The 60948-nt window shown below is 45.9% G+C and overlaps 2 protein-coding genes across 2 annotated transcripts in view; both read left to right on the top strand.

Moving 5' to 3' along the window:
* LOC135900978 (glutathione S-transferase 1-1-like) overlaps positions 1-5240 on the top strand; it is a 6227-nt gene extending 987 nt beyond the window's left edge. Inside the window, exons 3-5 of the mRNA XM_065430604.2 lie at positions 1732-1873; positions 3264-3434; positions 5103-5240. Coding sequence (XP_065286676.2) covers positions 1732-1873; positions 3264-3434; positions 5103-5240 — 451 coding nt within the window. The remainder of the gene's footprint in view (positions 1-1731; positions 1874-3263; positions 3435-5102) is intronic.
* Positions 5241-41536: 36296 nt separating this feature from the next.
* LOC139055469 (glutathione S-transferase 1-like) lies at positions 41537-59710 on the top strand. The gene is made up of 6 exons (XM_070532966.1): positions 41537-41556; positions 45536-45709; positions 46547-46605; positions 52341-52482; positions 55231-55401; positions 59466-59710. Exons 2-6 carry the CDS (start codon positions 45569-45571, stop codon positions 59601-59603), a joined length of 651 nt encoding a protein of 216 aa, XP_070389067.1. The 5' UTR covers positions 41537-41556; positions 45536-45568; the 3' UTR covers positions 59604-59710.
* Positions 59711-60948: the final 1238 nt, after the last annotated feature.

The raw sequence follows: 60948 nt of genomic DNA on the forward strand, positions 1-60948 counted from the left end.
CTGCGGCGAAGCTGCATAGGGGCACATTGCTGCCTACGCTCAGATCCCAGCGCACATTTTTCGCCACCTCGAAACAGAACGGAATAAAAAAGGTCTGTTTCCCTAAACTTGTAGGAAGGCCTGGCTGACAATGGCTGACAATACAGTTTGAGAAGAAGAGAGACTACCACCTTGCAACAATCGATGGTGCCATGAAGGTGTTAAATTCATCTCTGCATAATAGCTCGATGTCCGCACCGTCTAAGTTGTGAAAGATAGCGTTCTTTCGAACAAAAAATACCCAATTATGCAAAGTCAATAAATAACAGTGAAATCATCTTTTATTGAGGAACAACAAACAAATTAAAAAAAGAAAGCTGCAGAATTTACACGTTTGCCCGAAAGCTCGCTTAGCAAACGGTATCTGATGTTTATTCTGGGTGTGCACCAATCAGTACGTTTACGACTGAATATATTGTCCGCGCTCTAACGCACGCAGAGAAACTATGGTCGCAGAAGTGCCATGCATGATTAACCAGGCTGCTGACGCTGGGCATTACGAGGAGAAAATTTTAGGAAAAAGTTGGTGTTTCACCCGAAAGGCGAAGCAAACAACCGAGACATCTTCCCGTGACTAATTACAATGTACATGCGGGAAAATAAACTTATCGTCCTTAAGATACGTTACGCACTTCTCGGTATCTACCCATTTATTTATACCCACCTTTAACTATTTTCATTGAACACGGCCAAATTCAGTGACTGGGTAGGGATTGGCCTCAACATCTCACACGCACGCTTGTTAAAAATTAAAATTAAATTATGGGGTTTTACGTGCCAAAACCACTTTCTGATTAAGAGGCACGTTGTACTGGAGGACTCCGAAAATTTCGAATACCTGGGGTTCTTTAACGTGCACCTAAATCTAAGTACACGAGTGTTTTCGCATTTCGGCCCCATCGAAATGCGGCCGCCGTGGCCGGTATTCGATCCCGCGACACGGCAGCTTGTGTCGCTACGTATGTATGTATGCGTATACCGCTCTGCCGTCATGAAAGAAATCTTAATCATTTCTCCGGTACAGGGTGGTATCAGAAGCAAGTCATCTATATCCACATATTTTTTTCCTTATTATACATTCATATTAGTGCCTCCACGCATGGACTTCATGACAGTCCCACTAAATGACACGGCGTGCCCGAGTGTATTCACGGCGTGCTCGGCGTTCGCCAGTATGTAGCGAGGCAGCATAGACCTCTCATACATGACGCATCTCGGCGGCGGAAATACAGCTTGTCGCTCCGTTTCTCGAATGCTAATCGCATTACAGTGGAAATTCATCGTGAGGTATTTGCTGACGGAATTATTGCTTTATTTATGATCGAAACCATTTTAAATTTTCGATATTGATGCCTAGGAGTAGTGGTGTCAAGTTTCCTTAACAGTAATAGCAAGGCTAGCACCGTTTCAGAAATATCCGTCTTTGATGTGAGCAAACCGTCTCCTAAATGTGTACGTCAAGGAGATAGGGATGATCTTACTTCTGACAAGAATGCGTTTTTAGCAGATTTCGACGACCGATATCTCTAACGATGCAGGAGTCACTTCACTGTTCGTGTTCAATGTGATCATGGCAACATGTGCCCTAAATAGCATGTTTCAATATATTTATTAGCAAATAGCTACCAGGAGATTAAGATATACAATTGCGAAATACAAAAACACTAGCACGGTGCTTCCTTACCTTTACAGCAACGCCATTGCCTACTACTTGCTCCGCAAGTACGCCCCCGATTCGGAGCTCTACCCGGCTTGCATCAAGACTCGCACCCACATCGACCAGATTCTTTCAGCACTTGTCACTACAATCCACAGTGCATCCGGAGTGTTCATCGTAAGTACCCTATCTTTTCTTTCTGGTTTTGTATTCCGAGACCACGGTTTGATTATGAGGCCCGCCGTAGTAGGCGACTACGCATTAATTTTGACCACCTTGGCATTTTGAACGCGCACCCAATACATGGTAAAGGGCGCCTTTACAATTCGCCCCCATCTAAATGCGGCCATCGCAACCAGGATTTGATTTCTCACTCTCGGGTACAGCAGCCGAAGGCCAAAACAACCATGCCATCACGGCGGGTTACCCATTTGTGACTTGCATTCTCTTGATAATTTTAAGGTGTCCGTATATCTTCGCTACGATCGTCTTAAGATGCTATTAAGAGTGGTCGAATACCTTGTCTGCGAAACACCTCCAACTCATACAACTGGAACACGCCAGGTAATTAGTTTACAGATTCGTGAGCTGCTGTACGACTAGCACCGCTCAAAAGCGGTATGGGCATGTTCTAGTGGTTTCCTTGAGACGTAAATTACGCACGCTGTTCAAATATGAAACGACTGAGGATCCATGCGTTACGAGTGCAGGTTACAAGTTGTTTGCGATGTTCAGTAGAACATGCCTTCTTTGCGTTATTCTCTGAATTAACCGGTTTGCATAGCTTCTATAGACGCTCAGGGGGACGTAGTTTTCTTAGTCCCAGAGCGCCTGCTGAAGCTGTCTAAATAGGTTAATTCAGTAAATAGCAAAAGGAACACATGTTCTACTCAACATCAAACAATTTGTAACCTGGACTCATCACGTTCCCTATGCCATTCCGCTTTTGTGTGGAAGAACGTGCGTTGGTCAAACTGGCAGTACATCAATAAGAGACTAAAATAATATCTATATAGATTCACTAGGGTAATCTCTGGCCACCTGGGCATTCATTGCCGAGATTGCCCCTGCAAACCCTTGTTTCAAAGTACTTGTATTTTGCATAGCGCTCATAGCAGGATGACAAGTGAGACCGTGGAGGCCTATGAAATTACAAAATTAGGGGAAAGCCATGTGAGCAAGCCATCAGTGTCGCTTTCTGAAAAGGGGATACGATTCCTCGGTTTAACGTTGTCAATATTGTAGTGTAAGTTTTGACCATGCCTTGGAGACGTGTACGGTATGCACCACTGACTGTTCTTTTTTGGTGTCTCATTTGTTTCCGCTCGTACGGTATATATTTATGGATGCATGCGAAAATAAATTTTATTGTTGAAAGTAGCGCTGTCTCTGTGTATCTATTTCTTTCTACGTCCTCGTTCAGTCGCGCTTACGCACTCTATCAGGTGAACGCAACTATCCAACCTTGCCCGATCATGGGGTAAGAAGCAGTTGGCATTGTGTTCATTCGCCTACATGATAATTTTTTGTCAATAAAGCGAACTATGTGCACATTTCCTTGGTGCAGGCTCCTCGAGTCTATCAGAAGACCAAGCCGACGACTGAGGAGATTACGACATTTGAACAGAATGTGCTCCGAGGGCTAGAACTCCTCATCGGTGAGGGCAAGTTCGCGGTTGGGGACACCTTCACCCTCGCCGACATGGCCTTAACAGCACGCATAATTGTGCCCCTTGAGGTAATGGTCCTTCCTGCTTGCATCCTCTCAGTCAACATTTCCTGCTGATTCGTAGACATGGTCAGTCACCAGCCTATCTTAGCCGGTCAGACGTTCACAAAGCGAGAATTGCTGGGCGCTCTCTTGACAGCTGCACCAATATTAAAGCGCGTCAAATACGGAAGTTCTTTTATTGCCCACCGATTTATGTACTTTAGAAATGCCTTCCTTGCACTAAAGCTATTGTGTCAAATGTTCTGGGAATGTTTCGCGTTGACAATGTCTGTTATTTACCCGATATGAGCAAGTATAGAAACACTATTAGGAATTTAGGCTTACACTTTGCAACAACGAAAATTAGGAATAATAACAAATTCTAGTGTTTTACGTGCCAATTGAGCCACGATTTGATTATGAGGCACGCTGTAGTGGGGGAATTTGGTTTAATTTCCACGACCTGCAGTCCGTCAACGTGCACTCAATGCACGGCACACCGATTTTATTGCAATTCGCCCAGAGTGAAAGACCGCCGCCACGGCAGCGGTTCCCCTAGAGCCACTGGCGAAACGAAACAACCAAAGCCAACTATTTACTTGAGAACAGCGGAAGCAGCCAAAAAATCAGAACAGGGTCGGGTTGCAGTTCAAGGGGCACTCTCGATAGTAGGGTAAGAGTTCGGCACGTCCTTATTTGTATGACTTTTAGGATTAAAAGGCAGCAAAGTAGGCGTAAAACTTTCTTGGTACAAGTAATTTGAGCATGAACCTATCCAGATGACCCTACGAGGTCAATTGAATCGAAGCCGACTTGAAGCCTAGAACACATAAACAGCAGGATGCCTTGTTGTATTCGATTTTTCTAGAAAGTTCCAGAAAGTATGTTGTTCCAATCTTTATAAATATTTTCTGGCTTCACATGAGAGGTATAAAAACATGACGTAGTAATTTGCAAGCTGAATTGTCAGTTATAACTGACAATTAATTAGTTAAACTTGTTTTACGCACGATATTACCCTGTTAGCTTTCTAGCTAGACAGTGCTTCTGGGGGCGCTTTTTCCGCATGCAAATAAGTATATGCGACTATCGAAAACCTGTTTCACGAACCTGATCTGAGCATATAGTAAATTGATGGCTTCCTCGGCAGGCGCTTTTTAAGCTTACTGTGTACGTTAGTACGTTTATTACGCGGCTAGTTTATTTATATATAGGCAGGCAACGCGCATGATCTTCCACTTCGATGAAGGTAAGGAGTCCAGATTTTTCGTTGTGTCTTCTTGACAGCCGTTCGGTTCTACCCGCCTTGGCTTTCTGAAGATAATTCCCTAAGCCTATTTCTTCATTGTATCATACTGTGCCTCGCTTGTAGTAGGCGTATGCTGTTGTTATTGCAACTGGTGCCTTGTGACCAGCGCAACGACTACATCGCCCTGTTTAGCAAGTCACGTTATTAAGCGAATTGGCGTACAGCTGAATGAAGGGTGATGACCAGCATGCACGAAACAGTGCAGTCATTTCCATATGCATCTGTGCTATGTTGCACTGTATCTACCTTTGCATTGTCTGGCAGTGGCTCTAATGACACCGATATTGCTATCAGTGCCTAGGAGCTGCCTGTATCATATTCAAGCATTTGTCTACTGCGCACTTGACCTGAGAAATTAACCATTGCCCAATTAATGTGCATTTCAGAACAAGTTCGTGGACCATTCCAAGTTTCCCAAGCTGACAAGCTACTACGAGCGTGTCAAGCGCGAGCAGCCTTACTTTGAGGAAATATACAGGCCAGGCATAAACAGCTTCAAGCAGATGTTCGATAACCTAAAGTAGCTTTAGAAGTGGCAATAAAAAACCAGAAGGATGTTGTAGGAATACATTTTCTTGTTTATACAAGGTATTAAGTTTTCAAGTTGTTTGCAGAGGTCGGTGTTTTTTGTGTGAGTGTGTGCCTTTCTCTGTGCTTTTTTTCCTTTCTATCATTGTATTTTTAGTAGGCGTGCAAGAATATTCGAAAATCCTTAATAGTAAATTGAATAACAACCTTTTTGGTTGGGTTTTCAAATCGACTTGGTACTATTTATATAAGCGTATATTTTTCGAACAGTTCAAACCGTGTACTGCACCACACCACATAAAATTTGAGCAATGGTGCCGTAATGCGCATGCATAGCATAGATATAAAACCTCAGGTCTTACGTAGTGGAGCAGGTGACATCACTTAGTTAGCCATACTTTACAGGCTGTACAGTTATCACTCGCCCATTCTGATGACCCCTGCACTTTCGAATCAACTACTCCTGTACTCCTATGACTCTATTTACGTTTTAATGTAAGCAGCGCTTTGTAACGTACCATGTAATCATAGAAGGTTTGAAACAATAATACTGGGATGTGAACTTTATTTTATAATAATGCAGATAACGGCTTTTTATTATTCGAAAGATATTCGATATTAGATTTCATCCATACATTATTCTCCTCGTACTCGGTTCGGCCACAAAAATCACTATTTCGCAGTTTTAGCCGGCTCAGTCACATGTTTATGCCGAAAGCAAAGCATCGCACAGCTGTACTAGGCCACTTTCATGCGAATTGGCTACTGCTGCTTGCCTGAAAGTGAATACCTGCTGGTGAGTAATCATATAATAGAGATCCCTATATTGAGCACGTAAATTTGAAGCTCTGACTTTGCATAATTATGAAGGGTTAAATACATATGGGGCAGACAATGAATTTCAGCGAGAATATAATTTTAGCGAGAAATGAGAAAGGAATGTTGGTAAGTTGTGTGCTACTGAAAAATGGAGTTGAGTTGCGGTAAAAGTAATACAACGAAGAAAACCTTATCAGACACGAACGTTGTGCTCCTCGTAGCATGACTGAATCACTTCAGATCACTTCTTACATTTACATGGAGCGCCTCCTGCACCTCGTTGCCCTGCCTGTCCACTACGCCTAGCCTTTCACCCAAGTGTCATGGCCTTTGCAATAAATGCGAGAAGCCCATCCCAGATACGGTAGGATTTTCAGAAAAGTCCGGCATATGCAAGAAAAAGGGAAAAAAAATGAAGTATGCAAATGCAGCCCAATGAAATCTCGCTTATAGGCATGTCCGTTGTGAAGGAAACAGGCGAAGTGCTCCGAGGTACAGCCACTGCGTGGCCAAAAGCGAGAAATAAGCCTTTGCTGGTGCTGCTGAGACGAATTAAGCGGTACCCGGGGACGTTGCGGCTGATTTAACGGGCATTGGAAATATTTTTCGCCTCACCGCACACTGGGGGAGTCTGTGAACGTGAAGTTTCTTGATGGATTACATCAGAGTAACCATACAGAGACGCTGGGGTTCTCGCGTGGCAAGCGAATTTTGAGTACAAGTGAACGTGCTGAGAAGTACGCAACATAACGCTTTGCATTGAGCTAGTCCAGCTTAGGCTTTATCATGTTTGTGCAAAACTTGCATGGACATGGTCATTTGCAATTCCCAATTGGGGCGTTGCGAAGTTTCCTTCACGGTTTTTATGAACGACACGAAAACCAACTATTGATTTATTGTGTTACTTGCGAGATACAGAAGGCGACGTGTGCTCATGAATAATCAAAATCACTAAACAAGAAGTGTGAAAATATACTAGCATTAAAAAGCACACAATGAAGATGTTTTTCTAAAACTGTGAAATATGTAGTCGGTCCCTTCGAAATAATCAGTACCGCGTAGCAATGACAGTGGGAGATTGAGTGTTCCATTCATCTATATTCCGGGAAAGAAAAAAAAATCAAAACGTGAGTTCTTTATTAATAGAGAGCTAAATATTTCCAGTCATGATTTCTGGCTAGCAGTGATGTGAATGGGTGGACATAGGGATTAGGATGCTGTGACAATTTGATATATTCAGGGAGAAGAGAATGCTTAATCCTCAGCACTTTTCTCCATAGCTGCATAGGTCTGGTTGCCATGTATTTAGGTGAGAATTGTATGGGAGTCGGTTTTATGGTACCTGTAAAAAATACACATAACTGTTATTTGTTAAACCATTTCAAGTGCGCTTTATTGTGTTTAGTGAAAGGGTTCAAGACAGCGAAAGCGTATTCTATTTTCGGGGTATATAGTATAGAGAGTATAGATCTTTCTGTGAATAGAAATATTAAAATGCTGTCACCGTTGATGCCACGAAAAGGAAATATGAGTATGCACGGGCAAATGATTTTTGAAAAATGCCTTTATCTTGCCTTGATTTTCTTTGGCGCCTGAGGGTGCGCAGGTATATAAGTATGAAGTATGCGTTCTGAAATAAAATACTTGCGAGTGCAGCGAGTGTCGTCTTTTCCTGTTTGTCTTCACTGTGTCCGTGTCTGTGCGCTCCTTCACCAGCAAGGTATGATGATGATGCTTTCTGATTGCCAGGCTCTACGTCACGGCGCAGCTGTTTTCACACGATGTTTCAGCGCAGGTTGCACACAGTGAACATGCAGCCCGGATGCCCAAGGCTGCTAAATACAGCCACACTGGGGCCCGAGTTAGATTAGCACCAAGTATATAGTATATAATCTGCAGTCTGTCCATTCTCTTGAATGGTTTTGGTAACCGCGTTCTGGCACAAGTCCGCTCCAACATAATAACCGTTCGCAGATGATTGTGTAATATACCTGGAGATAACTAACCCTGATCATTAATATAAGCTGCAACCCTTTTTAAATTTTCCTTGAACCTTTAACTGCCGGCTTCTTGGCCAATCCCCCGTAGTGGATAAGCGCCACAAGTGAGGAGCACGCAAGCGAGCTGCAGTTGCTTTACAGCGAATCTGTTTATGGCGCAATAAACGTAGGCGCAATAGCACATACCCCTGTACACTCCGGTCATGGGTTCCGGGAGCTGTGACGCTCCCTTCAACGTCCCTTGTTCCACCTGAGACTCAAAGAGATCTCAGGCACCACCAGGGTAAGAAAAGATTTTATTCGAATGTTTTATTAGAAGATTGTATTCGAAAAAGGAACCGGGAGAAAAGCTTAAAACTGAACAAGAACAGCAAAGCAAAATAAACAAAGTATGCACTTACGTCTATCCAACGACTTGAAAGATCCGGCAGGAGGGCACTAATGGTGAGCAACTTAGAGCTGACATATACCCCGTGATGCAGAGATCACATAGCTCTTGGCTTACATATTAAAGAGCTTCGGGTAGGACCACATGCATATCCGCCTCATCACGAGCCCGTTGGTGGGGTCCCAAAAGCCGGGGGCTCCGATGATAACTGCGTGCACCATTACGCGTTGACTCAGTCGTGCCAGAGAGGGACCGGCAGGTTCGTATTTGATGACCTTGGCGTGCTGTGCGTCGGCGAATGCCTGTGGGCTGTTGTCGAAAGTACAGCAGACATCCAAGATGACTGCCTCTTCGCCACGCGCGAGGACGATGTCAAGGCAAAGGTTGGTGTCTCCAATTGGCCGGTTGTAGTATTTGATGAGGAACAGACACCGGTGCGCCGTAGGTAGACGCGACACAATGTTGTTGTGTCGCGCCGTGCACAGCGCACTCTTCGCCATGCACTGACACAGGACGCGTCATCATCATCATCATCATCAGCCTGGTCACGCCCACTGCAGGGCAAAGACCTCCCCCATACTTCTCCAACAACCCCGGTCATGTACTAATTGTGGCCATGTCGTCCCTGCAAACTTCTTAACCTCATCCACCCACCTAACTTTCTGTAGCCCCCTGCTACGCTTCCTTTCCCTTGGAATCCAGTCCGTAACCCTTAATGATCATCGGTTATCTTCCCTCCTCATTACATGTACTGATCATGCCCATTTCCACTAAGATGTCATTAACTCGCGTTTGTTCCCTCACCCAATCTGCTCTTTCCTTATCCCTTAACGTTACGCCTATCATTCTTCTTTCCATAGCTCGTCGCTCGTCCTCAGTTTGAGTAGAACCCTTTTCGTAAGCCTCCAGGTTTCAGCCCCGTAGGTGAGTACTGGTAAGACAGAGCTAATATACACTTTTCTCTTGAGGGATAATGGCAACCTTCTGTTCATGATCTGAGAATGCCTGCCAAACGCACCCCAGCCCATTGTTATTCTTCTGATTATTTCCGTCTCATGATCCGGATCCGCCGTCACTACCTGCCCTAAGTAGATGTATTCCCTTACCATTTCCAGTGCCTCGCTACCTATTGTAAATTGATGTTCTCTTCCAAGACTGTTAAACATTACTTTAGTTTTCTGCAGAATATTTTTTAGACCCGCTCTTCGGCTTTGCCGCTCCAGGTCAGAGAGCATGCATTGCAATAGGTCCCCTGAGTTACTAAGCAAGGCAATATCGTCAGCGAATCGCAAGTTACTGAGGTATTCTCCATTATCCTTTATCCCCAATTCTTCCCAGTCCAGGTCTCTGAATACCTCCTGTAAACACGCTGTGAATAGCATTGGAGGTCGTATCTCCGTGCCTGACGCCTTTGTTTATTGAGATTTTGTTGTATTCTTTATGAAGGACTACGGTGGCTGTGGAGCCGCTATAGATATCTTTCGGAATTTTTACATACGGCTCGTCTACACCCTGGTTCCGTAATGCCTCCATGATTGCTGAGGTTTCGATAAAATCAAACGCTTTCTCGTAATCAATGTAAGCTGTGTATAAGGGTTGGTTATATTCCGCGCATTTCACTATCACCTGATTGATAGTGTGAATATGGTCTATTGTTGAGTAGCCTTTACGGAATCCTGCCTGGTACTTTGCTTGACAGAAGTCTAAGGTGTTCTTGATTCTCTTTGCGATTACCTTAGTAAATACTTTGTAGACAACTGACAGCAAGCTGATCAGTCTATTATTTTTCAAGTCTTTGGCGTCCCCTTTCTTCTCGATTAGGATTATGTTAGCGTTCTGTCTGTCTACCATCTGTCCACCATCCTTCAACAAATCTGCTGTTACCTGATCCTCCCCAGCTGCTTTCCCCCTTTGCATATCTTCCAAGGCTTTCTTTACTTCTTCCGGCGTTACCTGTGGGATTTCGAATTCTTCTAGACTATTTGCTCTTCCATTGTCGTCGTGGGTGTCACTGGTACTGTATAAATCTCTACAGAACTCCTCAGCCACTTGAACTATCTCATCCATATTAGTAACGATATTGCCGACTTTGTCTCCTAACGCACACAGTTAATTCTTGCCTATTCCTAGTTTCTTCTTCACTGTTTCTAGACTTCCTCCGTTCCTGAGAGCCTGTTCAATTCTATCCATATTATAGTTCCTGATGTCCGCAGTCTTACGCTTGTTGATTAGCTTAGAAAGTTCTGCCAGTTCTACTCTAGCTGTAGGGTTAGAGGCTTTCATACAGTGGCGTTTCTTGATCAGATCTTTCGTCTCCTGTGATAGCTTACTGGCTTCCTGTCTAACGGCGTTACCACCGACTTCTATTGCGCACTGAGGCCCACAAGATTGTCGTTTATTGCTTCGACTCTAAGGTCCTTTTCCTGAGTTAAAGCCGAATACCTGTTCTGTAGCTTGATCCTGAATTCCCCCATTTTCCCTCTTACCGCTAACTCATTGATCGGCTTCTTATGTAGTAGTTTCTTCCGTTCCCTGCCCAGGTCTAGGGTAATTTCATTTCTTACCATCCTGTGGTCACTGCAGCGCACCTTGCTGAGCACGTCCACATCTGGTATGATGCCAGGGTTAGCGCAGAGTATGAAGTCTATTTCATTTCTAGTCTCGCCTTTCGGGCTCCTCCACGTCCACTTTCGGCTATCCCGCTTGCGGAAGAAGGTATTTATTATCCGCATTTTATTCTGTTCCGCAAACTCTACTAATAACTCTCGCCTGCTATTCCTAGTTACTGTTCCATGTTCCCGCACTGCCTTGTCTCGAGCCTGCTTCTTGCCTTCCTTGGCGTTAAAGTCGCCCATTAGTATTGTGTATTTTGTTTTCACTCTTCCCATCGCCGATTCCACGACTTCACAGAAGCTTTCGACTTCCTCGTCATCATGACTGGATGTAGGGGCGTAGACCTGTACAACCTTCATTTTGTACCTCTTAAGTTTCACAACAACATCTGCCACCCTCTCGTTAATGCTATAGAATTTCTGTATGTTACCAGCTATATTCTTATTAATCAGGCATCCGACTCCTTGTTCTCGTCTCTCCGCTAAGCCCCGGTAGCACAGGACGTGCCCGCTTTTTTGCACTGTATATGCTTCTTTTGGCCTCCTAACTTCACTGAGCCCTATTATATCCCATATACTGCCCCCTATTTCCTCCAATAACACTGCTAGACTCGCATCACTAGATATCGTTCTAGCGTTAAATGTTGCCAGGTTCATATTCAATGGCGGCCTGCTGCCAGGTTCATACCCATGGTGGCCTGTACAGAGCCAGGGATTCTTAGCACCCTCTGCTGCGTCGCAGATCTGACCGCCACCGTGGTCAGTTGCTTCGCAGCTGCTGGGGACTGAGGGCCCGGATGTGATTGTTGTGTTCATATAGGAGGTTGTGGCCAAGTACTGCACCAGGGTGGGCAATCCTGCTCTGGTGAGGGAGTGCGTTACCGGTTCTCGTCACCGGGATCAGGCCACACTCCAGGCCTGTTTATGCAATTTTATCAACAGGCGGATTTCTTCTTTTTTTTAAATCTGGTGGAAAATTGCAGGCATCGGGATTCGAACCACGGACCTCTTGTACGCGAGGCGGGTGTTCTTCCTCTACGCCACCGCTGCACAGGACCCGTGGTAGCGTCTAACGGGCATAGCCGCACCCCTTGTATCGCTGACCGCGTTCGGCCACAATAGACATGCAGTTTCTGTTGAGTTGAAGCAGGTCCAACGTAATTCTAAGAATGAAACTGGGTGTAAGATGGACGGACGGACGGACGGACGGACGGACGGACGGACGGATGGACGGATGGACGGATGGACGGACGGACGGACGGACGGACGGATGGACGGACGGACGGACGGACGGACGGACGGACGGACGGATGGATGGATGGATGGATGGATGGACGGATGGATGGATGGATGGATGGATGGATGGACGGATGGACGGACGTACGGACGGACGGACGGACGGACGGACGGACGGACGGACGGACGGACGGACGGACGGACGCTGTGAGCCTCCCCTTTGGAATGAAGTGGTTGGATGCGCCACCTAGCTATATACTGACTAATGTCCTACCTAGGTCGAAAAAAAAAGAAAAGAAGAAGTCTGTGAACGCCCACAATCAAATTATATGATCCGCTATTGTAAAGTTTCCTGTTGTACATCTCCGTTTTTCGTCGTTTTCCTTCTTTTCTTCCACCAATCTTCCAATCGCCACTTACTAATCTCTATTGCCGACGTGTTTACTTTTACAATGCTCTCGCTGTACCCAAATGCTTCAAAGAAGCCAGTGGCGCCGAAATCAACCACTGGGCAGACACCTTCACATTCTATTAAAACATGCTCCATTGTTTCCCTAACTTTACCGTAGCAAGCACATACTTCTTCCTTCTTGTATCTCGCTTTATTGGTGCGTGTTCTAAGGTATCGCGATCTCGCTTCGAAAAGTAATAAGCTTCCCTTTGAGTTATCATAAATTATTTCTTTCCTGATTTCGTTTTCTTTTTCGCTTAAGTAGTTACTCATGGCAAGATTCTTTCCCATCGCGGCCACCCATGAGATTATTTCAGCCTCTCTGACTTAATAACATGGAATCTGGAATCTGGAATAACATGGAACCTTAATAACATGAAAATAAACATGGAAGCTGCGGCACTACTACTGTACCCGCCTGTTTGTTTCAGAGATTAAACCTGATATTGCTTCCTTCTAGCGCCCTCTCCGTCTTCACCGTGTACATCATAAACAGCAACCGGGATAAAGGGCACCCTTGCTTCAGTCCCTTGTTGATATCAACTTTCTCCTCGGTATTTTTTGGGTAAATCTCTGTCAAACGCTGCAGACAATTGTCACATAAGCCTTCCACTTCCACAATATCCCACAAAATGTGGCGGTCTGTGTTTTCAAAGGCTCCTGTAATGTCTAAAAAGGCGGAATATAACGGTCTGCTTTCTACTTATGATATTTCAATACACTGAGTAAGAACAAATAAGTAATCATCCAAACGTCTAGCTATTCTGAAGATATTGTGAAGTTCTCCCAAAATGACTTTATTCTCTGTCCATGCTTGCAGCTTTACTTTGATTGCCTGCATTTCTAGCCTGTATATTACCGATGCAATAGTCAACGGTCTATACAAGTGAGTTCTACCTTTTTCCCCCTTACCTATATAAATTAAATTCATACTACTTTGTCGCCAACAGTATGGTATTCATCATTCTTTTGAAGGTTTTTCCACTGCTTTCAATTGAGCTTCCTTAGTTTTGGTCCTAGTTCATTAATCAGTCTAATGGGAACCTCGTCTAGCCCTGTGGCTGTGTGCTTAGGAATTTTTCCTTCGTCTTTTTCCAGTTCAAATTTATCAGCACCAGCTCCTTTTCCAGTGCGTCTCATTCATGCTCTTTCTTTATTCAAATACAACCTCGTCATTGCCTTGAAAAGATTCGGCTGTTATTTTTTCGGATGTAATTTATTGCCGCTTCCCCTTCCAGTTTATTTCCATCTTCGTCTAGGATATGTTGTTGTATGGTCGTTGACTCCTTGCCAAATAATTTTATGCGGTTCCAAAATATTCTACGTGCGGCCTTCTTTTTCTCGTGTATTTCGGACAACCAACGTTCATTTTCACCTTTTATCTTTGGTTGTAGTAATATCACGCAAGGGTGAAGGCACGGTCCCATATAGTGGAGACACTTCATAGGTGACAAAGGTCAGCTGGCGAAGGACGCGGTAAGGTCCGTAGTATCGCGAGAGGAGTTTCTCGGAAAGACCAACACGCTGAGTTGAGAACAAACTAGCACAAGAGCACCTGGTTCGTACTCCACGTCGTGATGGCGCTGGTCGTAACGGCGCTTCTGGAATACCTGAAACTGAAAAACAAATGCGGGCAATCTGGCGTGTTTGGGTCCCTTGGGCTATGACATCCTGAGTTTACTCTGCAGGCGAGCCTATTGTGGTCGAAAGAAGCCTCTCGAAAGGCAAAGTCGGTTGACGGCCGAAGAGGAGATAGAAGGGTGAGTAGCCTGCTATGTCGTGGCACGAGAAATTCGAAGCGAACGTGACAAACGGTGGAGCAGTGTCCAAGTTGCGATGATCGTATGAAACACACATTGCTAGCATGTCAGGTAATGTGGGGTTAAGGCATTCGGTAATACCGTTAGTTTAAGAATGCTAAGCAGTAGTAAGCTTGTGTTTAGTAGCACATGATCGAAGTAAGTCGTCTATGACATTGGCAAGAAAGTATCTGCTGCGATCGGTGAGAAGTTGATCTGGCGCACCAGTGTAAGATAACGCCGTGAAGCGAGAAGTCAGCGACGACTGTAGCGCAACTGGTCGGTAAGGATCTAAAGCACAGGGGGGTTATATAGTCCGTAGCGATGGCAATCTACCTATTTTCGTTATTTGATATTGGGTATGGTCCGAGAAGATCAACGCTAACGCGAAGAAAATGGTCGGTCGGTATATCCAAAGGCTGCAGCAGACCTGCAGGATGCACAGCTTGTCTTTTCTGGCGTTGACACGACTCACACGCGGCAACATAGTGTAGGACGGAGCGGTTGAGACGGGGCCAGAAAAACCGTCGCCGAATTAAGTCATAGGTCTGAGTGACGCCAAGGTGTCGAGCAGTGGGAACGCCGTGCAGTTGCTGGAGTACAATCTATCGAAGATGCGATGGAATTATGGTTAGGAGCACGGGCCCGTCAGTGTGAATGTTGCGGCGATACGATGCCATATTGTAGCCCGAACGCGTGAAGGGATGGTCAGACGGATCGGAGAGCAGGCATTCGATAATGTGTCGTAATGATTCATCACGTCGTTCTTCACTACCAATGTCTTTCAAGGCGGAAAACAAAAGAAGGCAGATAGGTGCGACATCAACTAAACTGTCCGGTGCATCAACGGGATGACGAGACAGGCAGTCGGCGTCTTGATGTACATGACCCGACTTGTAGAGGACAGTGTATGTGTATTCCCGCAACCGTACAGCCCACAGACCGAGGCGTTGAGGGGATCCTTGAGGGAAGAAAGCCAACAAAGGCGTGGTGGTCGGTTGTAACTGTAAATGGTCGACCATATATGTAGGGTCTGAATTTGCCCATTGCCGAAATGAGGGCGAGACACTCACTCTCGGTAATCGAGTAATTGCGCTCGGCTGGAGAGAGGAGGCGGCTGGCGTAGGCGATAACGCGGTTGTCCCCACATTGGCGTTGAGCTAAAAGTTCGCCGATGCCATAGCCACAGGCGTCAGTGCGGATTTCAGTCGGGATGGAGGCGTCAAAATGGGCGAGAACACGAGGTGTGGTGAGCAGCGGGATGACCTGCGAGGAAGCAGACGCTTGTTCCGAGGCCGAGCAGAAAAGAACGTCTTTCTTCAGGAGGTCAGTCAGGAGACGGGAAACATGGGCGAAATTTTCCACAAACCTTCGGAAATAAGAGCAAAGGCCAAGAAAGCTTCGAGTAGCTTTGGCACAATTTGGTACGGGGAAATTCTGCACAGCATTAACTTTAGTGGGGTCAGGGCGAATGCCTGACGAATCGACGAGGTTTACGAGCATGGTTATTTGGCGGTGGCTGAACTGGCACTTGGATGAATTGAGCTGCAAGCCAGCGGTGCATAAAAAAAAAGGACAGATGGAAGTGTTTCAAGATGAGTCGAAAAAGTTGAAGAGAATACGACGACGTCATCTAAGTAGCACAAACAGATGGACCATTTCAAACCACGCAAGAGCATGTCCATCATCCATTCAAAGGCCAACGCGACATTGCACAAGCCAAAAGGCATTACCCGGAACTGATATATGCCGTCTTACATGGCGAATGCGGTCTTTTCATGGTCCATTTCATACACGGCAATTTGGCAATATCCACAGCGAAAGTCTACCGATGAAGAATAGGTGGCACCTAGGAGACAATCCAGAGCATCGTCAATGAGGGGAAGTAGGGATACGTCTTTCTTGATGATCGTGTATAGATGAGGATAGTTAACGCAGAATCACCAGCTGTTATGCTTCTTTTTGAAGGGAACGAAAGGAGAAGCCAATGGGCTGGAAGAGAGTTCAATATTTCCTTTGGCCAGTATTTTGTCAACCTCGCTCTGCATAACTTGTCGCTCAGAGGGAACCACCCGGTATCGGCGTTGGCGAACAGGTGCTGCTTCTCCAGTATTTATGCGGTGGTTCACGACCGTAGTTTGACCCAAAGGGCGATTGTTCAGGTCGAAAATGTCGGAGTATGACTCGAGGAGGCCACAGAGCTCTGCGGCTTGTAGGGTTGAGACGTCCAGTGCAATCATCTTCGTAAAGTCGTCGGAAGAGGCAGACGCAGAAGGCGCAGAATGAGCACCGGTTGAAGACGGTGCAACAGATAGAGCATAAATGTGACACTCGTGCGACGGTGACAACGTGGTAAGAGATATGCCCCAAGGAAGTACTTGCGGGCCCTGTCTCTATGCTACAGAAGTGATGGTGTGTGGGAAGGCGACATTGACAGAAAGCGGGACTGAAGTCGCGGGAGTAAGGACATAGTCTTCGTCAGGTGTAGGTGGGCAGGCTAAAACAGTGATGCAAGTTGCAGCTACAGACAGGAGGCGAATAAAATGCGCAGGCCGAACCTGAGTTGGAGCTTGGGCAGGAAGATCAATGGGAAGGGGTAGGTCAAGTTGTACAACACGAGCTGAACAGTCAATCAGAGAATAATGGACGGTCGAAAATTCGGGTCGCAGGATCACATTGTGAGGGCAACGTTTGAGCACAATAAAAAAAATGGACGTGTGCTGACCAGTGACACTCATACGTGCAGTACACATTCCAAGCACAGCCGGAGTTCCACCGTCGGCGACGTGGAGCCGTCGTGTCGGAGCAGTAGTGAGTAATGTCTTCAAGGGCGTTCGAAGCTCCACACTCATGATGGAAATTTGCACTCCAGTGCCGATGACTGCTTTAACGGGCAAACCACCCACGTCCACGTCCAGAATGTTCCCATCAGTAGGCAGTGTCAGCAGAGGGATTTTAGGGTGGGGTGCTAGAGTAGAGTCACCTCCAGGAGCTGGCCCAGTTTCCCATCTGAGAACGGTGACACGGTAAGCTGGGGATGGGGAGCGACACAGCTGGTGCGAATGGGAACGGTGACTGCGTGGTGATGGCGAGCGACTGGTCGCAGTGGCTCGAGTGTTGTCAGGTGTGTCTTCAACCTCGCTGCACAGTGCAGGCGGGCGAGGATTCAGTGGGGAGCGGCGTCAGGCGGGAAAGCTTGGTCGAGATTGGGCTGGCCGGGAACTTCTGCAATGGCCAGAGATGTGGCCAACGCGTCCGCAATAAAAGCACATGGGTCTATCATAATGTGTACGCCATTCGGCGAGGTTGCGATAGCTTGTATACGGATCGTCTTGGCTCCGGTGAACAGGCGCGAAGGCAGCAGAGGAAAAAAACCAAGTCAGTATGGTTGGCGGAGCAGATTGACAGAAGACCCACATTGCCAAGTTCTTGGTGAATGACCGGCTGAATGAGAGACACGACGTGCCGTGAATCGTTAAAGCACATTGCGTCACTGGCGGGCGGGGAGGGTGTGCTGGAGACCCTGCTTCGATTTCTCGCCGGACGATACGTACGACTTTCTCGGAGGAGGTATGCTCACGCGGTACACAAATGTCTTCGCATGTCGGTGAAGCTACGGTATTGGGTAGACGCGCACATTTTCAAACTAGGCGGCGGCTCTTCGCGTCTTCAAAGCGGCGACATTCCGTAGTGATCTCATTGGCCGTTGCTATATTCTTGCAAACAAAGAGGTTAAACGCGTGGACCGCAATGCCTTTCAAAACGTGGCTGACTTTGTCTGCCTCTGCCATATCATTATCCACCTTGCGGCAAAAAGAGAGGACGTGCTGGATGTACGCCACGTAAGATTCAGCGGGCGTCAGTGCACCGATCCCAAGGTCCTTCTTAGCTGCCCGTTGGCGGCTGACACGTTTGCCGAACAAATCTCTAAGCTTTGGTTTGCACTGGTGCCAACATGTGCCTCGAACCAGACCCTGCTGTTTTGTTTAGGTGGAATATAATATTAGCCAGCATAAGCGTGTTATCCCCCCGGTTATGTGCACTGACCCGTTCGTAATTCTGCAACCAGTCGTCAGCGTCAACGTTGCCAAGCCCGAAAAACATGCCAGGGTGGGCAAGCTAGGCCTGGATGACCATCGGTGGGGACGACGGGGCTGTGGTTGAAGACTCTCCTTCAGATGACATAGCGGCCATAGTACGTTCGCTGCCGAGCTCCGTCTTGCGCAAGTGATTGCCCAGCAACTCCACCAATGATGTTATGAGGAGGAAGAAGCGTACGGCTATTTACAGATGGCTTTTAATGGTGGAGTCAAGAAGCATAGAACAGCAACAAAAACCTAAACTCTTCTTCGTCGTCTTCAAGGCCACCTCAACAATCAGAGTCCTCTTCTTCCCACATTACAGTCTGTGTCGTTATAAATCGTAAATAGTGTTCAGTGTTTAATCCCTCCTTGCCGTAATATTCTGGTAGAGTGGCGTTCCCCATCCTCACCATCGAGCTCCACAGCGGCCGCAATGTCGAGCTTTCTGCCACCACGATGCGCAAGAGGACCCGAAAAAGAAGACTAACTGTTCCTGGGTCTCGAGCTGGCCTGTTCAACTGGCCAGTTCGAGGCTAAAGAGCACTTCTTCGTCTCTTGATAATGGAATAGCGCGGTTATTTAGTTCTGCAGAAGCCTGTAAGATGGAGCAATGTTCATGACTGAGTTAGATTGCCGTTGCTGAAGTATCCAGTTGTTGCTGAAATTACTGACGTATCTGTAATGACAGTCCATCACTTCGTTATCCCCACCGTGGGGATCATTGACCCTGTTTTTTCTTGGAGCCGAAGAGCCCCTGACTGGCAGGGGCGCCACCCCTGCCATTCGGCAAACAAGCATTTACTTTTGAATAATGCCAATCAACTCTCCGTTCTCAATATGTTAAAACGTGTAAACATTGCCTCCACCAAACCGAGCCCCGAACATATCCAATCAGGAATAAATGCAGTACCCTATTTATTCTGCTGATTTACTAACCACTTTTTAAACTGTGGCAATATATTAGTCATAACAATGCTGCTAACAGTGGTTGCAGTAGCCCATTTTTGCCTACAAGTTCAGGTGTTAAGTGTAAAGTTAAGTGTACGATGCTTCTAAACCCTACTATTTCTCCTGAATTGTTATGAAACATTGTGCCAACACCGACATTAGGAGTGTTCTTTCTGTACTTGTGACGTTTCAGAATGTCCATCGTAGAATCAAACTTAATTCTATTCGGTTCAATTGCAAATGCGCAATTTAACTGCATCCTATGCTTCACCTTTTAGCATAGGTGTGCTGCGCTAGTAGGCTACACTTAACTCAGTGCTTCAGTTTTAGGCCCGCATTCAGAAACAGAACTTAAGTAGGGCGTCAATAAGCGAGGGAAAAGTACAAGTGTTAGGAAAGTTTTAGGCGAGTACTTCAAAAACGACACTTAAGTATCGCTTTCGAAAGTAACACTTTTCGAGTCAAGTATGTCGTCTGGTGTCGAGGATACGTAAATATTTTACGTGTACAATAGGTTCAATCACAAAAAAAAATATTTTTGCAGCAGAGTAATGTGGATATAACTATTGCAGTGCTTGCTCGCGCATTCTTCTGAGTAAAATACAAAGAACGGTTCGGTTTCAGCGCTTTACTCAAACTCGTCTGGCCACAAGTTCACGTTGGCTCTCGCAGCCACTGCGGTTCTGCGTGTCGCCGTCCCGACTTTTTTCTTGGTTTTGCTGCTGAAAACTTGCGGTGTTCTTGCGCAGAGAGTGTATGTGCGTTGCGTGTTTTCAACCCGCGCGGACGATGCAAAAAAGGAAAACAAACTTTTCTGAGGAAGAACGCGCCGTGCTCCTTGAGTTCGTTTCGTGCCATCGCAGCCTTTCGACAGTGAAAAACCTCCGCGTCATCTCCTCCAGGACTTCTGATGGGTACATGAGTGCAGTCGATGCACCCACTCACACCAGGAAACCATGCGATGGCGTAGAACTCCTCCATTACTGATGCCAAATCATTAGCATTTGGCAACTTGACGAGCTGCGGGGAACAAAGTATCGACAGTCATTCTTGACATTCGTGCAATGATTCGAGACACAGTTGCTTGCGAAACATTAACGAGGTTTCCGGTTCCTGAAATGTTCCGGCGCCGTAGAATCGCAGCACGATTAGAAGCTGGACCAGCAGCGGCACGGGGTGACCGCGTTCGTTGCCTTTGGGGACCAGTGGCAGCATTTGTAACAGCCGTAACACCGCTTGCTTGGAAAAGCGGTACCGCCACGAGAATTCCGCGTCGTTGTATGCTTCCATAGGATTCTGTCGATCCTTAAGCCGTGGCCGTAATGGCGACACGTATCGGTATGCCTCATTCTCCGTAATATTGCGCACACGTCCGGCGAAATCGGCAAAATCGTCGAGGCTGCCATAGCAGGCGGCCATCTTGCTTGCTAGGCTACAGGAGTGAAAGTCGTACTTAAGGTTGCCAATGACCGTACTTTACTTTCCGGCACTCAAGTGTCGATTAAAGTTTACCTTAAGTACAAGCTTTGTCTATGAAAGGCGTTTAGCATTGATCGGCTACTTAAGTAATAAGTTAAGGGTAAGTTCCGTTTGTGAATACGGGCCTTAGTTCCACTCATTCTAACTTTCCGGCTGTCCACTACCCGACTGTAAATTTGTCAGGTTATTTTGTTACTGTCCGAAAATACCCCTAATATTTGTATTTTACCAAGCAGGTGTGGCCTTAGGCTTGTAAAAGGCAAGGAATGACACTTTCCTGCGCTTTGTGCTCATTCGCCTAATTATATGACGTTTCTGGAAGTACGCCTTACGTACGACTGAACGTATCAAGTTGATATCAAACAATAAGTTTTTTTAGCGCTACGCCCACAGCGGGATGTGCTGGGTAACGCTTTTTCGGTACCACATCAGACTTCTTTAGTTGTCTGCAGCAGTTTCCCACACGCCGCAAAGGTCATTTTCGCCCCATACAGGTGACAAGGACGAACTGGCGCCAGCCGTGCATCCTGACTACAGCACGACAGACACATCCACCGGTACATCGGGTCATGCGTTTCGGTATCGTTATTGTGCTGTTCTTTCGTATACTTGGCAGCAGATGTTGAAACAGGAATATAAACGCACTATAAAGAGCGCAATAAACATACCTAAGTGCTTGACCTGAAATCCCGGCGGATGTGGCTCTTGGATGTTGCTTGTGTTCATTCGTCGAAGTTATATGTAAGGAGCATTGAGCCTAAAGTTCTTTTATAGAGCAAATTTATCACTAATTGCACGTCGTGAATACAGACCCAGACTGCGGCTTTTGTTATGCCAAGTGCACATCAGAGACACCATATGCCACAACCAATTCTATTCCCATTTTCCGATGATAGTGGATAAAATCTACCCATGGAGCAGTCTCCAAACGCATATTGAGCGCGTAGGGATAGCGCTATTATATTTGGTAATTTGTTGTATTGACTAAGAAAACCCCTATGATGCAGCACAAGAACTATGACTTCTTTCGGGGAAATATTAACACAACAGTTGCAATAAACATGTTACACGCCAGGAATGATTTTCTTGTGGCTGGTGGACATGGTGGTTTAGTATCCGCTTCTATAGGGAACTTAGATTAGGATATAACGATAGGGACACACCTATTAAAATATTTACTTGTTTGCGTGCCGTGCAAAATCAAAGCGTTCTTTGTAATAATCAAAGTATACACACTATGTTGCGCAGAGCGTTCATAATTTTGGAGCTCAATGACAGGAGCACAATGCAACTGCCACTGGCTATCACGTTGCTACATTTCCAATTTATGTGAACATGGCCGGAGACAAGTCAAGGAATAAGCTGTGCAGTCGAATATCATTGCAGTGGCTGATCAGCAATGCAGAATGCCATCCGTAGCAACAATATCTCCAAATACGCTAATTGTTTTTGTGATGTAAACACCTCGCTTATTCCTGCATTCAAATAGTTAAGTATTTCTGGAGATGACAACAGAAGCATTGGTTCGATGCTGCCCGGTCGAGCAATGCAACACAGGCGTATTCTTTTTATTTTAACTTATAGGGACCAGCCGCTACTATGTTGTACAAACAAGCCGATGCCGTACAAGAGTCTTCGGGTGCGGGCACAGGCTTACAACATAGCCAACCATGCTGCTTTATGCGGTTATTCACCAAGTTTGTGGTGTTGAATGATTTTTGTGTCACACAAAGATCAAGGAACGCCCAAAGTTTTCCAATCATTCACCATTCTTAACAGAGGCCCTACGTGTGTTAGGGCGCCATCGCTTAATCTGTGTTGGAGTTCTTAAATGACTCCGCTGTTTGTACACGTGACACAGCAGTGTGTCCCATATGTAATTTCATAATGCTACGTTGATTTTTGGGCCACAGGACACCTATTTTATATGTGAGTCTATTTTACGATAATGTTTGGGTGCAGCCATGTAAGGGCTGTTAGTGCTGGTTTTTTTTTCTATCTGTAATTACGAAACACACGTAGGCGCTACAAAGCATACAGTTTGTTTATATGCATGAAAAGATATGTACGGATCCTTTAGGCATTTCATCAACATCTTAATGTTATGTCAAGGTGCAGAAAGCTGAAACACTTTTTGTGTAGCATGCCAGGACCAGCGTTGCCAGAGTGGGTTATTGATAGCCTAATTGGGCTACTTTTTTATGTGAGTTGGCACCAAAAATTCCAAGTTGGCTGACTGGCTTTATTTGGGATATTTTTGTCTTGAGGGCTTTCGAGTCCCGAGAAAAATCCACATTTACAAAATATGGAGTTGCGCCGTAAAGCCAACAGCTCATTGCTGCTACAAAAATATGCAGGCAATCTCGAAGGCTTTTTTTTTTAGCAATGCCGGCGAAGGCAGGATGGCGTTAAGTCATGGCTGTCATATTTATACGTCATTCCAGCCCTAAGCTATCTTCTTTTCGTTTTGGTTTCGGCGCCATTTGCTGCCAGTTCACGTGCGGTTAAGTACGATAAACGGCGGGGCTGACAGCTGTAGAGTGCACGTTCCATGCGGACTGCTATACAGCAAACCATTCTGTCGACCTAACACAACCCCTGAAGAGAATACGATGACGTCATCCAAGTAGCACAAATATATGGACCCTTTCAAGCCACGCAAGAGCATGTCCATCATCCGTCCAAAGGTGGCCGTGGTATTGCACAAGTATCCGCACGCATGTCGTAGCCAGTCGTTTTCACACGTGGTCCTTCAATGTTGATCGAGGGTTCCTCGAAACCTATTGCTTGGTTTTCCCACAAATCACTGCGTTATTTCTTTTACCCAATAAACCTGTGAAAAAATCCATAAGTCGCTCTAAATGAGAAACACGACGGTTCGAGTCTTTATGTACGTGCCCAGAGAGGCGCAGTAGTCTCGACTGTCGATCAAAGCGAAATATTCTGCTCAAGTATCACAAAGCATCAACAAGCATCAGGAATGCAAAAAAGATTGCCAGAAATCCAATGTTCCTCCTGCTGTCCGAGCTCGCTTTGTGCCTTCCTGTGCAGCCTCTTACAAATGCACCAGTCCAACGCGTGTTCAGCCAGGTTTCGTTGACCGAGAATGATTTGAGGAGCCGCATGTCGGATAAGACACTGCAGGCTCTCAATCCCCACTGCAGTGGGGATTCTTGCAAAGATTTTCAGCCAGATGAACAGCTTCTGTCGCGTTTCCACTCTGCACTTCTATATGGTCCACGCTGCAGCAAAAGTTAACTCAAATAGGGCTAGATTGTATGTTTAATCCATTGCCGTAAATCCCCAGTGTGACAAGTATCAATTGGGGCTCTACGCAATGTCCTTGTTATCGTTATTTCTTTATTTAGTCAGGCAGCTACGCATTACGTGAAAGAAGGTTGCATATTATTACAATAATAATCTCTATATATGTGTAAAACGATGTTCGTCCAAAGTAAAGATGGCAACGTAATTTCTCACCAAAAGTCGGCAAGTGATTGCCTCGCCAGCTTCTGGATGATAACTCGCCAGTTTTCATACTATACTCCTGCGACGTTTTTTTCCTTGGAACTTTGTGCGTAAGAGTAATTGTGATTACGGCTGACTTTTACTTTACCATCATTGTAATTCCTCTTCGTTCGTTTTAAGTCATCACACCAAACTTTGCTCACGCTTATTTTCCAGCTGTGATGAGAAAGAGAACCTCCGTTCGAAATACATAATAGGTGCTTGTGGTACTGTTACGGCCGCATGTTATTATTTTTGCACGCATACCCGCCGAGGTTGCAGAGTAGCTATGGTGTTGGGCTGCTGAGCACGAGGTCGCGGGACGGAATCCGGGACACGGCGGCCGTATTTCGATGGGGGCGAAATGCAAAAACACCCGTGCACTTAGATATAGGTGCACATTGGAGAACCACAGGTCGTCGAAATTTCCGGAGTCCTGCACTACAGCGCGCCTCATAATCAGAAAGTGGTTTTGGCACATGGAACTCCATAATTGTTTTTTATATATGTATAGTTGTTTTGCTGCCTTTCGGTTTGTAATGCTTGAATTTGTTAGACCAAAGGGTTTGCTTTGTACTTAACTTCATGAAAGACGTACGCGGGGGACCCATATAAATCGATTTTGTGTGTTCCCTGGTGGGATTGCATTTCTTAATTTTTTCTCCAAGTCGCACGAGAAGTGAGGTGCACAGTCCTCCTCGCAAATTTGGGAGCACATGCATTTGTGCCTGCATTCGCAGAAACTTACGTACAAGTTCTCATATTGCATATTACCAGCGGGAATGCCTGTTTAAATATTGTGATAGTAATACTTATAATAAACATTAGATAGTAATACTACCTGGATTATTGCGAGGGACGTAATCAAGGTGGAAATTAAAACCATAAAGTTTAATTCACCCCTTCTGTTATGGGACAGCAGGTCATTGTGTTTGTTCTTACTCAAAGGCGAATTGCAGTCACAACTGCCGCTTCTTCGCACAAGGAAAATGTGTGGAAGGTTTCAAGTTTTCTTCGCAGGCCTCCAAGCGGCAGCATTCGCTAACTCTGCGTTGAGTTGCTTTTATAACACATCTAAAAGCACACACCATTATTTTTCTCTTGGAGAGCAACACAAAGAATCTAGTTCAAATAAAATACTTATGTTTCTTACACCATTCCGAATTTAATTGTCTTGTTTAAGTCTGGTCTCAAATAACAATTTATTGATATCTCAGTATGTGTTCCCTTGTAGAAAAAATAATTGCTTAATCACTCAGGCAAAAAGAACTCTCCCGTCGCGCAGTATTTTTGCCTATTGTCCAAACTGTGTAAAATGTTCTGCCCATATCAGTCGCGGTAATGTTTCTCCTGACGGGAGAACAATTTCAGGCCGCCCTCTTTGTTCGGGTTCGTATTGAAAATCTGAGCGCATATTTCCGCTGTAAGTCAGCACACCCAGTAATCAATATGTCTATTGTAGTAATTCCATTAACGTATCCCATTCAACAAACGAAATTAGAAAAAGAAAAATGCATTCGCGTAGCTCTACTCCAGAAAATAACAGCGCACAGTGCATTGATAGAATCATGAAGTCTTCACGTGGGTATTGTGCTGAAGTATTACGCAGCTTTACTTTTTTTATGCGTATATTAACTTATTAAAATATAAAGAAAAGGGACATGTACTATTCTATTTGGGCATTTAGGAATTTGTATGTCAAGTATACGGAGTCTTCATTCATACACACTTTCAAGGGGGCTTGCAAATGAAGGCTCCCTAATTCAGTAAGGTTCCCGACACCCTGTGCGATTAACCAATGCATTTGCGAGTTGTCCTCTCCCTGTAATATTATATTGCGTTGAATTCATAAATGACGCTCACTCGTTTTCCACGCTGTAGAAACTGTAAATACCTCTACTCGTACATAACTGCCCAGGCATTAAGGGTTCATTTCTTTAAATATAGAAAGTGTCTACTTCCAATAGAACGCGCAAAGTCATTTTGTACAAGTGAGCAGTCGCAATCATCGCAACTTTACAATCACTACCTTTATCTTACTGTGGAAATAATTAATATAAACGTGAAATACTTACAATGTACAAGTAAACAAGGCAGCGAAAGCACTGACATACATGCAGAAATTTACCAGGTTACTGTGGCAGTAGCTACAAGGCAAACAATTAAAACAAATGTGCGAGACTTCTTTTCTGTTTCCAATGTCAACTGAAAACAAACAAGTATACAATACGGATATTTTGATCAGAGGTCAGTATCCATCTTATGACATTTTTACCTAGATGAGTGAAGAATTCGGAAATTTGCTTGTCATTTATTGGCGGTATTAGTTGCATATTGGCTTTCGCTCGAGCGCGGACACAAAGTCCTTCATAACCAGAAAGAAATGGCGATAAAAATGTTGGCAATTTCGTCCAAAGGTGGAGCAATGAGTGCTATATAGCGATGTTGGGCATTGCCCTAGTTCCAAGTACGCTGTTCAAACAATACGTGGATGCGACATGTGGCGCAACGTAGCACGTCTTATATCTGCTGCAGCGCAGCAGGAGCAGAGCCAATGCAGATACTTGTCGTCTCCAAAGTTAGCGCGGTGTGGAACAGCAGCAGGCGTCAAACCTCAATCGTGCACGAAATAAGACGGATGGAATGTCTTCAGCGTTTGCCCCTGCCTAATGAAATGGATAGGTATATAATATACCCTTGATGCAGATTATACTTTTCCCCGAAGACTATCTCGAGGAGCAGAAGGGCTCGTAGACAAGGAAAGAGCAGCGTAGGCCATGACAGACATTATTGCCCAGCGGTGCAATGACCTCGACTGTCTTTGACATTTACGTTGATATGACATATGATATTAATATGACATTTACACAATTGACATATTACGCATGCTGAAGAGTGGCAACTGCAAATGTTCATCAGCTCGTGTGGGAATGAGAAGGGCTCAAGGTATATCGCAATATGAACCAGCCTAAGGAGCTGACATCGTTTGAGGACTCAGTCCTGTTCACGGGATGGCGCCAGAGACCCTCAGCTCAGTGCGGAGTTTTGTGTGCGATGCTCCTAGAGTGCTACATACAAATTGCGTGTTTCTTTATTACGCTGCAAGTGGGCGCCGCGACGAAGAAGACGAACTGCTCCTCTGTCTCGAGCTGTCAGCTGAAGCGGCTATAATGTTACAAGCATCTTTATTTCTGTATCTGCCACCTAAATCTATGCCCTAATTAAAATGGACGATATGTTTCACCCTGATTCAATTTCCCGTTTAGGCTTTTCTCTCTCTCCATCTCGTTAGCCTTTAACTGCCGGCTTCTTGGCCAATCTCCCGTAATGGATTATACCACAAGTGAGCAGCAAGCAAGCAAGCAAGCAAGCGAGCAAGCTGCAGCTCTTTTACAGCGAAGCTGTTTATAGCAAGGTTCTGTGTATTTTGCTGTGCTTCAAGGAAGACATTGCCATACCCTAGTGATAGTTCAGAAAGGGTCCAGGCACAATGACACATACCCCTGTAAACTCCGGTCGTCGGTTCCGTGATATGCGACGCCCACTTCAACGTCCCTTCTCCCACCTGGAACTCAAAGAGGTCCCAGGCACCACAAGGGTAAGAACATATTTATTCCAATGTATGGCACATAAAGAACCGGGAGAAAAGTTTCAAAGTGAACAAGAAAAGAACGGCAAAGCAATATAAATATGCACACTTACATCCATCCAAGGACTTGAATAATCCAACAGGAGGTCTCTAATGGTGAGCAATGTAGCGCTGGTATATCCCTCGCGATGCGGAGATCACGTGGCTCACGGCTTACCTCATGAGGAGCTTCAGGTAGGACCGTAAGCATATCGGCCGCATTACGAACTCGTTGGCGGAGTGCCAAGAGGCCAAGGCTCCAATGATAACGGCGTGCACTCTTACACGTTGACTCAGTCGTGCCTGACAGAGACCGGCAGGTTCGTATTTGGTGTCCTTGGCGTGCTGTGCGTCGGCGAACGCCTGCGGTGTCGGCGAACGCCTCCTCGCCACGCGCCAGGACGATGTCAGGGTGAAGGTTCGTGTCTCCGATTGGCCAGTTTTAGTAGATGATGGGATGAGGAACCGATCACAGCGCACCATAGAAAGACGCGACACGACGTTGTTGTGTTGCACAGTGCACAGCGCACTCTTCGCCATGCAGTGACACAGGACTTGTGGTAACGTCTAGCCGGCATAATCGCACACCCTGCATCACTGACCGTGTTCGGTCACCATCCACATGCAGGTTCTGTTGAGGTAAAGGAGGTTCAGCATAGTCCTATGAATGAACCACCAGTCCGCAAACCGGGTTCAAGAATCCGAGTACATGAAGCGCCAACTGGCGGCGTCGACGGACACGCACTGCGGAACCTTGCCCTGGTTGGGCTTGTCATGTAGAGCTGAATATCTCGAGGCCATTCGTATGGTCCGGAGTGTGCAGAACACCATACCTTTGTTCAAGTTCTGTGTCTACTCGGTCTCAACTGCTAACCAGCTTCGGTAGTCGTGCACCTTCAGAAAGTGGAATGACTTATGAAGTTTTATAAGTATTGTTACAGGGGGGAAGAAGCGCACGGCTAGTCACATATGGCTTTTAATGGCCGAGCTAACAACCATAGAACAGCGACGAAAGCCTAAACTCTTCTTCGTCGGTTTCAAGGCCACCATCAGCGTCCTCTTTTACCCACACTACAGAGTGGGACATCACCCCCGTCGCAAAAAGCACCTTATTGGTGCGGCGCATCGGTCCGAGAAAGATACGGTTTGAGACGGGTGACGTGGATTATGTCAGACGTGGTGCCATCCAGTGGAGAGACTTCATATGTTACAGAGGTCACCTGGCGAAGGACGCGGTAAGGGCTGTAGTATCGCGAGAGAAGTATCTCGGAAAGGCAAACACGCCGAGTTGGAGAACAAACCGGCACAAAAGCACGTGGTTCGTACTCCACGTCGTGATGGTGCTCTTCGAAACGGCACTACGGGTGCATCTGTGACACAGAAAGAAGAATGCAGGCAATTTGGCGCGCTTGGGTCGATGGGGCTAGACATTGTGAGTGTACTCTGTCGGCGAGTCTAGTGTGGTTGAAAGCATAGTCTCGAAAGTCGGCTCACGGCCGAAGAGGAGATCGTAGGGTCGAATGACCCAGCTATGCCGTGGCGCGAGGAACTCAAAGCGAACGTGACAAACGTTAGAGCAATCTCCCAGTCGTGACGATCGGTGGAAACACACATTGCTAGTATGTCAGCTAGTGGGGTTTAGGCGTTCGATAAGACCGTTAGTTTGCGGATGGTAAGCGCTAGTAAGCTTGTGTTTACTAGCACATGATTAAAGTAAGTCGTCTATGACTTTGTCAAGAAAGTATCTGCCGCGATCGGCGAGAAGTTGATGAGGTGCACCATAATAAGAGATAACGTCGCGAAGCAAGAAGTCAGCGATGTCTGTAGCGCAACTGGTCGGTAGAGCTCTAGTAATGACATAGCGACGGCAATCCACCTATTTTTGTCATATTATATTTGAAATGGTCCCAGAAGATCAATGCCAACGCGAAATAAAGGATCAGTCAGTACATCCAAAGGCTGTAATAGACCAGCAGGATGCACAGCTGGTCTTCTCCAGCGTTGACACAACTCACACGTGGCTACATAGTGCCGTACGGAGCGGTTGACACGGGGCCAGAAAAATCGTTCGCCGAATTCGGTCATAAGTCCGAGTGACGCCAAGATGTCGAACGGTAGCACTGTCATGCAGTTGCTGGAGTACAATCTGTCAAAGATGCGGCGGAATGACGGTAAGAAGCTAGGACCCGTCGGGGTGCATGCTGCGGCAATACAGGATGCCATTTTGTAGCACGAACACGTGGTGGGATGGTCAGACGGATAGGAGAGCAGGCGTTCGATAATGTGTCGTAACGATTCATCGCGTCGTTTTTCGCCACCTATGTCTTTCAAGGGGAAGAGCGAAAGAAAGCAGATCGGTGCGACATCGACTAAACAATGCGGTGCATCCACGGGATGACAAGACAAGCAGTTGCCGTTCTGATGTAGTTGGCCCGACTTGTAGACGACAGTGCATGAGTATTCCTGCAGTCATGAGCCCGAGACCGAGGCGTCCAGTGGGATCCTTGAAAGAAGAAAGCCAACCCTATTGCAAAAACCAGCGTCTTCCAGTGTGAAACCAGCGCGCTTTTTGCGCTGGGTTGCACTGGTACGCTGGCACACGCTGGGACTCACTGGGACACCAGTGAGAACGCTGAATGAGAGCTGGTCACACTGGAAGAGACACTGGTTTCACTGCCATGACGCTGGGGCGCACTGGTTTGTGCTGTACAGGCGCTGGTTCTCACTGCAGTTCACTGGTTCGCACTGGAAACGGCGCTGGTTGTTTTTGTGTCGCGCTGGTTCCAGTACGCAAGGACGAGCGCTGCTGAATAATAAATGCTTTACACAATTTCATCGCTCGATACTAGTATCTTGTCCTAAATAGGGCTGTATCTTGAGGTTATGAAACCCTATTTCGTGTCGCAGCTTGGAATAAAAGTGCGTGCGAATAAACAGGGCACTGTTTATTCCTGGACATCTAGAACTGAAGATCGGTCACTTTCGTTTTTTTTTTCATTTTGCTTTTTGACTGGGCGAGTGGCTAAATTTTTGAACGAAACCACGTAAACGCAGAGGACGCCACATTCTTTAGTAGTTCGGACGTACCAAGTGACGGGGAGTTGTCGCCGTTGTCGCAGTGTTGTGTAACTGGCATGAAATGCAGAAGTAGTTCAGACGCGCGCGTATGGACCCAGAGTTCGAAGCCTGTCGCTGACTGACATTATCACACCGATAACAAAGATGAGGTGATTCGTGCGCTTCCACTTTCCCTATTGTACTAAAAAAAGTTCTGAGGCTAAAATACACACATTTTTTCGCTAAGCTACCCGCGCTATCGGTCCCACCGATGCTTAGGCCTAGCGTATCCGCCGAGTCCGTCTTTACGCTAGCGGCGCGTCTAGCCTCAGGAATCAAGTAGTCTAACGAGGTTAAATCACTCTATATATCACCTTTAACATCGTTGTTCTTAAACAAACAATTTTTTCAGGTATACACTGCCAGCACAAGAAGCGATGACTGCGGATGTGGCGCAACATAAACACAGGTATATGTGCTATCGCCGAAGGCTCCCAGCACTAGCCTGCGCTTCTCTGACGAAGATATATGTCTAGACAGGCGTGTTGACTGGAAGACATCACTGAACTAAGGAAACGTTGCATATCCTGTGTTTGAGGAACAAGAAACGGCTACCGAATTCGGCAGTAACAGCCCATAACCGTCCCGGGTCGGCAGTTCAATTAGGACTTTTTTTCAAAGTTAAAATAGCAATCGCAAGTGAAAATCTACGTTGTGGCACTTCCAAGCATACTGCTGAATACGGACAGCAACTTTTTCTTTCTGGTACAGGCGTGAGCTTTAGTTGCTGGGCGATAGCGCACCAACCATGTCTGTACGAGACGTAGCTCTGGGAAACAAACTGCTTGTCGGCTTTGACATGGCAAATTATCCGGCTGCTTCCGTCTGCTGGCGTGGCGTAGCTGTGAAGTGCCGGGCTTGGGATCTACAGGTCGGACGATCGAAACCTGGTCGGAGCAGTTTTATTTTTACGTTTTTCCCCCTTTTATTGCACTAAAACGCTCTTTGTTGCTTTCTGTATTAAAAAATGTATATGGTGTCCAGGTACCGCTTATTTAACGCACTAGAGCTATTTTTCGCACGAGTAGCCAGTGCTCCCCAGTACGTTGCGCCTTCCCATCGCCCCAGCATCCAGCACGCGGCACTAGGTCCATAATCCGGCGCACTGTGTCCCAGTGGCATTGGGTTTTGCAATACGGAACCAAGTCGTGGTTATCGGTTGTAACTAAGTGGTCGACTATATATACATGATCGGAACTTACCCACCGCCCAAATAAGGGCCAGACACTCGTGCTCGCTAATCAAGTAATTATGCTCGGCTGTAGAGAGAAGGCGGCTGGCGTAGGCGATAGTGCGGTTGTGCCCACACTGGCGTTGAGCTAAAATTGATCCGATGCCGTAGCCACTGGCGTCAGTGTGGATTTCAGTCGGAGCGGAGGCGTCAAAACGAGCGAGAACAGTAGGTGTGGTGAGCAGCGTGATGAGCTGCGAGGAAGCAGACGCTTTTTCAGAGGCCGAGCAGAAAGGAACGTCTTTCTTGAAGAGGTGAGTCAGGGCATGGACAATTTGTGCAAAATTTTCCACAAACCTGCGGAAGTAAGAGCAAAGGCCCAGAAAGCTTCGAACATCTTTGGCAAAAGTTTGTAGGGGAAATTCTGGCCAGCATGAACTTCAGCTGGGCCGGACGTATCAACGAGATTCCCATGCATGGTTATTTGGCGGTGACCGAAGCGCATTTAGACGAGTTGAGCTGCAAGCCAGCAGTGTGAAAAACAGAAAGAACAGATGAAAATCTTTAAAGATGGGTCGCAAAAGTTGAAGTGAATACGATGAAGTCATCCACAGATGGACAAACAGATGGACGATTGCAAGCCACACAAGAGCATGTCCATAATCCATTGAGAGGTCACCGGGCCATTGCACAAGCCAAAAGGCATTACCGTGAACTGATGTAGGCCACGAGGGTTGCAATGTGGGTTTGTTGGTAATTCATCTTCAAGGGGTGTACGGTAGCGCATATAAAAGACGGGACAAACGAAGATACACAGGGACACACACAGCGCTTTGTGTGTACACAGCGCTTTGCGCTACCGTAGACCTATTGATGACATGACCATCTGGTGTAACGAATGCGGTCTTTTTATGATCCATTTCATCCCCGGCAATTTGCCAATATCCACAGCGAAGGTCTATCAATTAAATATGAGTGCCACCTTGGAGACTATCCAGAGCATCGTCAATGCGGGGAAGTGGATAAACGTCTTCATTGGTGATCGTGTTTAGATGACGATAGTCAACGCAGAATCACCATCTGTTATGGTTCTTTTTGACGAGAACAACAGGGAAACCCCACACGCTGAATAGTGTTCAATAATCTTTTTGGCAAGCTTTTTGTCAACCTCGCTCTGGATAACTTGTCGCTCAGAGTGAGACACACGGTACGGGCGTTGGCGAACAGGTGCTGCATCTCCGGTATTAACGCGATAGCGTTAAGGAGCTCGTGTCGCAGAAAAGCCGGTGTCGTCGGCGTCGGGTGTCGGCGTCGGCGGCGTTGACCGTGAGCGATAAATCACGGCAGGCGCTTCATAAATAAAAAGCAACTTCCAAGATTGGCCCGGTGGGAATCGAACCCGGGTCTCCGGAGTGTGAGACGGAGACGCTACCACTCAGCCACGAGTTCGATGCTTCCAAGCGGTGCAAACGCGCCTCTAGTGAATGCGGTGTTGCCTTCGAAACGAGCCGTGGAAAGTTATACTGCGGTGTATATCGGTAATTATGAACATGTAACGTACAGAAGTCACAATTACACGAGTTGCGAAGTGCGTTTCCGCTGCATTTCTTCTGCGCTTTCCGCACACGCAGAGCCATCTTGCGGCAAACACAGAAGACCCCCTCCTCTCAATGTACGGCGCTGCCCCGACAGGAGGCGCGCCGCGCGCGCATTGGGACCGCTGCCAGGCGCGTCGCGGGACTCCCTCTCCCCTGACGACGCTTCGCCGTGCTCCCGGTTTCGATTACTATCTATCTCTCTGCCCGTGCCGATCACGACGTTTGGCTGGCGTAGATAGTTTCCCCTCCGAGACACCGAGTTCTTTGGTTCGTTTCGTTCGCTCAGGCGCACGTTTCGTTGCCCCGCCGAACGCTGCGTTGCTCGACGCTCACCGCGTGATAGGTGGGCGCTAAGTCCGATGCGGGGCGCATGTGCCGTAGCGCACTGTCTTATACCCCTTGGCGGGTCGACGGGAACGCTGTCGCGTCCCACTCTTGAAGGCGAAGCTTAAGCGTCCTCCAATTTTTTTATTCGATACTTCATGGCTGTAGTTTGACCCAAGGGTTCAGGTCGAAGATGTCGGAGTAGGACTCAAAGAGGCCACAGAGCTCTGCGGCTTATTTGGTATAGAGGTCCGCTGCAATCATCTTTGTAGAGTCGTCGGAAGGGGCAGATGCAGGAGGCGCAGAGTGAGCACTGGTGGAAGAAGGCGCAACAGATAGAGCGTAAATGTGGCACTCGTGTGAAGGTGACAACGTGGCAAGGGACATTCCCCAAGGAAGCACTTGCTGACCCTGTCTGATTGTCCGCTACAGAAACGATGGTGTGTGGGAAGGGGACATTGTGAGACAGTAGGACTGAAGTTGCGGAAATAAGGACATATCATTCGTCAGATGCAGGCGGTCAGGCTAAAACAGTGATGCAGGTTGCAGCTAGAGAAGGGAGGCAAATAAAATCGGCAGAAGAAAGCTGAGTTGGAGCTTGGACAGGAATGTCAATGAGAAGGGGTAGCTCAAGTTGTACAACACCGGCTGAACAGTCAATCAGAGCAGAGGGGCGGTGAAAAAGTTGAGTCCATAGGATCACATCGTCAGGGCAACGTTCGAGCACACAAAACAAAACGGACTTGTGGCGGCCGGTGACACTCACTCGTGCAGTGCACATTCCAAGCACAGCTGGAGTTCCACCATCGGTGACCTGGAGCGGTCGTGTCGGAGCAGTAGTGAGCCCTTTCTTTAAGCGCGTTTGAATCTCCGCCCTCATGATGTAAATATGCGCTCCAGTGCCCATGAGCGTAACGGGCAAATCATCCCCGTTCACACCCAGAAAGTTACCATCAGTGGGCAATATCAGTAGCGGAATTTCAGGCCGCAGTTCTAGAGCAGCGTCACCTTCGGGAGCTGCCCCAGTTAGTTCACCTTCGGAGAACGGTGACGGTAAGCTGGAGACGGGGAGCGACACAGCTAGGGCGAACAGGACGGTCGACTGTGTGGGAATGGCGAGCGACTAGTAGCAGTGGCTCGAGCGTTGCGAGGTGTCTCTTCAACCTCGGTGGAGACTGCAGGTGGGCGATGATTCAGTGGGGAGCGGCGGTAGGCGGAAAAGTTTGGTCGAGAGTGGGCTGGCCAGGAACTTCGGGAGTGGCGAGAGATGAGGCCCACACGTCCACAATAAAAGCAGATAGGTATATCATCATGTGTGCGCCATTCGTCGGGGTTGCGATAGCTCGTATATGGATCGTATTGGCTCCGGTGAACAGGCGCATAGGCAGCAGACGAAGCGAAGTCAGGAAGGTGGGCGGAGCGGATGGACGGAAGACTCACATTGGAGAATTCTCGCAGAATGAGCGACTGAATGAGAGACACGAGCAGCCGCGATTTGTGAAAGCATTGCATCACTTGCGGGGCCGAAGACGCTGCTTCGATTTCACGTCGGACGATACGTACAAAGTTCTCGGAGGAGGTGGGCTCACGCGGTAGACGAATTTCTTCGCACGTCGATGAAGCTACGTTATTGGGTAGACGCGTAAACGGTTGAACTAGGCGGCCGCTCTTCGCGCCTCATTGGCCGTTTCATTCTTGTAAAGAAGGAGGTTAAACACGTCCTCCGCAATGGCTTTTAAAATGTGGCTCACCGTGTCACCTCTGCCATATCATTATCCACCTTGCGGAAAAGAGCGAGGACGTCCTGAATGTACGACACGTAAGATTAAGGGGAGTTCATGCATGGACCCCAAGGTCCTTCTTAGCAGCACGTTGGCGGCCGACGGACTTGCCGAACAAATCCCTAAACTTCCGTTTGCACTGGTCTCAAGTTGTAATCTCTCCCTTATGTGTCTCGAACCAGACCCGTGCTGTTTTCTTTAGGTGGAATATTATATTAGCCAGCATAAGCGTGTTATCCCACCGGTTTTGTGCGCTGACCCGTGCGTAATTCTGCAACCAGTCATCAGCGTCAACGTTGACAATCCCGAAAAAACATTTCAGGGTGGTGAGGCTGGGCCAGGATGAGCGTTGTGGGGGACGATGGGGCCGTGGTTGAAGACTCTTCTTCGGATGACATGGCGGCCATGTTACGTCCGCTGCGGAGCTCCGTCTTGCGCAAGTGGTTACTAAGCAACTCCACCCATGATGTTACGAAAAGGAAGAAGCGTACGGCTATTCGCAGATAGCTTTTAATAGCGTAGCCAACAAGCACAGAACAGCGACAAAAACCTAAACTCTTCCTCGCCGTTTTCAAGGCTACCATCGACCATCAGCGTCCTCTTCTTCCTAAAGTACAGGCCCTGTCATTATAAAACGTAAATAGTGTTCAGGATTTAATCCCTCCTTCCCGTAACATTCTGTTGGAGTTCGGTGTTCCCCATCCTCGCCACGAAGCTCCTCAGCATCCGCACCATCGAGCTTTCTCCCATGACGATGCGCATGAGGACCCCGAACGAGAAGACTTGCTCCTGGGTCTCGAGCTGGCCAGTTCAATAGGCTGCTCGAGGCCAAGGAGCACTTCCTCATTTCTGGATAATAGAATAGCGGTGGTTAATGAGTTTTTCAAAAGATTGAAAGATGGAGCAAGGTTCACGACTGGGCCAGATTGCCGTTGCTGAAGTATCAATTTGTTGCTAACTATAATGATATATCAGTAGCGACAATCCGTCACTTCACTATCTCCGCCGTGGGGTCATTGCCCCTTGTTCTTTCAGGGAGCCGAAGAGCGGCTGCCCGGCTGCGGCGCCAGGACTGCCATTCGGGAAACGTGCTTTTGCGTTTGGATAAAGCCAGTCGACTTTCCGTTCACAATCTGTTAAAACGTATATTCCTTGCGTCCACCAAACCGAGCCCCGAACATATCCAATCAGGGATAAATGGAGTAGGCTATTTATTCCGCTAATTTAATAACCACTTTTCAATACTGTGGCATTCTATCAGTCATTACAATGCTGTTCTCATCGTGTGGCAAGAGTGGTTGCAATAGCCCATTTTTGCCTACAAGTTTAGGTGCTACGAAAAGTAATGTTACTCTATGAGGCTTCTACAACCTTCTATTTCTCCTGAATCGTTACGAAACGTTGAGCTAACACCGAGATTAGAATGTTCTTTCTTTATTCAGTTGTGACGTTTCATAATGTCCATTTTAGAATCAAACCTTATTCTATTCGCTTTAATTTCAACTGCGCAATTTAACTGCACCTTATGCTTTACCTTTCAGCATAGGTGTGCTGCGCTTGTAGGTTACATTCAACTCAGTGCTTCAGTTTTAGTTCCGTTCATTCTAGCCTTCCGGCTGTTGTCGCCCCGACTGTGCACTTGTGTCCGATTATTTTGTTACTGTTTGAAAATACCCCTAACAATTGTATATGACGGTCATAACCGTTATACTACGCTTTTAGTAGGCAACAAATGACACCTTTCTGCACTTTTCGCTCATTCACCTAATCGCAAAGAAAATAAATTAGGGGGTTTTAGATACCCAAACCGCTATCTGATTATGAGGCGCGCCATAGTGGAGGACTCCGGAAATATTGTCGACCTGGGGTTTTTCATCGTGCACCTCGATCTAAGTACACGGGTGTTTTCGCATTTCGCCCCATAGAAATGTGGCAGCCATGGCCGGGATTCGATCCCGCGACCTCGTGCTCAGCAGCCCAACACCAGAGCCACTGAGCAACCGCGGCGGGTGTTCACCTAATTGTACGAAGTTCCTAAATGTACGTCGGACGTACGACTGAACGTATCAAGTTGATATCAAGCAAGAAGATTTGTTTTTTTACCTCTGCGCCCCCAGCGGGATGTTTGGGTAACGCTTGTTCGATACCACGTCACACTTTTTTGTTTGTCTGCAGAACTTGCCCTGATGCGGCAAAGGTCATTTCCAACCCAAAAATGTGACAAAGACAAACTGGTGCCATGCAGTGCATCCTCACTTCTACACGACAGCCACATCCGCTGGGACATCGGGTCATGCGTTTCGGTACGGTTATTGTGCTGTTCTTTCGTATACTAGGCAGCAGATGTTGAAATAGGAATATAAACCTACTATAAAGAGCGCAATAAACCAACCTAAGTGCTTGACCTGAAAGCCCGGCGGATGTGGCTCTTGGATGTTGCTTGTTTTCGTTCGTCTAAGTTATATGTAAGGCGTATTGAATTTAAAGTTCATCTGTAGAGCAGATTTCTCACTAATTGTACATCGTGAATACAGACCCAGACTGCGGCTTTTGTTATGCCGTTGAACATTAGAGACACCATATGCCACAACCAGTTTTCTTACCATTTTCCGATAATAGTGGGTAAAATTGACCCATGGAACAGTTTCAAACACATATTGAGGGCGTACGAATTGTGCTTCAAATTTGGTAATTTGATGTAGTCAGGAGCGAAACCCCAATTATGCAGCACAAGAATTATGAATTCTTTCGCGGCTATAGTAACACAACAATTCCGATAAAAATATTACGCGCCAGGAATTATTTTATTGTGGCTGGTGGACATAGTGGTTCAGTATCCGTTTACTTGCTGACCTTAGACTGTGATATAAAGATAGGGATGCGCCTAATAAATTATTTACTTGATTGAGTGCCGTACAATATCAAAGCCTTTTTTAATAATAAAAGGAGACATACAATGTTACGAAGAACATTCAAAATATTTGGCTATCTGTAATAGATGAAACAGGAGCAAAATGCAACTGCCACTGACTATCACGTTGCTACCTTTCTAATTTATGTGAAGTTGGGCGGAAACAAGTCAAGAATTAATCGGTGCAATGAAATATCATTGTAGCGGCTGATCAACAATGCAGAATGGCAACCGTAGCAACTATATCTCCAAATACGATGTTTTTGTGATGTAAACACCTCGGTTAATCCTGCATACAAATAGTTAAGTATTTCCGGGTACGACGAGAGAATTATTGGTTTTGTGCTGCCCAGTCAAGCAATGCAAAACAGGCGTATTCCTTTTATTTTGACTTATAGGGACCAGCCGCTACAATGTTGTACAAACAAGCCGATGCCGGACAACAGTCTTCGGGTACAAGCACAGGCCTAAAACATAGCCAATTCTGCTGCTTTCTGTGGTTATTCACCAAGTTTCTGGTGTTCAATAATTCTTAGGTGCCATAAAGATCAAGGAACGCGCGAAGTTTTCCAATTACTCACAATTCGCAGGAGCGGCCCTACGTGTGTTAGGGCGCCATCGCTTACTCTTAGTTGAAGTTCTTAAATGACTCGGCCGTTTCTACACGTGACAGAGCCATGTGTTAGGTGCATAATTTTATAACGTTATGTTGATTTTGGTACCACAGGATACTCATTTTAATGGTGAGCCTTTATTATAACAAAGTTTTGGTGCAGCCGTGTAAGGGCTGTTAAGGCACGTTCACACCGAAGGCGGAGCGGCCAAGCGGATCAGGGAAAGCGGCCGCGGATTTTCCGCTTTGCCGAAAATACGCAGCCGCTTTGCCGGATCGCGCCCGGACAGATTTTTTCCGCGCGGACAAGTTGGCCGCTTTGGCCGCAGCCAATCAGAGCCTGACACTGAGGAAGCGCTGGTGAACGAATGTAAACAAATGTGTTTCTCTGGGCTTTTCGCTTATGTTCTTGAAAAGCGTAAAAACGGCAAGTTGGGCCAATTGGTTGGGATTCATAGTAAGGTTTGTTACAGCGCAACACAAGACAAGGACAAAAGAAGGTATAAAACGACTACACGGCGCCGTGTCGTCGCTTTATACTTCTTTTTGTCCTTGTCTTGTGTTGTCGCGTTTCAATATTTGTAACAGCGCTACACAAGGGGCGAGTAAAATGCCAACGCTCTCGTCTTCTTCGTCTGAGCTCATCATTTTGCAGAAGTAGATAGCGGACGGGAGCGCGCCAACCCACGACGAAAAAAATATCGAAAGTGCGCGTGCAAATCCAAAGTGCCGCGAGAGGGCGGCACGTCCCTGACATTGCTAAAGAAATTGCGAGATGCCCCGCCTTCCGTGCGATGCGGGACGCCAGGCAGGCTTGTCCGGTCTGAACAGGCGTACGCACTCACCGCCTCGCTGCGTTGAAAATCCGCTTGGCCGCTTAGACGCTCCGCTTTCGGTGTGAATGTGCGTTTAGTGCTGGTTTTTTACTATCTGTAGTTACGAAATACACGTAGGCACTGCAAGGCCTACATTTGGATTATATGCACGAAAATGTTTGCACACATCCTTTAGGTATTTCATCAACATATTAATTTTATTTCATTAGGCAGAAAGCTGAAACACTTTTCGTGTAGCATGCCAGGACCGCTGCCACCCATGATTCAAAACTAAATATATATTTTCAAGTAACACTTGCTAGTTTGCGCCTACGCTGTGTAGCCTTGTCCTGTTCATGGCACTCTTCACAAACATTCTCCTACATAAATGCCAGAAGGGTCGTGCGAACAAGCTCAATTTAAAAAACACCTAAAGCAGATACCATTTCCCTTTTCTCTTGGAGAGCAACACAATGAATCCAGTTCAAACAAAATAATTTCATTTTTTACGCCATTCCAAATGTGATTTTCTAGCTTTAGGCTGGCCTCAAATAAACATAAATTTTAATTTCAGTATCTGTCACCCGGTAGAAGAAAGAATTGCTTAATCCTTCATGGAGACAGGTCTATCCCGTTGTTCAGTATTTTTGCACTTTATCCAAAATGTGTAAAATGTTCTGCCCGTATCAGTCGCAGTAATGGTTCTCCTGACGAGAGAACAATTTCAGGCAGCTTTTTTCGTTCATGTTCGTATTGAAAAGCTGAGTGCATATTTCCACTGTAAGTCCGCACACCATGTGACCAATATGCTTTTTGAAGTAGTTCCAATAACTTTTCCCACGCAACAAACGTAATGATCCGAGAGACCCATTCAAGCTTCTGCTGAGTACGCTTGACGGTAGATTGTAGTGCGAAGGCACAATCACATAGAAGACACAGAAACACACGTCAGAGGCGCTTCTTGGTGACTGCGCCTTGATGCTACAAGAGGTCGTTAAGCAAAGGCCGACAAGCCCAACAAGCCCTCCTACTGGTGAGTAGTTTGAGTGTTCTCTGAGGCTCGTTACAGGCAGATGCAGAATAAGCATTAACTCTCAGCAAGGTAAGTAAGTAAAAAGAACAATCGATGAGGAGTACAATTTCGATCTGTTTATAATAAGCACACAAAAAAGGCTAGGGTAGTTGGCACACCAAGAGAAGAGAATACTAGGGGAAAATCAAACCAAATAGCGATGCACTGCCAGCGTTTCCTAGGAAATAAAACAATGAGGTTACTGACGCCCTTTCACAAAATCTAATTTATTTGTTTAATGTAGGCTTTGTGTACTGTACTCTTTATTTCAAAAATTGAAATTTGGCCAGTGTAATAAATACTATAAGGAAGGGACCATTTTTGTTTTGATCTCTTCGGAAAGTCGTTTCCCGTAGGTGTCAGTCTGGTGAGTGGTTGCAGTCATATCTGTAACGAAACACTCAAATGTTATTCTGGAAAGAGTCAATGACCCTTTCAGTTCCTCTTCTTCAACTCACCTTTGCTAACAGATAAGTTGACAATCATACTCAATATTGCATATTCGCAGTGTAACCTGTTGATAGCAGAATCAGTAATATAGCTCGATAACGAGATCAGCAGCGTAAATCTTCAGAGCCACTTTCCTTTTTTATCAGTGAGGTTCGCGTAACAATTTAACATGGTATCCAAGATGTGCTCAATCTCCCCAAAGTCAGAAGAGTAGACTCTTCGATGGCACTATTGCTGTGCACTAATTATTGGAGGAGGAAGAAAAATGACCCGTCGTACTTCCCCGCAAGACATAATTGTCCGTTATCGCTTCTTTCGTACGCGCTGCGAACGCTGTCTGAGAATGCATGTAATCGAAACCTAAGAAGACTTCCTCGCATAGTAGCTACTTTGTTCTAGCTGATATCTCAGTTTTCAGGGTGTTTTCGGACGCCACGAAGCAAGAGAGTTCGTGGTTGCAAATCTACGCAAAAGAGCCATCATTCTCCTGGCCTTCTACCTTTTCTCACCCGACCCATTCGTGACTAAGAAACTAAGAAAGCTTTACAGCCGGTTGTCATATATAACCATACAAGCATTCCTTGTTTACCTCAGCAGGTAGGGAGGGAATGACATAGTTAAATACCACTCAATCTTAGATCACAAATAAAAATTTTATTCGCTACCACTTGTCATGCAGCAATATTCTGTACCACGAGCTTGGAGTCAGCCGTTGAATGTTACACATTGAACGTTACGAAATGTGGCAGCCTCGGCAGCCACCGGCTCGGTCTTCGGGGCTGCCGCATTCTGTTGGAGGCGGCATCGAAAAATGCCGTGCACTATGCGCTGTGGTCGCGGTAAAGGAACCTAGGTGATGAAGATTGATGCGCAGCCTTCCACTGCGGCGTCCTCCATAACCCAGTGAGCTCTTTAGGGGGGACAAGTCCCACATTATACATAAATTTGAGCCTCTTGCATTTCCGGTCCATTTATACCGCTTTACGGAAGTGTACCTGCCGTTGTAGTAGGGGCAAACCGGAGAGTTCGCTGTGGTGTTTGGAATTGCCACCATGTTCGTTTCAGTTCTGGGTGAATACCAGCGTTATGCCAAGCGAAGCTACAAAATAGCAGAGCTCTTCCCTGGCTATAGACGAAATTATTTTAGACTCGCACCACATTTTACAGCCAGCGCACTCAATCTCGACCACACATACCATCTGCCTCCGCGGCCCGACGTCATCTAGGCGAGGCACTGGCACTAAACGAAAATTGGGAGCCAAATAATGTACGACGACATGATGTGTCGGAGTTACTCTATAGCATCGCGGTGATTCTCAGCATTGCAATGCCTGCCGGGTCGATTTGCGTTGCGAACCACGTTGAAACTCTCGTGACGATGCACGTGCACCGCTTTCGTAAGAATCGGCCAACCAAGTCAACATCGTTGTTGACAGTCTCCGAAAACTACCCATTTCCCTGCTATACATACCGCCTAGGTTTTCTTGCACTCTCGCCTGGATAGGCACACTTCCGAATACGCCGTCTCCTGCATCATCCTACTTTCATCAGCATCCTGAACGTAATAGGCCCTAAGTTTCCCGAGAGCCCAACAAATATTTAATTAGGTTGAATTGTAATGTGATCAGGTAAAGAAACTCTCCAAGTGCAGTGTGACTTCGGACGTGAAAAGGTAAACCCATCGCATCTTATAATCACGCTATGGTGGTCTCGTTGTACGAGATACCGCTGACGTGTTCGCACGCACAATTTACGGGCTCTCAAAAGATAGTTCATCCAGAATTTGACGGTAAAACAGGGATGAGCGAGTCACTCTGCGTTTCAAATAGAAGCGAATAACTGGAATGAACAATATGGCAGCTATCGGTGACACGACCACTCTATGGCGTTCGACCACCGCACCGGGCTTACTAACAGCTTGACTACCACGTAAATGCCACTTGCGCTTTCAATGGCATAATAGGCTTTGTTATTCGACCAACAATGCCCTGCGTTTTACTGTCTTGTGCTGATCGCATGGATGATGATTGCGTAACTGATTGTGTAAAAGTTATTTACGGCGCTTTCGACGTGTTCAGGATTCATACCGTAACTATAATGTGCCCAACTATCTACAAGGAGAGGAAAGAGAGACAGAAGATTTGCCCACCAGTTCGCCTCTAACAACAAAGTCCGTGTCTACGATCAAGCAAGCGGTGTCTTGCGTGAACTATTTCTACAGCACCCTTAAATTGCCTTAAATCCTGAAACTCTAAGTTAAGTTAAAATGCACTTGATACTCATACTAACAGTGCTGCGGGCCCATAACAATCAAGCGGAAGTGATATCGAATACTCTGTTGCGGGAGACGCCATCTTTAGAAATAACTCTACCCTTTCTTGCTATCTTCCCGTCGATTTCGCTAACGAAGGCACTGCGATGAATAAATTAGATCGAGAGGAGTACCTTGCTAGTTCAAATGACGCCAACCTAATTTTACTTACTGCAACGTGGATGCATCGTGTAGTTTACTTCAAAAAGTTTGGTCGGTTCCCCTTCGTGTCCTACGACTTCTGTTTTTTCATCCCACTGCTGAGACATCATTAGTATTGAGTATCCTGTAATAATATGCTGCTCGTGATTAGCCCCACCAATGTGATTCGCAGTAACGGGACTGTCTTCGCGACAGACCTGGTAGAAAAAAGAGATCATATTACGCTGGAATATAAATTATGCTATGTTTCACAAGCGATGCTGAAAAATGAAAACACATTCCATATTAAAGGAAATCTAATGAGGATATTACAAAATAGCAATTTATCAATAGCTTCGGTTGCGTTGCTTAGGAATCGAAGTGTTGAATAGTGTATGAACTGACTGACTTGTATTGCTATATTTCTTTTTGTGTGCTTACATCCGTGCTTACCCAACTGTAAGAATTATAATCTAGGGTATTACTTCCTTGAATGATGATGTAATTATGAGGCACGATTAATTATAGCTGCCTCATCTTTACCGGCTTTGTGATGTCGAGGCAGCTATTAATTTTCCCTGCGACCTAACGGGATATTTCTAGAAAATTAATTTCTGGAACATGAGCTCCCAAATCGGTATATGTGCGGGAAAGTGCACACAACACTGCGAACACTTCGTCTTTTTTATGACGGGGGTTGAGTGCTTGCTCTTTACTCTGCTTGCATGAAAGTGCATTGCGTGTTTCAGCCGTTTCAGTGGATACCTATAAATAAAACTTTTTGCGGTATGATATTCGTGTCTCCTGGCTTTGCAGTGCTGCAGAATATTGTTTTTTTTTCTTTTGTTTCATTTAAGGCTCAGCCCCCTCGGTAAAGTCATGCCCCGCTGTCATTGGTTGTGTGCGGAGTCGCGCACTTCTGAACGCTTTTAGATATTTGTGCCCCCAGCTGCAGCGCTAACGGCACCTCTGCTATTGTGCTCTACAAATACCCTTCGACACGGTTACCTGGCGTCATTCTTTGTCGGTTTGTTGCAGAAGGAGCTGTAGCGCAGAGACTTTATTTTCGTCATGACTATCACGTTGTACAATTTAGACCGCAGCCCACCCTGCATGTTTGTGCGGTCACTGGCCAAGCACATAGGCGTAGCGCTGAAGATCAAGGACGTGGACTTCGACAAAAAGGAGCATTTGACCGACGAATATTTCAAGGTCAGTGGCGATGATATGCGTTTTTGGATAGGAACCAGTACTCTAATCAGCATTATGCCGAATTCAAGTGCTACTCCTATATTTTCAACTTACAAGCAAAGACAAACATGAAGGTTCTTGCCCAGATATTTTCACCATTACTGATTTTTCTATTGTACATTCTAATTAATATGAAATGTGTTGCTTTCATCGAGGTGAAATGTAAACGCATGGCCTATGAGAGTCATGATATTTAGTAATTCTTTCGCTGTGAGCGATCAGTTGCTAAAGCGATGACATCGCATTGATTATTATTATTATTATTATTATTATTATTATTATTATTATTATTATTATTATTATTATTATTATTATTATTATTATTATTATTATTATTATTATTATTATTATTATTATTACATTGCTATAAATGGCATTACTGCTGTTGATGTGGTAAACATAATTTAGGATTCCCGTTAGTAGGAGAAGCTCACTAAGGCTTCAGTGTACCGGATTTTATTGTGGCGTGCAGTATGTGAAATATGAATGATGTACTGCTACCAGTGGCGTTTGTAAGTAATAGTATTTATATATTCGTCTACAATATGTACCTTTTATTTCTACTGTTTTCCTGCATTTTCACCCACTTCTAGTTTTCTTAGAAAAAATGTCTGAGTTGGTTAATTCATGATTTCTTGAGCGGGTCATTTAAGAATACCGACACCAGTGCTTTCGTCTTCACGGGAACTTCATCTGTGTTGAAGTGGAGCGAGAATCATTTGCAACGTTGTAGTAACGCCGGCGCATGCCTTTGCACAAAGCCCTACCTGTCATACACAACATAATAATTTGTTCCAGATTAATCCATTCCGCAAAGCTCCCGTGATTGTCGATGGAGATTTTTCTGTCTACGAGAGGTAAGACTTTTATGCTTTCTGCACATTGCACTGTTAGGTATTGATAAGGCAGGTGTCCTGTGACAAAGATAACTCAGACGACAGTCATGCAAGTATTACCTCGTGTTCAAGAAGTTTGATATTATTTCGAGAGAACTAAAGGCGATCCTCACTCGCTTTGTAAATGTGCTTCTGGCGAAATGTACAGGCTGATTCTGAAGGTAGTGCAGTCTAATGAAGGGGCCCAAAGCGCTTGTCGTTGTGAGAGAAGAATTCTAGAAACTGGCACGCGATACAAGCGCCAGAGGTTTCAAAGATAAACTTTGGCACGAGAGAAGCAAGCGTGCGATCGTGGTCAATCGGTTTTTGGACATGAAGATGATGATAATCGACGGGAATAAATAAAGCTTTGCTCATATTTTAATGATAAATTGAGTTGCGCACGGTGGAGAAAATAATTCTCCTTCTCAGTGCACCCATCCGTGTTCTAGTCATGGATAATGAAATCTAGGACAGCCTCTCGGTCCTTCCGTACAGCGCCCGCTCTACATTTTGGGCATGTCCAGCGCCTGCAAAAGCAAGGAGACCCTTATCACCTCTTATTGATGGTCTAACTTTCAAAAGTTAATCTAGATTTTGGTAATCTGCGGCTGCAGAGCACAGGAAATCTCTCTAATGAAGCTGTGTAATGGCATCTACTACAGTGATGCAATCTTGCATACCACTGTAGAATATGCCGATGTACACCCTTATTTGACAGCACATGTGTTCTGGGGAAGCATTGGTCTAGAAAAGGTAAATTGAGTCATTACCTTCCTAAAGATGTTAATTAGTTCGTTAGTACCTTGTCTATCGATTGCGCCACATTCGCGTCCACTAGAAAAGAATTTGACTGTTTTAGGCAGCACTGATCGAAACCATGTCTTTGTTCTCTTGTTGCCTGTCGCTGCAATTTATATTATAGTAAAATTAGTAGTCGCACCGGCGCTCCTATATGACTTCTCGTTCATTATCTCTCCTGCAAGTGTTTCCCTGTTTCGCCACATACTGAAAATGTCACGAATATCTAGCTTCCAACTGGCTAAGGTTTCCGCATTAAGAACTCTACATGCATTCGTGAGTCACTGCATGCATTCGTGTAATTTCGTAACGTGAGTCACTGCAACTCTACATGCATTCGTGAGCCATGAACCATTGCTGTTTTGTTGCGATATAAATTATTTGAACATACCAGCTGCATTTCTGCCTTCGGCATCGGCGTCGCCGTAAGGTTCTGTATGAAGTCCAAGGGCTTAAGATCGTCGCGGAGCGCCGTATACTGTATGTGTGAGTGAAACCGTGCGCACGTGAACCGGCGCTCGTGGCTCAATCTCGAAGATGCAGCGGTGGAAAGCTGAAACAAAGCGCGCCGCCTTTCGTCGCGCACGAGGCTCTGGGGGGAGGGTAGGGAGAGAGAGACGTGTACTGCTCTGGGCGGCTCGGGCGACCGCGCTCGAGAAGCCAGGCCGCCGTATCTTGGAAGCCATCTGCGACGGGTACAGGGACTGCACTGCGCTGTAATTTCTAGGCGTATTTCGCGTTGATGCCAGGGGCTGCACGAAGGTCAATTCGCTCGCTACTTCTGCCGTGTTTCCTCTCTACAGGGCTCTGACAGCGAGGTTCCGTTGTCATCGAGTCAGACGTGTTCATGTTGGCTAGTGCCTGCGTGAGACCACGCTTGTTAATTTAGTTAGTATGCCTACATTTACAAGTTTATACGGCAGATAACACTACTATCCTTACTTACTTCCTCTAATAGCCCACTAATTTGCTATAACAATGAATGCTTAGCGTCTGAGGCGAAATTACGACATATTTTACCGCGATGTGAATTTTATAGACCCTTCTGATGTTTTTCGGCCATCATCATCGGCGTCGCAATCGCCGTTGTCCTAGGGTTCTTTATAAAGTCTAAGGTTGACAAAATCTAAAATCTTCTCCGCGCGCCGTACGCTGTATGTGCCAATGAAACCTTGCGAGGGTGAGCCGCCAACCTCGCCTCATTCTTGCGTGTGCGAGAGAGTAAGGCGGGCTGGAGGCACGCATCTTCTGTCGCGCACGAGGCACAGGGTTGATGAGAGGGAGGGGGAGGATGCATCTTTCTCGGCGCCTGCTGCTTACGGCACCGCCGTGCGCGCGATGTATCATGAAAACGATCTGCGATGTGACCAAAGAGCGCGCCCACGTGGGCCTCATCTTTAAAGCGATCAGCGATGCTTGCAGAGGGTGCGCAGTACCGGTACCTTCGTATGCACGGTGCCTTCGATGTTTCCTTCACGTTGTTGCGAAAGATGCACAGTGGTCTATTTGCTCGCTGTTACTGCCACGATTCCTCACTCCGGCGTTTTGACAGCGAGTTTCCCCGCTCATCGAACGAGATATGTTCATGTTTACCCGTGAACGTGTGGCACCATGCTCGTAAATTTGTTTAGTAAGCGAATATTCACAAGTTTGTGAAGTCAATAAAACTGCTATCCTTACTATCCACTAATTTGCTATCGCAATCGGTGCTTCTCTGGCCGCGTGAAAGTGAGACTTCCTTTAAAACCTCGTTGATGCCGCGGTCTACCTCGCTCACGCGTCAAGTTACACAGACTAGCATTCCAGGCTCGATACTGTCTTCGGTGCCTTCTTGTCTTAGAACTTACCTGTTTTACTTGAACAACATTCATAGCGTCGACTGGATAATGATTTCTTGTAGCGCCCAGGACGCAGTTCGCAATCGATTAAACGCATGGCGCTATGGAGAGCTGTTGGTTGTAAACAATGTAGATCCTTGCCTATACGAGAGCATTAAGTGGCACAAAGGGCAGTGACAGGTACTCTTACGAGGCAAATAACCGCAGCGATGATGACAACTCAATGGCTTATACATCTCAATCCTGGTAAAGTATCATGCCTAAAGCGTTTCTTTCCTTTGCGACTTCTTCCAAAAAATGTAAGTACGGTAAATTAGATAACATCCCGAGTGATATAAATGATGAGTGCTTTATCCTATAACGGTGTCGCTGGGTTGTTTCCTAAGAACCTGACTTATTTTCAAAGCAGCCTTCTCGCTTCCTAAGAAAGCATTAAGCTACCTATTAGCTGGCAGCTTAGTTGTCTTGAAAGGCAGACTACATGGGAAAATAAATCCTACGAGTTTGCAGGCGCTATTGAAAGCCCACCGCAGCAAAATTTATGTCAACGTCGGCTTCACACTGAAGACAGTAAATAAGTAATTGAAGAATATTGCGCTCTCCGGTGCACCTATTGAGAAACATTTGAGAAGTGAACCTTACTTTGATCAGGCAGAAGTGATGGCCGTCCGTATTGCCCGCTAGTTTGGTTTATCTTGTTGAGAGCTACTTCGTGAGCTGCTTACATCAACCTGTTGCGCCTTTGTGCCTCGTGAGGCTGTAGAACGAATGAAGTGAACTCGTAATTTCCACACACACGCACACACACACACAGCATATATATGTTTATGTATATATATACATATATATATATGCACGCAGACTTACTATGCGAATTATGTGATGTTATTGCACGTACATGGGTATGCAGCTTCACTTGGTTTCGCCGAAGGTACTACTGAATGGCACCACGTGTCAACAAGCAGTTGCGCACGTTTACGCGAGGGAAATACCAATACGAAGACAGGACAGTGCCGACGACAATAGCATGGCGATGGCAGTGATTACGACGACATCAAACTTGCTCAGCGTTCCGCTCCGTCTGCGCATGCCTTCTCAGCCCCAACAAATTCTCAACTCAGAGCCCGTGCGTAAAGTGGTGCGCCCACAGCGGCTCTCGCATGAATAAGAAAATGTTCGCGATTGGACGTAATGCGCCAATCGTCATGAAAAGAAAGCTGCCAGTATAGAGGGCGTGTGGTAACCTTAAAGATTCCGCCATTCCTCGCCTGCATCTGTGGCCACTGGGCACGTTGAAGGCAATGAAACGGGGCAAGGGTTTGGGGAAAGTGCGATACAAAGGTTGATGAAATAGGTGAGGAAGCCAGCACTTTCCTATTAAACACGTGTTCGAGAGCTTAGGATATGGACCGTCGTTTATTGTATGGAGGGGCGGCTGGGTAGTGTGCTGGGGACCACCACTGGGACCATCACTTGAGTATTGAACATCGGAGACATTTCACTTTGTCTTTGCTGTGGCCTACAATAACGTCGTAACAAAACGTATGCGCAGGTTCAGAGCTACGGCATGTAGGGTGCACGACCAAATTTGAAGTCTGGCTGGTTTTTATTTCTGCGAATAAAACAGTACAGCACTGTAATCCAGCATCCAGAAAACGCCTGGTCTAAAGTAGCTTTTTAATGACATATTTTACGCTCAGGACCGCTTGCGCGTCTTTGTTTGCTTCACGACTGTTCCGTTAAGCCATGCATATATAGGGAAACATTCAGTGTAGTGTTCATTACAGAGAACTGTCTCATCCTGAGTTGGCCGCAGTAGCTCCTAGCCCAAAAAGCACAGGCAGTTGTCACAAAGGAGGCTTGGGATTCGATCATCGCTGCAGGTGATATTGACAGCGAAGCAAAAGATGACGTAATGTCTGTGAAAAAAGTGATTCACATGAAGTGAATGTTTAATTGTACGCTCGTATTATATTGCGGCTGAATCATGCTGGCTCCTTCGCCTTTCGGCGTCACCGTGGCTTTTAGCCACATTGCAGGCTCATTTCACTTCGTATGGTCGATGCGCGCACAGTGCTTACAGAAGTCCTGCACAGTAACGGCAAAGATTGAGCTATATAGCCGGTTCACATGGCCCTAAATGTGGCGGCGTGACTTGAGCCAAGGACGAAGAATTAAGAGCAAACAAAGCCACGTACTTGATGTCTGCACTTCGGTTTTTACCCTTGTAGCAATTCAGCCGCACCGTTACTTCTTGGATGTTCAAGGAGGCATGTTTTGAAGAATACGTTTCTTGATAAAGGGCAGCGCAAATAACAAGAAGATAACATAATAAGATGAATAACTTGATAGAATAACATGATAAAAGCCGAATTTTCAAACAGAACGAGTTCTGTGTCCGTGTTCACTTCGCGCTACAAGCCAAGACCATGTTACCGTACCAACTCGCCCAACTGTCTATCCTTTTGCCGAATTTTCAATTCTAATCAACGATTCTTGTCCCCCTGTGTTGTGGGATGATATGAGGGCCTCGCCAATTTAAATCCCATTAACGTATGCCGACGCAAATTCAAAGAAAATAAAAAAATAGGCGATCCAATCAAAAGATAAGCTAAATGGCGGCAACTTTTCTGAAGAAACTTTGTTTGGGAACCTAATGGCAGTCATTTTACCAAGGTGTCACATTTTTATGGAGTATTTCTTCAAACACGGAGTGGTCGCGTGCCGACATATTTATTGCTCGTAGCACATTCTCCAAATACAGAAAGCAAGGTAGCAAACAGTGTTCTGAGACAATCTGTCACAGGCAGCTGATATACGGAGCAGCGACGGCTTTTCTCAGGGATATTATTCCTATTCACATGGCAATATCTGTCGACGGTAAGCAACACCAAGAGTCAATACCTCGCAGAAGGTATCTAAATTTTCCCGTGGCAACAAGTTGAGCTCAGACACCCCTAGTTGTGGGTTAGTCTTCCGAATATATTAAGGCATACTGTCATATCTTTGCGCAGTTTACATCTCGCACCTTATATAGAATTTCTCTTTCGCATGTCTAATGTGTTTTTATGTCCACAGTAATGCGATTGCCTACTACTTGCTTCGCAAGCACGCCCCTGAGTCGGAGCTCTACCCTGCCGGCCTGAAGATTCGTACCCGTATCGACCAAGTTCTCGCAGGCCTTGCCAATAAGATCGATGGTCCTTTGGTGCTATTCTTCGTAAGTACGATGTTATTCCCACGTTTCGTGCATAAGCATGAGGGCCACGATTTATATTTGTTACCGTCGTTCGTAACAAAAATTGCGTAACAAAACATTTCAGCCACTGCTGGCGTATCATATTAACGTAGGCGACCTGCCTATATCAAACTGCACTTACGAATTACCGTAAGACATTTGCGAATGTAGCCACTGATTCCCAATTATCTTGCAAATGAATGTTCTTTGAATCGACTACAAGAAGCTATTTATGTGGACGGCGTACTAAGTTAGTGTAGTCGAGTGGCCTGACAACTACCTCCAAAAAATAAATTTGCGAAACGCCACGAGCAATGATCATTTCTCGATCCACACCAGACGGGGTGTCGGAACACTAGGTTCGTCACGACGTGAAGGCCTGTTCTAGGTGTCACTTTAGGGTTAGGCTTTTGTGTGCTCGCAGACCATAAATTGTGGCTCTGTCTCATAAAAAAATGTGGACTCGCATTTTACGTTACCTGCTACAGCTAGCTCTTATCCTAAAATGAAGTCTTGTCCTTAACGCAACATTCCTTCCTCACATCCACAGGTTGTGCTAGATTGTGACGAGTTGTAAATAGTATCATCATATCTAGGGCTCGTATTCACAATAAAGCTCGTGATCTTTAACCGGTCGGAATATCAGATATCAACCAGCTGTTATTTATAGCATCAAATTAGCGATGGCAGTGGTCCGATGGTAAATACCGCTTACGAATGAAAAGCTTTGCACAGGTGAAGCGAACAGGTACAGCGAGTGTATTGCCATACCACTATAGCGTCCTTTCATTGTGTGATCAGCTTCTATCTCTCATTATTATTAGCGCTCGTAAACACAGCGGCGTGGTAGAAAGCGTTGTTCGATCAAGCGCGGCTATCACGTTACTCCGCCTGTCACATGCCACCGCATGTCGTGCCACTCCACTTTCTTACCCTCTATGTCACCCAATACCTGACATTCTAGAGTGCCGCTCAGATCTCTTAAGCACTATAGGTTTAAAGGGGCGATGGCCCCTACATTTTGAACTAGAATCAGGCATTAGATTTAACACGATACCTGCCTCACAGCAACCGTGCGAAAATTTTCTGCACTCGGTGTATATAGAATTTCTAGCCGAATCTCTTTCGAAAGAGCGGAAGCCAATCACAAAGGCTTTTTTTTGTGTGTGTACGGCAGGTGAAACAACTAAAGCGATTATAAATTCGATGAATGCGCCACGGTGCCTATTTCTTCAGTCGTTTTCCCTGTGCGTCGCGGTGGCCATCCGAGTCAGTTTCTGCGGGCCTTCTCTAGCTTGTTCTAGGTAACACAATATAACTAGAGAATAAAATTGATTTGAATTCAATGGAGACGGCCTTCGTAATTCTTTACCTAGGTTTCAGAGCGTGTGGAAAAAATGGTCCTATGGGGTTTTGTACTGGTTGGATGCTATTGACAAAGCCGTGACCCCACACTTCCTGGTCTCACACTCTTCATGCCAAAACGGCTGTCGCGGCTGACGGAGGACGCGAGGCGGGCGGATTTATGGAAGCAATTTCAAATTAAAATATCTAGTTAACATTAGAGCTGAGAGCCCAGTTTTGGGGGTCTGTAACCACATTTGCCCCGCTACTATGAATTACAACTATGAACTCAGAAGGACCATCAAATTGGAACCACTGAATAATCGGGCTACAAGTTCAATGAACATGCAATCAAACGTTCCGAAAACTGGAGGGCATCAAAAGAATGTAACTACATCTTGCAAGCGCATACGGTGCCACATTCCAGATTTTTTGTCTATTGAGACATTTTGAAAGAGATGAAGTGCTAAAAAATTATTTTAGAATAAATCATGCCGAAGCGATATGATCTATATATTCTCACAGAAAATGTTTTTCTAGTGAAAGGACAAACATATTTATTCGGGGATCAATAGCTGTTTCATACAAGTTTAAAAGCCAGAATGTGCTTTGTTCATTGCTTGAAGTGTTACTGCTATATTATTATAACAACAGGCAGGGTACCCTCACGTGCCAGCAATCAAGCTACCGCTAGACTGTGGGTTTTGGCACATACAGACGCGTTCCTAGAAGGCACACTTCGGTTCTATTGTGTCGAAATATTCACACTGAAGTAGAATTTGGTTACGGTATTCTAGATTTGTCTTGGCCCCATATATATACGCATTCTGGTTGCATGATAGGGGCACACTTAATCTACTCTAATAAACATCTGAAATAAACTATTACGGAAACGTTCCATTTATTTATAATGTACAATATGAGCAACTATCACGAAAGCTTTTCTTCGATTCGAAAAGACGCAGATCCACAATTTCGCGTTTTCTCTTCATGAAATTTTATTTCGCTGAAACTAACGGCAATCTAATGCCCGTAAACCCAGATAGCCTGACACGGCATGTGAGGTACGAAAAAGAGTTCGCATAGCTGCACCATCCCTCGCTGAGCACATGTTTCCATAAATTAGCTTTGTGGTATGGCACACTGAAGTGGATTGAGGCGTAGCAAAGTTATCTTGCCGTAAGCGCTATGGCCATTGGTCGCCCTCAGTGGGTTCCTCTAGAACGTTGGAAAATCTTGCGAGGCATCCAAACTAAGTGTACATGAAGCATTCCTCTGCCGCCCTCGAAAGCTATAACTTTGGGTTTACAAACATTCTGTATTCCAGTAGAAAAACAACGTGTGCACTAGCTCCAAAGAAGATGTGTGCGTTTTCTTGGTGCACAGTTTCATCGAATCGTGCGCAAGACCAAGCCGTCGGCCGAGGAGTTGCAGGAATTTGAGCAGAAGGTCATCACGGGAATCGAATACCTGGTCGGTGATGACAAGTTCGCGGCCGGTGATACGCTCACCCTAGCAGATCTCGCTGTCATTCCCTACCTCACATTGGCTCTTGAGGTAAGGCTCTCTGTCAATTTAGCCATCGACGCATTTTGCACTCACCTGTAAACCTCACCTGCTCACTGGCTTATTTGTGCTTGCTCAATTTTAGGTTAACGAGATTTAACGCATTTTCTGGTCGCAGAAGAAGGCAGCGATTGGTGCACGGTGGGCTCAAATGGCCTGACGACCATCTGTGGCGCCCCACCTATAACGTACCGCAAAATACCCCGAAATGTTTTGGTTTGAAAATTACCGAATGTGTAGAAATTATATTTTCCTGCAATGCAGATATATCGGAAGAACAGGTACTTAATAGAGACACGCCAGTTTCTAACTTAATGTAAGTAAATATCAGCCGAAAATGAAAATAGATATACTGAAGTTTATAACTAAGGAACCAAGTTATGAGAATGTATATCACAGTCTTGTATCACAGCTGCCTATAACAAGACAATAAGGAGAGCATTTTAGCAAAGCCAGAACAGTGCCTATATTATGAATATTTTGCTGTTCGAAAACTCACGTGAGAAACTTTCGATGGCGCATTAGGTGAAAAATTTTCCGCACAATTAGGCCATTCAGGGCGGTCAAACAACTGTATTGTTTGTAGTGGTAAATGCCTCAACTCGACTTTAAGAGCTGCCAACCCAGCGCCATTCATGTGCTACAGTGAAATTATAATATGACATCGTCATCTGATATCTTGAAATATCACTTAAAGGAGTAATCAGCCACGATAATATATTTAACAGAAAATATTTTCGTATACTGACTTTCTACTGTTAGAAAATACGTAGCAGGGCAGTTCACCATAACGACGAAGCAACATAGCCTTTCTTAAAAGCAGCTTCCTTGCATTTTTGTGAGGCAGGCAGTGTACTGTTCGTTTCTCTGACGATCGCAGTGATAAAATCTTTTGCACAATAACGCGCCTATAACGCGAATGCTCGCTGCAGGCAGATTTCTTCACGGAAGATTGAGGGTATACCTTTTCTGCGGCGATAATTTCGGCCCTTTTTACTTTCCATGCGCGATGCACTTTTGCAACAATACTTCTGAAAATACGATATTTGCTTGTTGCATGCTGCGGTCCGCGGGTCTCTCAAGTGGAATGTGTGTCGCACGCAACGCTAATAAGGCTTTGCTTTATCAAACAACACTTTTGAGGTACCTGGCGCTTAGCTGAACCAGCCACGACGCACTATAAACATGTATCAGGGCTGCCATAGAGTAGAGCTATTTCAAACTGTTTCTATTCAATTTCTGCAATCAGCACTCAATAAGAGGCCAAAAATTTTTCGGGCTACCCCCACTTTGCCTGTCAGTCACGCAACATCGCGGGAACTACGAAAGCTCCACATTCATTGTCACGTGCGCAATGCGGTCATGCGTGATTAGAGTGAACAAAAGGAAAAATAAATGTTTACAGTTATACCACTTTTTTCGCAAATAGTCCTTCAGTATTGGTCAAAATTTTCGGACAGCGCCCACTCCGTCGGTCGGTCATGCGATGTCAAGCAACCACGAGAACTCACGACGTCTGATTCACGTGTACCCTTGAAAGGTACATCTATTTGCCGAAGGAAACTGAACTTTCAGCGAAATAGCCCGAGACTGCCCCGTTCTTGAAAGGAGTGGAAGATTGCTGCCAATCGATCACTCTGCCACTGGCTACTCGGAGCTGATGGGAACAATGCAAACATATTCTCATAGTAAAAATTATGTGGATCCCACGCACTCGGGAATCTGAAGCTTTTTCTGCTGTTTGATTTGATTGACGACAATTAGCGGTGTTGCTGGCGGCGAATGTTTCAGTTGTTCAATGTTTAATCCAAGATGAGAGTGGTGAGTTGATGTTGAACGGTATTTGGGTGTATCACCGCTGTTTGTCTACGTAGTACACAGAACTCAAAGGGGGAGCTGTTTGCTACAGGTGTTGTTGTGTGTCATACTTCATAACCTCTGAGAAGGTTGAAGGTATTCTTACCTCTCATGGTACATCGAATCGAGGCAGAAGTATTAAACAGAATTGAATTATGAGGCTGTACGGGGCAAAAGGACAAGCGGATTATGACACAGGCTGTACTTACGGAATCCGGGTTAATTTTGAAGTCCTGGTGTTTGTTAACGGGCGTATAATTATAAGTGCACAATCATTCTTATTTTGCAAGCTATCGAAATACGCCTTCCGCGGTCGCAATCAAACCAGCGATCGCGAACAATGCCATAGCCGCAATACACCCGCAGCGGGTCCAGAAGTGTCGATTTGACATGCGACCACTTCCGTAGTGTCGCCTAGATCCTACAGACGCTAACTTGCATAATTTTTATTTTTTAGAAATTGCAGAAACGTACCGCACCATCCCTTGAACTTAAATTCATCCCGTTTGCCTGCAACCACTGTCGTATCCATAGAAGCACCGTTTCCTTGGCTTCTCACGTCCTCTTTTGCGTATCCCCCCTCCCCCTTGTATGGGAATTGTGAGCAAAGAGTCGTAAGGCTGGTAATCACTCGATTTGCGAGTGCGTCGGTTCTGCCCAGTCTCTGCCTTTTATCCCCCTTCCTCGCCTCCATTCTATCTAGTTTCCCGCTGGACATTCACGTTAGTAGAATAAGTGCGCGATGGAATTTCTTTATAGCGTTTCCGGGTGGTCACGGATATTTAAAGCTTTAAAGAGGCTAATGTGGCGACGTCCACGGTGCTCCAGAAGGCATAGTTCACATTCGACGCCGTTCATGATTCAAACGAGTTTCTCGCATCGCTTTTCCTCTCTGGTGCGCTCCCGCCATGTATACTCACTCTTAACAAGCCCCCGACGCGGTGTGCAAGACAGCAGCAGAAGCATTGGGAAAGCGGAAGGAAGAGGAAAAGAAAGCTTCGGTTTCAAACATTTGCGCGGCTGTGTTACTTTGTTGAGCCCTTTCAGCACGTGTACAACATCGTTCTACCCACTCTTTGGTAAGGATGCGTATTAGTGGCATTTTAGAGCTCAGCTCTTAGGCGCCGATTCCTGCGTTTAGCATCGACGTTCCTCAGCGTAACCGAGGGAACAACCGCAGCAAATGGTGAAAGAGCGAATGCGGAGTGTAGTGGGGGATAAAGACGGCGAGAGGGAAGAGAGCACGAGCAGGAAAGCGGAAGTGAGTGCGGGGAAAGGGTGAGGGGGCAAGCGGACTGTCACGTTAGACATTTTCCACTGCGGCAACCAGGCATGCAGCGAGCGCATCCACCGATACTATATATGGAAACAAAGCGCTCGCGGGGGCTTCGAGCCATCTGCGCATGCGCTCTTTCACCTACACCAGCGCCGCTGGAGAACGCGAGCGGCGCGGGCCACACGCTCCCGTGCTCACGCTTTCTTTCTGAACAATGCGCGATGCAGACGATGGAAATTGGCTCGTTTGCCGCTGCTGCTAAATGAGCTGCCCGAGCGGAGGCTCCATGCTGCCGCCGCGAGGACCGTGTCGTTCAAGTTCAAATTCTTTGCCACAATACATCGCGATTCAAGACATACGAAGAGCTGCGCTTCGAATTGGCAATACGGAGCACCGTAATTGCCGGTGAATTTTTAATCTCCTTCTGCAGGTCAATATTTGTCAGCCACCACAAGCTAAACCCGGGGAAGTGCTTAAATTGTAGACTGTGGCACGACCCTCCTCTTCCAGTTATCCATTTTCACTGTGCTAGTTTTGCCCACCAACGTCCTCTCCGCTTCTGCTTGTTCCTCAAATCTTTCCAGCCATTTGGATAAGAAAAAGATGCCAGTGTAGGTAACACTATACGATTTCAAGTAAAACAAAAGGAACCTCCCATAAACGAGAACAGCGTTTCTTTGGGCTGTTCAAAGAAATCTGCAGGTCAACGCCCGATGCTTGCGCCGGTACTTACGTAAGGTTGAAGTCACGAGTTTGGAATAAAAACAGATTTGAATTGTTTTATGCTATATGGACCTTATGTAAGTTGGTTCACTCATTCACTGCCGGTGCCTGTGAGCTCTCCAAATAAATAGCTAGCCTTTGTTTGTAAAACAGTTATAACCCGCAATTTATACATTTTTGTGGCTCCTTTTCATTACAGAATGATTCCGTTGACCCAGCAAAGTTTCCCAAGCTGGCCAGCTACTACAAACGAGTCAGGAAGGAGCTACCGTACTACGAGGAAATCCGCAGTGATGGCATGAAATACTTCAAAGAGTTGTGGGCAACCTTGAAATAGAATGGAGAAGCCTTCATAAAGAAGTGCGGTTAGCCGCTCGAAAAGTACTTTTGCTGCTTAAAAACACCAATATTTTCGAAATATAATAGCATATAATAAATGCGTTATGCACAGTCACGTATATCTCATTTGTTGCCTTGGTTCAGTTGTTTTCGCGTTTACCTCGGCTCGGAGTAATTATCATGACGAGGCCGGCATCTCCTATGCTGATGGCGAATGACCGAATGATGCGGCGAAGTACAACACATTAGGATGGTAAGATTATCGACAGAGATTCCCGAAGCTTCCTGCACGATGCTGAATGCCTGCAGATGAGACAAACATAATGGGATAGAAGTTGGTCGAAATACTTTTTGAGTTCGCCTGTTTATACTCGGTACGGTAATAAAATGACGCGGCAAACGATCAGTGTTACGTGATGAAATTAGAGCCCAAAGTATGCATGTGAAGAAAAAGTTGGCGGTTTGACCTTAACAAGGTAGCGTTATGGCAGCGTGTGTCACGGAAAAAAAAAGGCTAGGCACAACAACCCTGCGTGACTTACCCGGACTGCGCTTATTACGAACAGTTCCTACAATGCCAGCGCCCACCTGAAAATCTTATTCTTACGCCTCGCTTTTCGCACAACGGATATGATTGAACGGCAAAAACAAGAACTCCCCAGAGACTGCAGGCGTTCTAGGAATTTGCGCCGTGTGAAACTAAAAGGTCATAAATTGAAAGTACGAGTAGTGGATACATATGGAAATTGAAAGACTGATTAGTTCTTAACCACTTTGAGGCAAAACATTTATGTTATCGAAAACCTACTTTTACTCCGTATCTTGCGTCGGTAGAAACACTAGAAACACAAAAACATGCCGCTGTAGATTATATTAAAGATGTTCCGCTACTTAGTTAGCTTTGTCAAGATTAAAGAATGTGAGTTCTGTGTGAAAACACAGTACAGAAAGATCAGACATGCGAATACCAACTATTTTATGTCTAGTAGGCTGGAGAAGTACCCATCCAACCACTTTAGCATTAAGCCTGCTGTAAAAAAAAATAATGACTTCACATAAGTCCAAGGTTATTTTACCCTTGCTGTATATCTTGTGAAGCTATCCCTCACCGCAGTCTGCATGAGCAAGTACCTATATTTGATGAACACCGAGGTGGAAAAAAGTTACACGGTTCAGTTTCATTTAACTCGGAAACGCTCCGAATAGAATATCTCAACGCTTGCAACAACATGACTTTGCTTCAATCGATCAAGCAATCAATATTTTAGTTTTAAGAATCGGCACATAAGATGAAAAAGGGAAGATCTCAAAACAAAACAAACATACTTCTTTCTATAGCACGG

This window comes from Dermacentor albipictus, chromosome 2, assembly GCF_038994185.2.
Source record: "Dermacentor albipictus isolate Rhodes 1998 colony chromosome 2, USDA_Dalb.pri_finalv2, whole genome shotgun sequence".
In the NCBI taxonomy this organism is placed as follows: Eukaryota; Metazoa; Arthropoda; class Arachnida; order Ixodida; family Ixodidae; genus Dermacentor; species Dermacentor albipictus.

Bases quoted from the DNA above. Each gene is read 5' to 3' on its own strand.
- LOC139055469 (XM_070532966.1), top strand. From the start codon at position 45,569: ATGACTATCACGTTGTACAATTTAGACCGCAGCCCACCCTGCATGTTT. The intron at 45,710-46,546 runs GTCAGTGGCGAT...AATTTGTTCCAG, and splicing joins TGACCGACGAATATTTCAAG to ATTAATCCATTCCGCAAAGC. The intron at 55,402-59,465 runs GTAAGGCTCTCT...TTTTCATTACAG, and splicing joins ACCTCACATTGGCTCTTGAG to AATGATTCCGTTGACCCAGC.